Raw genomic sequence first — 72,089 nt, 5'->3', positions numbered from 1 at the left:
CTAGCTGACATTCAAAGGATTAATCCCTCATATTGTATGCATAAAATATGGCTAGAGGAAGAAAAATACGGTTCCATTGAGAGGCAACCCAGGCTTAATCTAGCCATGCATGAAGTGGTAAAGAAGAAGATTATCGATTGGCTCTATCTTTGAGTCATTTACCCAATCTCCGATAGTAGTTGGGTTATCTCAGTTCAGTGTGTGCCTACAAAGGGAGGGATGACAGTGGTGGCAAAATAGTAAGAACGATTTGATCCCCACAAGGACTGTAACCGGCTGGCGCAAATGTATGGATTATCGCAAGCTGAACTAGACCACAAAGAAATATCATTTCCCCTTACTGTTAATTGACTAAATGCTAGATAGACTCACGAGTAATGAATTCTTTTGCTTATTGGATGAGTTACAACCAAAAAGCCATTGTGCTTGAGGATCAAGAGAAAACCACCTTCATGTGCCCTTTTGGCACCTTTGCCTTTCGGCGCATGCTCTTTGGGCTATGCAATGCGCCTGACACCTTTCAAAGCTGCATGATGGTGATATTCTCTAAATTCTTGGAAGATTCAGTGGAGGTGTTCATGAACGATTTCTCTTTGGTAATTCATATGATGTATGTCTGACCAACTTAGAGAATGTGTTGAGAAAATGCGAAGAAACGAACCTTGTCCTTAACGGGGAGAAATGCCACTTCATGGTTATTGAGGGCATCATGTTGGGACGTAAGATCTCCAAAGTCGGGCTTGAGGTTGATCAAGTGAAAATTGATGCAATAGCCAAGTTGCCACCACCTATCAATGTTAAAACAATAAGAAGCTTTTTGGGACACGTAAGGTTTTACAGAAGGTTCATCCGAGGTTTCTCTCAAATCGCAAGACCTCTCATATGCTCCTAGAAGTCAATAAACTGTATGATTTCAATGATGATTACACACAAGCATTCAACACTCTGAGGGATGCGCTCATTTATGTGCCCATTCTAGTGGCGTCCAATTGGTCGCAACCATTTTAGCTAATGTGCGATGCAAGTAATTATGTGGTTTAAGTTATTTTGGGCCAGTGTAGAAGTAAAATTTTTCATCCTATTTACTATGCCAGCAAGACTATGAATGACTCTCAAGAAAACTACACCACCATTGAAAAAGAAATGCTTGCAATGGTGTTTGTGATCGATAAATTTTGACAATATCTAGTAGGGTCAAGTGTTATGGTGTATATTGATCACTCTATGATCAAACACTTTATGGCTAAAAAGGATGCTTATCCCAGGTTGATTCAGTGGGTTTTGTTGTTACAAGAGTTTGATTTGGAAATCAAAGACAGGAAAGGAACAGAGAACCAGGTGGTAGACCACCTTCCGAGACTAGAGAACATTGAGACACAGAGAAAAGAGAAATAAATAGAAGACTACTTCCCTGATGAAAAATTTATGGCTGTGTGCAATAAAGAACCATGGTATGCCGATTGAAGGAAATCAGAATCCCAATTTTCGCGAGTAGTGGAAGCAAGACTATTCCAAATTACAATCATGAATCAATAATAAATTTACAGTCGATTTCAATACAAGCGGTTATGCAAATATACAGAGAAATTACAACATGAACTATAAATGTACAAAGAGACAAAATCTAAATGAACATCAGCAGAAGCGTCTCCACGCTCTGATGCACACTCTGATCGAATAACAGTAACCATGAGCACTCGATCTACACGACCGCAACACTGCACGAACACTTCGCGCTCGTCCTCAATGATCTCCTCGGTCACGAACTCCTCCGCAGCACCATGAACGGCCTCCGAAAAACCTCAACGGTGTCGAGTCTTCTTCCTCTTTGCAGAGTTAGAAGTAGAAGGTGCAAACTTTGTTCTCGAGGTCGAACCTCTATGGAACGTCCTAGAGGATGAAGCAACATTTGCCTCACCCTTCTGCCTCTCCTTACTTTTCAGTAAAGATTGGCATGTCTGCAACTCGTTGAGGAAAGTTGTAAGGTTATACTTCACTTTGTTAAGAATCACATTACTAACAAAGTGTAGGAAGCTCTCTGGCAAAGAATGCAGGATTATGCTAACCTGGCTGCCCTCATTGATGGTAAACCCATTCAACTCCGCCACATTGAAGTGGACCCTCATGTTTAGCACATGTTCACGAACAGAGGTGCCTTCTTGCATTTTGGTGTTGAATATGTATTTAAGAGCCTCATGCATAAGCTGTTTAGACGGTTGTCCAAACATCACCTGTAGGAACTCCATGATCTCACGGCTGAGACCATAGACTCATGTTTCTTGGCTAAGACTTCAGAAAGACTTGCCAAGATGTAGGCTCGGTCCTTCTCATTCGCCCTTGTCCATCGCTCATATGCCTCCCGAAAATTTCGAGCGGCATTTGGAGCTAAAATAGGAGGACAAGCCTCCGTGAGAGCGAACATGAGATCCTCGATGATTATGATCGTCGTGATCATGTGTTTTCATATTGAAAAATTATCGCCAATTAGTTTTTCTGCACTTAACAACGATTAGGTAGTTGTAGCCATTTGAAAAAGTTGCTGAAAATATGAACAAAACTTTATTAGATTTTGCTAAACCACTTTTAAACCAATCAATTTTGCAAAACAATTTCAAGTACCCTAAATTATAGACTTCTTTTTTGCAATGATGCCCCAGTGAGTCAGGAAAAATGCCACCAATGGGGTGATCAGTTGCCCCTTCGCTGGGATGAGACATTCTCAATGATTAGGCAGAACCAACTCTTGGAACTGAACCTAACAGCCACCATTTTTCAATCCAAAGTCATTTACCTTTAACTATTCTGTGTAAGTGTAACCCCTCGCTTTTGGTGCCAGAGTCCCACCTTAATGTGCTTATCGTAGGGAAATGACAAATTAGGATAAGAGACTAAGTTACCTTATCCTCTTACAGGAGATCAAATAAAGAAATGCGCAAAACTGCCATCCTTTAGGGGAACACTCCCAGGGTGCCTCGAGGCGATGCACAGTAACTTTATTCAACCTAAAGAGGGAGACCAAGGGATATGTTGTTGCACTTCCCACTCTCAGTTACTATGAACATTCTCTCCATCCACCTTGATATTGACCTACCCAAACACTATTTGTTAGGGGGACACGCCAAAAGTGCCGCGAGGCCGAGGATAGATCTCACGGTGTGGACTATTTAGGAGAAAAGTGAAAGGTTTAATTGAAGCATCTTGTGCCTCAAGTACCTCCCACTGAATGTTCTACCTAAGGATTCATTAACCTAGACAATCCGGCTACTGATTTTAGTCTAAGTCATCTTTTTAAACTTTGCTCATAAATAATGTTTGTCTATGAAAAATAAACAAGTTCAAGTAGTCACATTTAAACACTTTAATAGACTTTTCTTAACTTGCATGCATACATCAAATCTATCTAATTCACCTTTCCAGGTAAGTTCCTAAGTAGGGGTGTTACGTTTCACTTAAATACCCTAGTCTAGACAGAACCCGCCTTAGACAAAAGGTCCTTTATAGATAGATTTGTTATACTTTAACCTTTTATTAGCCAATTTAATCCTATTAAACTAATTAAAAGATTAAAACCTTAGGGTTGCTAATCATATTAGAACTGTAATCTTAGGTCTATGTGATCCAAGTTTTAAACATTTTAAAACCATGAATTAAACCTAAGTGAGCATGCATGTCTTTCTTATTTCTTTTAGTTCTAATTTCTCTTTAACTTTTAAAAAGAAACAACTAAAACCATTCGTATAACGAGGCATTTATAACATTAATAAAATAACCTATATGTCATGCTTCATGCAATGTCTGGTCATTACTATATATAACTTTTATATAACGCGTAATAACCAGCAAACATGCTATCATTCACCCTTATACTATAACAATTATAATATAAAGATGATGCATGTTAATGCTTTTTATGCATGCATAAATATAACTCTTATATTATATGATGCATGAGCATGCTCTTACATAATTAAAATCATGCTTCTCTAAATTATAATAATTACAATAAAGAGATGATGCATGATCAATTGCATAACCTAAGGTGAGATTTACTATATGTGCATACCATATGATATATAAAACATACATCTCATGTAATAAACAAAGGATTAATGGACCGGGATGAACCTTTTAACCAAAAAAAATGGAATGAAAAACCCTATCTATTACATTTTTCATCGAGCAAACCGATTCACAGGCGAACCGGGTCCTGAACCGCTAGGAGATCTTCATCGTGTAGCAAACTCTAGCAGGTAGACGATCGTTCAGCGCGCACTAGACAATAGGGCAAAAGTAAATGATCGCGTAGACGATGATGAGGTTGAGAAGCCTGATCGTCCATGCGATCGTGTAGCACGACGATAGGTAAACGATTTACCTTGAGTTACTAAGCGATCATTTAGTCAGTTACTAAGCGATGAAGCTTGCTGACCTAAATGATCGTCTAGCGCACACGCTTTAAACGATACGCGAGCGTCTCATCGTCTAACCGATGCGTGCAACTTGGTAAATGATTTACCTTGCGATGCTAAGCGATCGTTTAGTCAGTTACTACGCGATGAAGCTTGTTGACCTAAACGATCATCTAGTGTATATGCATTAAACAATATACAGCGATCGCTTGCCCGATTGTCAACCCGATGCGACCAACTCTTGATCACATTCCCTATCGTTCAACCGATGTGTTTAACCGCGATCGTGTACTCCTTCATCTTTACGATGTGATGGACAGCGATCGCGTAGAACTTCTTCTGCACAATGCGATCAACCCTAGATCGCCCTCTTCCTCGAAGAGCTGCAACGCTTGCCTAGAAGTTCGACAAACGACTCAAAACTTCAAACAAACTTTGAATACAAACTCGATAACGATTATTAATGCCCAAAAACGCAGGGGCCTTTACAAACAACCACAAATGTAAAAGAATTTAAACAAACCGAGGCTATTCATCCCGAAAACATCCATTAATCTGGCACATCCACAGCTGATTTAACAATTAAAATAGCATAGAAATGTACCCACCATGAATGTATATTTCATTTCATTGCAACAAATGAAATCGGAGTATCAGAAACCTGGCTCTAATACCAATTGAAAGATCTCATACCGAGAGTTTCATGAACGTGTTCAGATTGCTCTGATTTCACCGTGACCGAAATATAAAAGATATACATTCAACAAAAATAGTTATGCACATAAATCTATTATCAACATGCTTAGAACAAAATACACAACAGGGAACGGATTCCATACCAGTTGAAGACTCTCTTCAAACTTTAGAATCCCAACGCAGTGGATCCGTCCAACAGATTTACCAACACTCGGCGGGAACGTCGACTGCAACAGCATAATCAACATGAACACGAACTCTGCAATGGGGACGACACCACCACTAATGAACCCCGGGTATCCTCGGAGTGAAAACCCAAAGAGTGGACTTTGGTGAGTTTGAGAGGACGGAGGACAACGAGTCGTGTAGATGATAAGCAAGTGGGAGTTAAGACAGTGCTATCGTATAGCAAAAATGCTTATTGCATAGAGGAGTTACACGATCGTGTATGAAAAGCTGAACGATCGTTTAGGAAAATCGTATACGATCGTTTACATAAATCGTGAGGTAGACAATCGTTTAGACGGAGAAGCTACTATCGTATAGGCTCTCAGGCGATCGTTTCACGAATTCTTTTTGGGCGGTCGAAAATAATGAATGCACGATTCAAAATGAAAAACCTCTTTTCATTTTTAACCTATCGATTACCATAACCGACGATGCCCACTACTGATGCGTTATTTTATGATGTGAGATTATGGAGGAAATGCAGTGATGGAATTGCGTTGAGCAATCAAGTTTTCTTAGTAGAATCTAAGTGTAAACCCTACTGAGTTTTCTGGTAAGTCCAGGGTCAAACTTAGGGAATTGGAAAACAATATGCGGCGGTAATTTCTCGGAAGACTTTGCGGCAATCGGAAACTCAAATAAGTGTTGGTTTTGTTAATTGCAGTAATGAAAAATAAACAAATGAGGCGGATTTGAGAAAAGTCTGATTGTGTGATAAATGCACTGAGTATGCGGATGAACGGGTTGAGAAGTTCTTTAGCTAGTGTTACTTGGGAATGCATCAGACTATGCGATCATGCTACACCCATGCACAGCAAGTCATTTCCCAATGCAAATGCGGTGCTCCTAAGTCTAGGACGCATGTGTTGAATGAAAAAGTATCCATAGAGCTTATTCTTAAGTCTCTACTCTTGTCCTATGCGATGATGCAAGGTACACAAAGGCAAGGTGACCACACACAATCATATCATATCTCTAGGATGCATGCGATGCGTTAATAGCAAACAGTGTTTATTCCTAAGCTCCTATTTTTTGATTATGCGTTCTAATTTGACTCTCTCGAGCCTAGATTCTAACCTAAATTTCCCAAGTCTAGATCATGTCCTTAGACTACCTTCCTGAGTATCTCTAATGGACGAATGAAGCATACATAATACAAGATAATCGCATAGAATGAAGATTCCCAATTGTGCTAGCTAAATGCTTCTCAACCCATTCAACAAATTTAGCTACTCATGCGTGATAAACAGAGAGTGAACAGATATAAAGAAGTAAATTCCATTTCTATAAATGAGTTTGAATACAAAATAGCAATGGAAGATAAAGGTAGAGAGCCTGATAGCAATCCCTTGCTAACCGAGACTTTTACACTGGCAATCTCTATTCGATTCAAAAGATATTTCTGCTTCCGCAGGAGCTGGCCCTCTCTCTGATCTTGAAGCTTCCGGTGCTCTCCCAAGCTTACCAGAACGATCTATCGGCACAACCTTCTTCTCTCGCATCCGCCTTAAAATAAAAGAAAATCTAAGAATAAGGCTAAACTATCTAAGGAAAAATTCTCTAACTCTCCGAATTGTTGAACTGGTGGACCTCCTTTTCTGAATGATACCTTTGGTATTTATAGAGCTTCGAGGTGAAGGCGGCTTCTCTCTCATGATTGCACAGATAGGATGGCTTTAATTCCCTGATTGATGCGTCGAATATTTGTCACCAAAAAGCTGAATGTACATGTTATCATTAGCGGTTGTCAGCTTAATTCGAATTCGACCGTCATCAGCTTTCTGTCCCATCGTGATTAATTATGCCCTTCACCCAGATGCGCCCACCAAGTTGCACCGACTCTATGCAGCAATCCTTTTTTAGTAGATGTTTGCAAACACAAATCACCACAAAGCCTTGCGATAATGCTGCGCTCGACCAATGATTTTCTGTGATCGTTCTTTCCGCCTTGCGTCAACACATATTCTGCATAAAAATACAAAAATCAACTGTTTATATGCGATGAATGCATGCGACCGCAATGTTGTAAACTTAATGCTTTTGGACGCAATTTAACATATTTTATTAGCGCAAGCTACAATTGTTTAAGAACTTCGCACTATGATAACGTGCATTTCTACGCTATTGATAATGGGCAGAAATGCACATTATCATAATGCTAAGTTCTTAAACAATGTTGGATTGCGTTGATGAAATATATTACTTTGCCTCTGTTAAGCATCAATTTCGTAATATTTCGATCGCATATATTTAGTGCATTAGAACAATTGATTTTTGTTATTTTGTGCAGAATATGCGTTAATGCAATGCAAAGATTGCAATCATAGGAATTCATTGGTCGAGTTCAACTTCACCGCAAGGATTTGCGTTGATCGTGCTCGCAAACATCCGCTCGAGGAAGATCGCCGCAACTTGGTCAGCGTAACATGGTGGGCGCATCCAGGTGAAAGGATAATTACGAGCGATGGGACAGAAAGCTGATGATAGTCGAATCCAAATTAAGTTAACAGCCAATAACGGTCATAAAGTACATTTAGCTTTATCCGTGACAATTATGCGGCGTATCAGTCAAAAATTAAAGTTGTCCCATCTGTACAACCAGGAGAGAGAAGCCGCCTTTCACCATGGATGCTCTATAAATACCAAGTGCATTCTTCAGAAAAGAAGTTCACCGTTTTTACAATCTTTTGTTCCACAAGTCGCACATCTGTGTTCTTAGTTTTCTTTCATTTTAAGGCGGACGCGAGGGAAGAAGTTGTGCCAGTAGATCGTTCCGATAAGCTTGGGAGAACGCTGGGAGCTCCAAGGACAGAAAAAGGGCCGACGCCTGTGGAAGCGGGAACATCTTTACATCAGAATAGAGATTTCAGTGTAAAAATCCTCGGTCAGCAAGGAATTACTACCAAGCCCTCTACCTTTACTTCCCATTGTCATTTTGCACTCAACTCATTTATAAGAATGGAATTTCTTTCTCTATATCTGTTCACTCTCTGTTATTCACGCATGAGTAGCTAAATTAGTTGAATGGGTTGAGAAGCATTTAGCTAGCACAACAAGGGAATCTTCATTCTTTGCGATTATCTTGTTTATGTATGCTTCATTTGTCCATTAGAGATACTCGGGAGGGTAGTCTAAGGACAGGATCTAGACTTGGAAAGGTCAAGTTAGAATTTAGACTCGGAAGAGCCAGATTAGAACGCATAAACGAGAGATAAGCGCTTAGGAATGAGCACTACTTGTTATCAACGCATCGCATGCATCCTAGAGATAGGATATGATTGTATGCGGTCATCTTGCTTTCATACATTTGCATCATCGCATAGGACAAGAATAGAGACTTAGAGATGAGCTCTATGGACATTTTAGATTCAACACATGCGTCCTAGATTTAGGAGCATCGCATTTACATTGAAAAATGACTTGTTGTGCATGGTTGTAACATGATCGCATAGTCTGACGCATTCCCAAGTAACGCTAGCTAAAGATCTTCTCAACCCGTTCATCGCATACTCATTGCATCTATCAACGCAACTATCTTTTCTCAAATCCTCCACCTTATTTATTTCTTTTTCATCAACGCAAACAACAAACCCAACACTTATTTATTTACTTGGTTACTGCAAAGTTTTCATCAAAAGTACCAATGCAATCTATTTTCACAAGTCCCTGTGTTCGACCCTAGACTTACCAGGAAACTCAGAGGAATTTACATTTGAATTCCGCTGGGGAAACTTGAGTGTACAACACAAATCCATCAACGCATATCATCCTTATTTCTACTTCATAAATACAAGCATCAGCTATCGGCTAGTGTGCGCTACATGATCGTTTACCTAGAGGCGTTTACTAAACGATGTGAGCTTCACCTGGTGGTTTAAGACCCAGTTTGCTCGGCAGAATAATGTAATAGATATCTCATTCCGATTTTGTATGGTTCATTCCGGTCCATTAATCCATGGTTTTATACATGTGTTGTATAAATGTCATATGGTATGCACATATAGATAAATCTCACCTTAGGTTATACATTGGTCATGCATATTCTCTTTATTATAAATGTTATGATTTAGTGAAGCATGATTTAATATACGTAAGTGCATGCTCATGCATCATATAATATAAGGTTATATTTATGTATGCATTATTTATTTAATATAATGTTTATAAGCGTCATAAATACTCCGTTATGTGGTATGTGTGTTTTAGTTGTTTATTTTATAAATAGTTATAAAATGAAATTAGAACTAAAATAATTAGTAAAAGGTTAAAGTGTAGCAAATCTATATATAAAGGACCTTTAGTCTAAGGCGGGTTCTGTCTAGGGTGGGGTATTTAAGGTGACGGCAACTGAACACCCCTATCTGGGAATCTATCTAGAAAGGTGAATTATTATAGATTTGATGCATGCATGCAAGTAAGGACAATCCATTAAAGAGTTTAATGTGACTACTTGGACTTGTTTTATTTCAAAAGCAAAAGTTATTTTTTAGTAAACTTAACAAATGACTTAGATTATAATCAGTAGTCGGATTGCCAAGGTTAATAAACATCTAGGTAGAACATTGAGTGGGAGGTACTTCGGGCATTTGATGTTTCATTTACACCTCTCATGTTTCTCCCTCATAGTCCACACCGTGAGATCTATCATCGGCCTTGTGACACCCTGGGAGTGTCTCCCTAAAGGATGGTGTTTGGGTAGGTCAATATTAAAGTGATGAAAAGGATGTTCATAGTAAGTGGGAGCAGGAAGTGTGACAGCATATCCTACGATCTCTCTCGTTGGATTAAATAAAGTTTTTACGCATCGCCTCGAGGCACCCTGAGTGTGTCCCCCTATACGATGGTTGTTTTGCACGTTTCTTTATTTGATCTCCTGTAAGAGGATTAGGTTACTTAGTCTTTTATCCTGATCTATATTTTTCCCTACAATGAGTGCATTAGAGCGGGACTCTGGGGCCGAAAACGAGGGGTTACACATACGCGGAATTGTTAATGGTTTACAGTTCTGAACCGAAGAAATGATGGCTATTAGGTTCAGTTCCAAGAGTTGGTTCTGCCTAATAGTTGAGAATGTCTCATCTCAGTGAAGGGACATCTGATCACCCCACCGGTGACGTTTGTCCTGCCTCGTTGAGGCATCATTGCAAAAATAGAAGTCTTATCACTTAGGGTACTTAGAATCTGTTTTTCTAAAACTAATTGGTTCAAAAATGTGGTTTTTGCAAAGTCTAATAAAAGTTTATTCGTTTTTCAGCAATGGTTTTAAACGGCTACAACCACTATCAGTTTACTTAGCTCCGAAAAATTGAATGGCCAAAACTATTCGAGTTGGAAACATATGCTCACGACGATTCTCATCATCAAGGATCTGAAGTTTGTCCTTATGGAGGACTGTCCTCCTATTTCACCTCAGAACGCTACTCGAAATGTTCGGGCAGCGTTCGAGCATTGGACACGGGCAAACGAGAAGGCCCAAGCCTATATCTTGGGCTAGTCTTAGTGACGTATTGGCCAAGAACCACGAGTCCATGGTCTCAGCACATGACATCATGGAGTCCCTGCGGGAAATGTTCAGACAACCGTCTGGATAGCTCAAACATGAGGCTCTAAAACACATATTCAGCTCCAAAATGGAGGAAGACGCCTCTGTTCGTGAACACGTGCTGAATATGATGGTCCACTTTAACGTGGTGGAGATGAATGGGTTTAAAATCGATTAGGGCAGTCAAGTTAGCATTATCCTGCATTCACTGCCGGAGAGCTTCCTCCACTTTGTTAACAATACAATTCTTAACAAGTGGACTATACCCTTACCACTATCCTCAATGAGTTGCAGACTTACCAATCCTTACTGAAAAGTAAGGAGAAAAAGGGAGGTGAGGCAAATGTTGTCTCGTCTTCTAAAAGGTTCCATCGAGGTTTGACCTTAGGAACAAAATCTGCACCTTTAACTTCTAACTCCGAAAAGGGGAAGAAGAAAAAGGGTGGTAAAGGGAAAAGGAATGCACCTGCTAACCCGCCACCTGTCACTTAGAAGAAGCGTCAACTGCCGATTGAGAAAGGAAAATGTTTCCACTGTAACTAGGACAGATACTAGAAGAGGAATTGTCCTCGTTATCTAAAGGAAAAGAAGGCAGTCAAGGCTAAGGCCAAGGTAGACAAAGGTTAATGTAATTTACATGTGTTAGAAACTTGTTTAGTGGAGAATGATGATTCTGCTTGGATAATTGATTCGGGCGCCACTAATCATATTTGTTTTTCTTTTCAAGTGATTAGATCTTGACGACAGGTGAAGGATGGTGAGTGGAGTCTGGTGAGATGATGTTGCGAGTAGGCATCGGCATGACGTCTCAGCTGTGGCAGTGGGAGGCATCCAATTATCTTTACAGAATAGGTTTCTTGTATTAAAAGATGTCTTTGTAGTTCTTGAACTAAAAAGGAACCTTATTTCTGTAAAGTGTCTGTCATAATGCAATTACACTCTTTCTTTTAAATTGAATAAAGTGTTCATTCATAAGGATGGTGTTGAAATTTGTACAGCTAAATTGAAAAATAATTTGTATGTAATAAGACCGTTAGCCTTAAGTTCCCTCCATAACATAGAGATGTTTAAATCTGTCGTAACTCAATCTAAACACCAATGAGTTTCTCCGGGAAAAAAAATTGCCTAACTTTGGCACATTTGATTAGGGCACATCAATCTCAATAGGATTTAAGATTGGTGAAGAATGACCTTCTAAGCGAGTTAGAAGAAAATTCTTTACCAGTGTGCGAATCTTGCCTTGAGGGTAAGATGACTAAAAAATCTTTTACTGGAAAAAGGTTATCGAGCCAAAAAGCCTCTAGAATTAGTACATTCTGACTTTGCAGTCCTATGAATGTGCAAGCTCGAGGAGGCTATGAGTACTTTATCAGTTTTACTGATGATTACTCGAGATATGAGTATGTCTATTTGATGTAATGAAAGTTTGAATCTTTTGTAAAGTTCAAATAATTTAAGGCTGAAGTTGAGAATGCTTTGGATAGACGAATTAAAACACTTCGATCAGATCGAGGTGGAGAGTTTTTGGATTCTAAATTTCAGGACTATTTATTAAAACATGGAATCATTTCTCAACTCTCGACACCGAGTACACCTCAGCAAAATAGTGTAGCGGAGAGGAGAAACAGAACCTTGTTGGACATGGTTCGTTCGATGATGAGTTACGCTTTCTTATCAGACTCATTTTGGGTTTCAAAATGGAGACTGCGGTATACATTCTCCATTGTGTTCTTTCTAAGAGTGTTACGAAAACATCTCTGGAATAGTGAAACGGGTGTAAAGCTAGTTTACATCACTTCCGCATATGGGATTGCCCAACACATGTGCTTGAGGCAAATCCCAAGAAGTTGGAATCACGATCGAGGTTGTGCCTCTTTGTAGGCTACCTCAAAGGTACACGAGGGGGGTTACTTTTATGATCCGTCCGAAAACAAGGTGTTTTTTTCCACGAATGCTACTTTCTTGAAGGAGAATCATATCAAGGAGCACAGTCTATGTAGTAAAGTTGTGTTAAGTGAGCTTTCCAAAGAAACTACTGAAACTTCAACAAGAGTTGTTGAATGACCTGCTTCATTAATCAAAGTTGTTGATGATAGTTCATCTAGTAGGTCAGTTCCACCTCAAGAGTTGAAGGAACCTCGACGCAGTGGGAGGGTTACGAACCCACCTGATCGTTATCTGGGTTTCACAAAAATCCTAGCTATGATGGCAAATGACGATGCTAAGAATCCTTGCCCTATCAAAAGGCAATGGAAGATGTTGACCGGGATGAATGGGTCAAAACCATAAATCTTGAGATGGAGTCGATGTACTTCAACTCGATATGGGATCTTGTAGATCAGCCTGATGGGGTAAGACCTATAGGTTGTATATGGATCTACAAGCACAAATGGGGTGCTGATGGGAAGGTGCAAACCTTCAAGGCTCGACTTATGGCAAAGGGTTATACCCAGGTGGAGGGAGTCGCCTATGAGGAGACTTTCTCACCTGTTTCCATATTAAAGTCGATCCGCATTCTCCTGTCCATTGTCGCTTATTATAATTATGAGATATGGCAAATGGGCGTCAAGATAGCTTTTCTGAATGGCAATCTTGAGGAGACCATTTACATGGTGCAACCCGAAGGATTCATTGCCCAAGGTCAAGAGCAAAAAGTTTGCGACTGAATCGGTCCAATTATGGGCTGAAGCAGGTGTCTCGATCTTGGAATATTCGATTTGATGCTACGATCAAATAGTATGGCTTTGACCAAAACGTTGATGAACCTTGTGTTTACAAGAAGATGGTCAACAGTTCAATAGCTAGTATTGTATGTAAACGATATACTACTCATTGAGAATGAAGTAGGTCTACTGACTGCAGTTAAGAACTGGCTAGCAACCCAATTCCAAATGAAAGATTTGAGAGAGGCTCAGTTTGTTCTGGGTATACAGATCTTTCGGGATCGTAAGAACAAAGTGCTAGCATTGTCTCAGACATCGTATATTGACAAAATCTTGCTCAAGTATTCAATACATAACTCCAAAAGGGGCCTACTACCATTCAGGCATGGAGTCACTTTGTCTAAGGACATGTGTTCTAAGACGCTTTAAGAGGTTGAGGACATGAGATGGATCCCATATGCATCTGTCGTTGGCAGTTTAATGTATGCAATGTTTTGTACTAGGCCAGACATCTGCTATGTCGTGGGAATAGTTAGTAGGTATCAGTCTAACCCAGGCCAGGGACACTGAACCACAGTTAAAAATTTCTTTATGGCAGTGTTTTAATAATTCAACATTCATTTGTATAAGTCTTGCTTTTGTAGGAATTTTTTATTCATGAAATTTTTTTATATATGGTAGGCTAACGATGTGTTGCTTTCTTTCCCAAAAGGCATTAGGAATAATACCACATATATCTTTCTCAATTAATTCTTTAAAGTGATTAATTTGATTTTAAATATAAGAGCCATCTAATTGCTTTTCAATTCTTTTATAACCTATTTCTTCTTTTGGAAATTGTATTTGTTGTGTCTTTCTTTTAATAGAATTAATAGTTTTAAATATTGAGGAATTTTTTAGAATTTACTAATTTAGTAGATATTGGATTTACAAATTTGAAAGTAATGTTTTGATATAAAATTTTTGAATTTATTCCTTTCTCACTTACTGAGAATGGATAAAGTTAGGATAGGAATAGAGTTCCTGATATTATTTCTTCATCTAAGTCTTTAACTAATATGAAGGTATTTTTGAAACAATATCCTTGATTGCAGATATGTGCATTTGAAAGTTTGTAATGAATTTTTAATCGTTGACCATTGGCACCGTGTAATTTTTATGAGGTTTTTTCAAAGTATTTGGTAGGTATTTCACGTAAGTATAAGAACTTCATCAAGAGAAAGAAGCAATTCAAGAAGCATCTCTCCAACCAAAAAGAGTCAAAAGGTGAAAAGAGCAAAAAGGATGAGGTAATATGCTATGAATGCAAGAAGCCGGGTCATATTAGAACCGATTGTCCTTTTCTCAAATCATCCAAGAAATCCAAGAAGAAAGCAATGAAAGCTACTTGGGATGATAGCGATGAAAGCGAAAGTGGGAGTGATAATGAAGAAGTGGCCAATTTTTGCTTCATGGCTCATAGTGACAAAGAGGATGAACAAAATGATGAGGTAACTCTAGAACCTCTTTCTTATAATGAATTGTTTGAAGCTTTTGAAAATATGCAAAATGATTTAGAAAAACTTAGTTCTAAGTATGTTGTGCTTAAAAAGAAATACAATGTTTTATCTAGTAAAAATAAGTCTTTACTTGAAGAAATTACTTGCTTAAAAGAAAATGAGCATGATGTTATGCATATTGATGAAATGAATATCTCTTGTGACAAGCATGCTTTTGATTGTGATGAGAAAAATGTCTTGCTTGACAAAGTTAAATTTCTTGAGCATGAGAGTTGTGAAAAAGATAATTTGATTAAATTACTCAAAGAAAAGGAATTTAGTGCTTTGAAAGAACTTGATAAGGCTAAAGAATCTATTAAAAAGTTGACAATAGATGCTTAAAGATTAGACAAGATAATTGAAGTAGGCAAGCCTTTTGGTGATAAAAGAGGTTTAGGCTATATTGATGAATGTTCTACTCCTTCAAGTTCTAAAACTATCTTTGTTAAAGCATCTCATAATATGCCTAAGCTTAATATGCCTAAGGTTGTGTCTAAGCATGTTAAATCTAACTTTGTGCCTATATGTCATTATTGTGGTGTTGAAGGCCATATTAGACCTAAGTGTTTTAAATTGAAATATGCTCATACTACTTCTCCAAGAAGAAATGTTTCTCAAAGGGCAAAGTTTCACAATGCTCCAAGGAATAATTTATCCAAGAAAAGTAGAGTGTATAAATTTGTTGTGAGAGATAAATCTTTGCATAATGTTGTTTGTTTCTCATGTGGCAAGTTTGGACATACAACTTATTCTTGTTACTTGTCTAAATCCAATGTTTTAAATGTCTATGCAAAAATGAAATGGATTCCCAAGTTTGTCAATGCTAACCATCTAGGACCCAAACAAGTGTGGGTACCAAAGAATCAAATTTGAACATTTGTGTTTGTAGGTTTGTTTGAAAGCCTCTAATAAAAACAAGTGGTACTTGGATAGTGGTTGCTCGAGGCACTTGATGTGAGATCCATCCAAGTTTGTCTCTCTCTCCAAAAAGGATGGAGGTCTTGTAACCTTTGGTGACAACAAGAAATGTAAAATAATTGGTAAAGGTAGTATAGGTAATGAATCTTCTATTTAATTGAAAATGTACTTTTGGTTGATGGTTTGAAGCATGATTTACTTACTATTAGTCAATTGTGTGATAAAGGCTTTAGAGTTGTGTTTGATAAAAAGAGTTGCATCATTGAAAATGCTAGTGATAGAAAAGTTATATTTGTTGGAAATAGAGATGAAAATGTTTATACTATTGATTTGAATGATTGTTTTATTAATGATAAATGTTTATCGGCTTTTCATAGTGATTCTTTGTTATGGCATAGAAGACTAGGATATGCTAGCATGCACTTAATTTCAAATATTTCCAAGAATTCTTTGGTTAGAGGTCTTCCCAAATTTAAATTTGAAAAAGATAAAATTTGTGATGCTTGTCAAATGGGTAAGCAAACTAAGTCCTCTTTCAAATCTAAAAATGTGATATCTACAACTAGACCCCTTCAACTATTACACATGGACTTATTTGGCCCTTCTAGAATTGCTAGTTTTGGAGGGAACTATTGTGCCTTTGTGATAGTTGATGATTTTTCAAGATTTACTTGGGTTTTGATGCTAAAATATAAGGATGATGCTTTGAAAAGCTTTTCTAGTTTTGCAAAAAGAGTTCAAAATGAAAAAGGTTTTTTGATTTTTAAAATTAGGAGTGATCATGGAGGAGAATTTGATAGCAATGCTTTCGAAACTTTTTGTGAAGAAAATGGTTTTTCTCATAATTTCTCTGCTCCAAGAACTCCTCAACAAAATGGTGTAGTTGAAAGAAAAAATCGTACTTTGCAAGAATTTGCTAGATCAATGTTGCATGAGTATGATTTACCTACATACTTTTGGGCGGAAGCCATTAACACCGCTTGTTATGTTTTAAATAGAGTTTTAATTAGACCTCTTTGGATAAAACTACTTATGAACTTTAGCATAACAAAATTCTAAATATTGGGTATTTCAAAGTTTTTGGTTGCAAATGTTTTATTTTGAATAACAAAGAAAAACTTGGAAAATTTGATTCTAAGACGGATGTTGGTATTTTCTTTGGCTATTCCTCTACTAGTAAAGCTTATAGAGTTTTCAATAAAAGAACTTTAGTAATTGAGGAATCTATGCATGTAGTATTTGATGAATCTTGCAATGTTATTTCTAATGAGCCTATTTATAGTGATGTTTTAGAAGGAAATTTTGGAGATTTACTTGTTAGTGACAAAGGCAAGGAAATTGTTTCAAGTAAGCAAGAGGTGAGCTTAATCGAAAGAACGAAGTTGATTCTTCATCCAGGCCTAAAGAGTGGAGGTATGCTCCTTCCCATCCCAAAGAATTAATTCTTGGTGATCCCGAACAAGGTGTGAAAACTCGTTCCTCTCTTAATATGTTTAATAATCTTGCTTTGTTTCTCAAATTGAACCAAAAAGTTTTAAAGATGCCGAAAATGATGAATTTTGGATTTTAGCTATACAAGAAGAATTAAATCAATTTGAAAAGAATAAAGTTTGGGTGTTAGTCCCTAGGCCCTCTCATACTTCTATAATTGAAACTAAATGGGTCTTTAGAAATAAAATGGATGAAAATGGAAATATCATTAGAAATAAAGCTAGACTTGTAGCTCAAGGTTATTGTCAAGAGGAAGGAATAGATTATGAAGAAACTTTTGCAGCCGTTGCTAGAATAGAAGCTATTAGAATGTTGCTTGTTTTTGCTTCTTATAAGAATTTTATTTTGTATCAAATGGATGTGAAAAATGCATTTTTAAATGGTTATATCATGGAGGAAGTTTATGTACAATAACCTCCGGGGTTTCAAAGTTTTGATTTTCCTAATCATGTCTATAAGTTGAAAAAGGCTCTTTATAGCTTAAAACAAGCTCCAAGAGCTTGGTATGATAGACTTAGTAATTTCTTGCTTGAGAATGGATTTAAAATGGGTAAAATTGATATTACTCTTTTTATTAAGACTAAAGAAAATGATATGGATGATATTATTTTTGGTGCTACTAATCCATCTTTGTGTGAAGAATTTTCTAAGTGTATGCATAGTGAATTTGAGATGAGTATGATGGGAGAACTTAGCTTCTTCCTTGGACTCCAAATCAAACAACTCAAGGATGGTATTTTCAGAAGTCAAGAAAAATACACAAGGGATTTGCTCAAAAGGTTCAAATCCAATGAAGGTAAAATTGCAAAAACTCCTATGAGCACATCCACTAAGCTTGACAAGGATGAAAAAGGTAAGTGTGTGGATATAAGAACTTATAGAGGTATGATTGGATCTTTACTTTATTTAACCGCTAGTAGACCTGATATTATGTTTAGTGTATGTCTTTATGCTAGATTTCAATCTTGTCCTAAGGAATCACATTTACATGCCGTTAAAAGAATTTTTAAATATTTGCTTGATACTATTGATTTAGGCTTATGGTATCCTAGAAATGTTAAATTTAATTTGGTAGGATATTCCGATGCGGATTTTGCGGGTTGTTTACTTGACCGTAAGAGTACTAGTGGGACTTGTCAATTTCTTGGTAGTTTCTTAGTTTCTTGGTTTAGTAAAAAGCAAAATTTGGTTGCCTTTTTCCACTACCGAAGGGGAATATATTGCAGTTGCTAGTTGTTGTGCTCAAATTCTTTAGATGAAACAAACTCTTTGTGATTTTGGATTAAAGTTTGATAATGTGCCTATATTTTGTGATAATACTAGTGCTATTAATTTGACTAAAAATCCTATACATCATTCTAGGACTAAGCATATTGATATTAGGCATCACTTTATTAGAGAGCATGTGCAAAATGATAATATTACTCTTGAATTTATAGGCTCTAATAATCAATTAGCGGATATTTTTACCAAGCCTTTGAATGAAGAAAACTTTTGCAAAAATAGGCTTGAGCTCGGTATTATTCGTTGTGATGCCTCTTGATTTTATAATTTTACTTGTTAAATCTTTTAGAAAGCATTTTGATAGGGGGAGATATGGAAAGCATGTATTAATATTCTTAAGGGGAGTTGTGCTAAATTTATGTTCATGTTTTTAAGGGAAACATTTATGTAGTTCTAAATTTTTCTTAATTTTTCTTTTTATGATTCCAAAAGGGGAGAAGTTTAAGAAAAATATGTTATAAATTTGTTATGATTTTGATTGTATTAATTATGGGGAGAATTTATTTTTTTGAGTAATTTTCAAGAATGATCTTTATGGTGATATGTTGAATTTTATTATGTGCTACATATGATTTACATGTATTTCAAACTATTTTTCTTGAATGGTTTTTCATCATAAAAAAGGGGAGATTGTTGGCTTTTTGGCCCTTAATCTCAAATTAATTAATTTTAATAAATTAATTAATCAATGTTTTGATGATAACAAACTCAATTTTTAATTACTGAAAATTTTAGTGTTTTAATATATCCATAGCGTAGAGCTCAGAACAACGATTCCAACACCTCTTGAATCACTTAAATCGGAGCTAAAACGAAGACGATATGACTGAAATAAGTATATAGAGAAAATACCATGGTAGATGACATGACATAACCAGACCATTTGCATATAGACATGTGACAACATATTGGTTGAATGGTGGATCATTAAGAGATTAACATATGATGAACTTTTGTTTTTTGGATTGATTTAAAAAAATGAAATTTAAAAGAAATTTAAAAGGAAAATAAATTTAATATTATTTTATGTCTGTGTCTAACAACTAGTTTTTTTTTAATTTTTGGATGAACTTTAAAAAGAATGAATTCAAAAAGAAAATGAATTGAAAGGAAAATGAATTTAATATTATTTTATGTTTGTATCTAACGGCTAGTTTTTGACACATGGTATGTTTTTTATTTTTTGGATTAATTTAAAAAGAAAATAAATTTCAAAAGAAAATGAATTTAATATTATATTTTGTTTGTATCTAACGACCAGTTTAGTTTAAAATCTCCACTATTGATTTTTTTTTTCAAAATCCGTCCAAATTAATTATGGTTTCTACAAATTTTTTCATCTCTATATAAACCATCTTCCTCTCCAAATATTGTACTAACAAATTTTACATTTCATAATCCTCCAAAACTCAAAGTTCCCATTGTTACTCTCTCTAAGCTCCCAATTTTTTTTCTTTTCATCTTATTCTTGAAAGAGTGTTATTGTATTGTGAGGATAAATTTGTTGAGTGCTTAAACTTGTAAATCCACTCTAGTTAGAGTTGTATTGTGTTCTTCAAAAATTCCAACATTTGTAACGGTTTGATCCTAAACCGTGGAAAAGATCAAGTTTGCTCTTGAACCCGTAAAAGGAGCGGTGGTGTAATGGTTGGGCTCTAATATGTGGAAAGAGTCGAAAAGATTTTATTCAAATTCCCAAGAGGCGCTTGGAGAGTGGAGTAGGTCGAGTTTGACCGAACCACTATAAAAACTACGGTGTCCTCCTCTCTAACTCTTTCCATTTATCGTATGTTTTAGTTTGTTCTTATTTATTTGTTAAAATTTGATAGAATTAAATTATCACACTTTTTGTCATCTTATTTGTTGCATAAATTGAATTTTTCTTATTATTTATAAAAAGTGTATTAATTAGTTTAATTTTAAAAAAAAGTTTAATTAAACCCTATTCACCCCTCTAGGGTTGCCAATCCAACAATTTCAGGGTTTCAATTTGGGGAATGGCTTCAAAAAGAATCTCTTGGTCTCTTGAAATAACATTTATAGTTTTCTTGCATGTACGTGTCTTGATTTGATTATTACTAGAGGATATTGATATTTCAGAATCAGAATTATCTATATTTTCTTGGATTTCAAAAATTTGGTCATAGAAGGATTCTTCATTGTCATCTAAGAGGAGGAGGAGTCAGAAGGTGTTAACAAATTTAATAATTGAATTTTTAAATCTTCATCTATTTCTAAACTATTGTTTTTCCTTTCATAAGACAATTGGGAGCTATGTGTTCTTTTTGTCTACATTTATAACAAGTAATTTCTTTTCTTTTAATAGTAGTTTTGTAATTTTTAAATCTTCTTTTTGGTTTTGATTTATAAGTTTGTTTGTTTTGGTTATTTTGAAAATATCCTTGGGTTCTATAAGGTTTTCTGTAAAATTTTCTTTTAAATTGTTTGGGTTGTTTTTGTGTTGAGAGAGCTTGTTTTTTCTCATAATATTGAGCACAAAAAGATCCAAGTTTCTGTTTTTGCTTATAAAATTCATTTTTTATTTTTGCTTTCAATTTAAGGTCTGTGCATAAAGCTAAATCTTCATTGTTTATAAAGTTAATTAGTTCGCCGTAGGTTAGATTATCAAAAGGAATTATACCTTGATAAGTTTGTCTTATTGTTTGGCATACCTTTTCAGCAAATAATTTTGGCAATCCTGAAAGGAATCTTTCTTCCAAAATTGATTATTGCAATCTGTGTGGATGTAAATTTTGCTCAATAAAACATCTTTATACCATCTGAAATCTTGAAGTTTTGGATAGGTAAGGTTGGAAAGAATTTGAGAACTTCGTTCTTGAAATTGAATGGGTTCTCCTATAAAGTTTTTGGTAATAGTTTAAATCAAAGTTCAATGACATCTTGTGTTTGACTTATTCCTGAACCACTTGGTTCAACTTTAATGACAATTAATATTCTTGTTTTGTCACTTGAAAATACACAATTATCTCACCATCAAACCGAAAATTAGCATTTGAGCAATTTGGTGGTTTGTATTTTTGATGTATTTTGTAACCAGTGGCTGCTAAGGTCATTTCATGCATTAAATTTAGAATTTGATGTTAAGTCATGCCATCTATATTCCATTCATAGATATCATTTTCCTGTATATTGAGCCTGGGTTAATTGATTTCTCTCTTCGTATTGCATGTCAGAGAGAGTTGGTCTGGAATAATAGTTTCTTAATTTTGGATATCTAGAATTTGTTGTCTTTTGAAGAGGGAGGTCATGAAATTGTTTTTCCAGGTTATTTTCAAAACTGTCTTCTAATTTATGTAAGTCATCAGGATTGTCTTTTATTTCATGTATGTCAGAATGATTTTTATCAGAAGTTTCATTTATAGTATTAATCTTTGATGTTGAGGTTGATGTATTAAATTATTTTGTAGAATTTAAATTCAGGTTTTGTAATTGAAGGTTAATTTTGTATAAAATATTATTAGATTCTTTATTTGAAAAATTAATTAATTTTAAATCTTTATCTAATGTTTCAAAAGGTTTAAACAACGGTTTTGTCTTATCGATTAGTTGAGATTGTGATTTTCGGGTAATGTTGAGATTCAAGTTTGGATTCTATTCTTTCTACTTGGTTGGATATTGTATGTAAAATTTATTAGAATAATTATTCTGTAATTGTATATTTTTAATATCTTTTAATGTTGGTACTTTTATTCCAATTTCAGGTACATTTATCATCTTGAAAAGTGAAGCTATTATTTCTTGATCATTATTATTTTGAAATTTAATTTCTTCTTAAGGAGGATGTGTAGAAGTTATGCATATTTTAGGATTTGTAGTTTCCCATATGGGGAAGAGGTATAAGTATTAATAATTTAATATGAAGGAGATATAATGTTTTGATAATATATTCTATATTTCATCCAACGGAAGAAATATATATTTATTTTAAGTTTTTCCATTGTTTCATAATATTCATGAATCTCATTTTGTTCAGTTTTGGTAAATGATTCAAAAAATTTATCCCTTAAGAGTTTATTTTTGTTAGACCAAAACTCTTTATCTAATTCTATTTTGTTAATTATAAAGGGTTTGGAAATAAGTTAATATTTTGCATATAGTTGGGATAAGGTTGATTCCTTATCTTTTGCATAAAAAAGTTGTGGTATTGTATTATCAAACCGTACTCCTTGAAGATTTATAGAAGTATTTGGTTGAGGAGGTTCATACGTCCTAGAAAATCTAGGAAGTTCCAATCTTGAAGATTGAAACTGTATTTCTACACTTCCATCTTCATTTTCAATAATACAAGTTAATTTTGGATCTTCAATTGAAGGTTTAAAAGCGTTTTCTAAATTCCATCTGGGATTATGAGTAATTTGATTCCAAGATAACATTTTTGGAGTAAGAGTATTTGAGTATTCTGTATTGACTTCCATTAGGAGGGTTTGAGCTTTGGGAGAAGTCTTAGAAGCTTTGGGGGATAAATTTGTATGTGTTAGTTTATAATGTAATCAAAATATTCCTACAATAGATTCATTTTGTGGTTCTCAATCCATGTTTTGAATTTTAATATCAAGCATTAAAGATCTAAGTATATTTGGATCACTTAATGAAACTGAAAAGTTTAGATAACAATTGAAATAAACTAGTTATCATTCTAAATTTGATTCGACTATAGAAAGTATTGAGTTTGAAAAGTTTCTATGTCTTTTATCACGTAACAGAATTGGAGTATCTAATCCTATTCTATAAAGTGGTTTTATGGCAATTTGAACTAATCCCATATGAAGAAATTTATATTTTTCTTAGTGTTGAAGAACTGGTTGTCTTGAAAATAAACGAAGAGTTTCTGAGAGTTTATGATTGAGACTAATTGTTCTCTGGTTTTGATTTTATAGTCTTGAAGAAAATCAAATTTTCCTATTCCATAGATTGTTTTAATATCTACTTTTGGTATAATCCAATTATGGAAGTTTTTTTTCTTTCTATTTTTGCTATTTGAAGTTCTTGACTAAGGGTTGAGAATCATTTGAATAGTCTTCAATTAAATTTGAGTTTTTTTGTAATATGGGCTTTAGAGAGCATTTTTCCAATTAACTTAGACATTAAAATTTTAAGGCTTAAAGTCCTATTAGAATTCTAATTATCTATTATGACAAATAATTAGGATGCTGAAATTCTACAACTGGAACACCAGGCTTACCAACGATCTTACGATTCTATTGCCGGGAACACAAGGCTTGCCAAAGAGTTATCCAATAGATTTAACCAGCAAACTTGATTATTATCACAAAGGATAATTAGAATGTTATTAAGACAAAGACTTTATGACAATTTAATGTTAATGTAATTGAACTAACACACTTTACCAGTAAATAACTAGGCTCTGATACCATTGACGACACATTATGTATGTGTAACATGAAGAAGATGGAGTAGATGGAGTTGGTGGAAACATGCATGTTTGACACGTGGCAAAGAGAGAAGTGAAATGATGATTCTTATGGAATGAAAAATTATGAAAAATATGATGAGAGATATGACGGTAGAATTATTATTGTTATTATTATTAACTCATATTCCGTTTACATCAGACTATGAGTTTATAATAATAATAATAATAATTATTATAATAGTTGTTGTTATTATTATTATTATTATTTTATCTATATACTTTTTACAAAATATGTGTATAAAAAGTTAGTTATTTTTTTAATTTTCATTTCAACATTTTCCTACTTTAATATATTTCTAAATTGTTTTAACATTTAAGACTTTATACCTTAAGCCATAAATATTATAGTATTTAAATAAAAAGCTAATATTTAAATTTTAACTTTTATAAATTATATGATTAAATTATATTTCTACATATATAATAGTAATATTTTTATATTATTTTCTATTAATGAAAAATTCATTGGAAATAACTTATTTAATATATATAATTTTATTTGGTTGAGAATAAACAAAATTGCTAAAAATGAATATATTACAAAAAAAAAAAAAACAAATGGAAAAATTTTCCCTTCGGAATTTCGTAGGGACGGAGAATGAATTATGGGGCGGGGATGGGGACGGGGAAACGCAATTAAAAGCAATTCAATTGTATTTGCGATTCATGCCTATTACGATTTATCCATCAATTAAATCTCATTCCGATTAAACCAATTTTCATTACAATTTGGTAAACATGATCATAATGTAATGCAAAATATATGTTTGGATCAAGAGTTTTTAGCCCGATTTGTAATACTAAATCCATCCCATTCCCATAATTTTCAACCTAACCTTCTTTCTCATCGTTTTCATGCTTCACAATTCAATTTATTTTTGTTCTCGATTTCTCACTCATTCTAATACCCATCAGATTTTTAAGTAATTCTAATTACAATTCAATCTTCCGAATATAAAAAAAAAAAAAAAAATTATACTACCTCCATATCGTTCTGACTGGTCCACGAAATAAACTTGTTAAAATCTGTAATAGGAAATTTCTAAAATTTTGAGTAAAATGGAGCAACCTATTGCAAATATAAATAGTTTCCCAAATAAATACGTAATAAAAGAATAAAACCACATTCAACGAACGAAAAAGGAAAAACCGTCGAATTACTGGTCGGTCAATTTTTCTTGCGGGTTTCAATATTTGTTCCGAAATTTTACAAAGCCAGCCGCTAAGCAACCAAAACACTCCGCGAGGAAACGGAGCTCAACAGGCAGATCGGCGGGCGAACTCTGGTTCTGCACCGGCGATTTGCTTCTTTTCAGCTTTACAATCCTATTATCTCAACGGTAATTCTAATCCCTTCATCCGGTAACTGCTGAATTTTGCTTTATGCTGTTTGCTTTATTGTCGATAGACAAATTCCAGATCTGCTTCTGTTTTGATTTCCGCAGTGTGTAAAGCCTTTTAATTTGTTCATTTCGTTTATCCTTTTGCTCAAATTGAGGTTGGTTTGTCTCTCTATTTGTGTGAATAAAGCTCGATCTAGAAGTGAATTTGTGTTTTGAGTGACCGCATAGGACTTTTGTTATTGTTTGTCTGTAAATATTGTCAGGAACCTGTACTTTTGCGACTGAGTGCAGGACAATTCATTCTTAGCGTTTGATTGTAAGCATTATGCATCATATGGGTTGTGTTTTTTTTTTTTTTTTTTTTTTTTTTTTTTTTTTGTTAGATCTGCAATGGTACCTTTAACCACTAAAGTTATAAATGAAGAATGGGAAAAGAAGCACCTCTTAATTGGTTGTTTGGAGGCTATAGATGTGAATTCTTGATTATATTGGATTTTCTTTTTTAATGCCGGAACTTTCCTTTTAAGTTAATTTATGAAGTTGCATCAATTTTGCTTAGTATTTTGATGTAGATTCTTTTCAATTATAGATAAGTATATAACGATACTTGCTAGAGATTGGAGGAGAAGAGTTTAAGGAATTAGTAGAGTGAAAAGAAATCCTGTACGATGTCTTCGCAAAAGATTGAAATTGGCCATCAAGACATGATCCATGACGTACAAATGGATTACTATGGCAAACGCATTGCAACAGCTTCCTCTGATTTTACCATTAAAATTGTTAGCGTTAGCAAAAACTCTGGTTCGCAACTCTTAGCTACATTGAATGGTCATAAAGGCCCAATTTGGCAAGTTGCTTGGGCGCACCCGAAGTTTGGTTCAATGGTAGCTTCCAGCTCTTACGATGGTCAAGTGATAATCTGGAAGGAAGGAAATCAAAATCAATGGTCACAGGCTCATGTTTTTAATGCACACAAGTCTTCGGTGAACTCTATTGCCTGGGCACCGCATGAACTTGGCCTCTGTTTAGCCTGTGGATCATCTGATGGAAATATATCGGTCTTTATTGCCAGATCTGATGGTGGCTGGGACAATAATCAAATTGAACATGCCCACCCTGTTGGAGTAACCTCAGTTTCATGGGGCCCTACAACGGCTCCAGGTTCCTTAGTTGGATCCAGTTCGGAGGACCCTGTTTGGAAGCTAGCTTCTGGGGGCTTTGATAGTGCAGTAAAGGTGTGGACGTTAAAAGATGGAAGCTGGAGGAAGGATTCCTCCCCACTTCAGATGCACACTGATTGGGTGAGGGATGTGGCTTGGTCGCCAAACTTAGGGCTTCAAAAATCCACCATTGCAAGTGGTTCTCAGGATGGGACGGTAATTATTTGGTCTGTTACAAAGGAAGGAGGGAAATGGGATGCTACACTGATGAATGATTTTAAGACTCCAATCTGGAAGGTTTCATGGTCATTGACTGGAGACTTGTTGGCTGTTGCTGATGGGAATAACCATATTACTTTGTGGAAAGAAGCAGTTGATGGAAAATGGCAGCAAGTAACCACAGTTGAGCCTTAGGTTATTCATTGTTAGTCTTTATCGTTCCGTTATGTTTTGTGTCTTGTCAGGAGCATGTTGTTCAATATTGTTAAGCACTTTCTCTGTATTTAGTTCACAATCTTTGTACTATCATTGCATGTTTTCATAACTTCCAATCATATTTTGAGGGTGAGAAATGAGTAATTCTGCTTTTATTTAAATTCCTTTGTTCTGGCCTTTTCATTGATCGACTGCTAGAAATAGAATTCTATTCTGTAATGCTTTTCTTCAAAAATAAATAAATAAATAAAAATAATAATAATAGAAAGAAACCAAACCTATGTTAATAAAAAGTGGAAGCAAAATACAACGGGGACCACAGGAAAGTGACGCTTGCAACTTAACAGGGTAGACAAACCAAAAAAACGACCTACAATTACAAGTAAGCACTCTAGTTGTGACTCTTGTGAGTGATGAGAAAAAATCTCGAATAAGACTGAGACCAGCACCTTTTGAAAGGCACAGCGTTTCAGACCCTGTCCCATAAAATATATCTATTGTAAAAATTTTAGTGTACATATTTTTAGATCACGTTATTCTGATATGTAAAAATAAAATTTAGGGTACCTAGTGTTAAATCACCCCAAGACCTCAAAATTTAAACAGATAGGTTAGGCACATCTGATTTTTATACATATTATTGGAATATAACATTAGACCCAAACCATAATTGGTTGGCCTAGTGGTAAATAGGGGGGTATGACCTTGATCAAGAGCTAAGATGTCATGGATTTATTCCATGGTGGCCATCTACCTAGGATTTTATATCCTACAGTTTTCCTTGACACCCAGTATTGTACAGTCAAGCGAGTTGTCTTGTGAGATTAATCGAGGTGCGTGTAAGCTAAAAAACAATAGACCCAAATGCTAATGAACTGACATGGTAAAGGTTGGAATCTTAGTCCTCTAACTTTGACACAAAATCACCGTTTTCCTTAAACTTATCGGTTAGGGTATTAAAAGTTCTATACATATTTCTATCACTTGGTAAAAGCAGGTGCTCAAAAAGCTGTTTGACTGAATTTTGCAATTTCTTTCTCTATGCATCATAACTCTCTTCTTCGTTGTATGGAACATTAGCCAGTGGATTCTAAATTGTATATAGGCACATGATATTAGTGTGAAGAAGTATATAATTGCTCTTCATGTGCATCATGCTGACTTAATTTTTGAATTATTTAGCTTGTATTAACGTAATGCTTGCTCTTATTGCCAGAGCCCCCTTAAGATTTTCTGATTTCAAACCATGCAATCCAATCTAGTGTCTCTTGTAGGGAGTCAATTGTATGAAATCTATTGAGGCATGTAACGGTAGGTCCCTCTTCCTAATTAGGTGAATTGTACACTAAATAGTAGAAAATTTGAATGATTACGAAATCCTTAGCATTTTTCTTTGTGATCTGTGAGTGGCTTTCTTTCCCCCCTCCCCTTTCTAGCAATGTTTAAATTAGGAGCTCTATATTTATGTGCTCTAAATACATAGACTAATTTGAGTGCATGGAATCTTTCAACTCTCCATTTCATTCTTTCTGTCTGACGAGGTATCTTTTAGCTTTAAATATTTGGTGTTTGTATATGTAAGCAATGTAGAAATTTGAGCTTTGAGTTGATTGTTCAGCTTATTATACATATTGGTAAGTGGATGTTTAGTTAGCATGTTTTATAACAGAGTCCCTGTGTATTAGTTATCCTCTCCAGTTAAGTTCTTCTCCTATTTATACCAGAGAACTTTTGTAATTCTTATGAGTTCTATGAATGAATTTTAAACTCTTCTCTCATTGCCCGTGTTTTAGTAATATGGTATATAGGCCACGGAGCCTAAAAGGGTGTTCAGTCCAAAAGAGGTATTATCTTGAGGATCTAACATCTAAAAGATAGGGAGACCTCGCAATCTTTATGAGATACGTGACTTACTTCTTTCATTGTCAATTGGTTTTGAGATTGAACTCTATGTTTATATAATATAGTATTAGAGTAGAAGAGGGGATAATGTTTATCGTTCGTGGTTCGAGTGGCTAAAATTTAGAATGAGAATACTTTGAACAGAAGAGGGCTGGAATTTCTTATAGAAACTACATCAGAAGGATAAGCTTCGAGAACATGATCTCCTCAAATGTCTGTTACATTGAATTGACTTGATGCTTTACTTTGTAAGAATCTGAACCACATGATTTCCCCCTGCTGGCTGAATGCATGGGAAAAAACACACTGCTTAGGTATGGTTTGGAAAGTTTTCTTACAAGACAGTTTCCAGGAGTTGCGGGTTGGTGTACTGTAAGAATACGTTTGGAAGGCTGGAGTGTAATTAAAATTACTGAAAATTAGAGGAGTATTAGAATGCGTGAGGAATCAAGGACATGGAGCAAAAATGGGATAGTGAACCGTGAAAATGATGGAAAAGAGGATTGAGTTGAAAACTATGAGAATGGAGTGAGGTATTACAAATTGGCCCCATAATGCTCAATTCAAACATGAGTTTAGATTATATTACAAACTCATTCCATTACGGGCCTCTGAACAACCTCTAAAGGTCAAAGTTACTAGTGCGTGCATAAAACACAAGAAAACTTTCGGTTATTTGGAGAAAAAACAATCGAAGTATGAAGAAAGACGATTGCTTTGTAAATTTCTTGTATTCTTTAGTGAATGGGAGGAGATGAATTTATACACCAAATCCCTAATTGGGAAGAGCAAATAGAGAATGGAAAAAAAAATACAATATTACAGATGATACAATACAATTGAACAACCCTTAACAATCAAGATTCCTTTATAACAGAATTTGTAATCAGATTTTTCTCCTTCTTGGTGAATATTGGGCTACTTACTGTATTTGTCTTGATTGACGTGGATGAGCTGACTGTGGTAGACTTACTGGTGTGGCTGCCTTTATTTTTATCCTTGATATCGCCCTTCAAATTGGAGGGTAGTGCAAAAACTCCAATTTTGGATCTTAGGATAAAAATTGAGGATGTGTCAAAGACTTTGTTAAGCAGTTAGCTATTTGATCGGATGAAGGAACACATTGCACATGCAGCTTCCCTTGAAGAATCTGGTCTTTCACAAAGTGGATGTCAATCTCAATATGTTTCGCTCAAGTATGACATACAGGATTTACAGCTAGAGCTCAGACGCTCAGATTATCACACCACAAGATTGGGATGGTCTTCCTGAAGCACCCAATTTCACCAATTAATTATTGTAGCCAGATTATTTCTGTTGAAGCGTGCGCAAGAGCATGATATTCTAACTCGATACTTGACTACGTTACAATAGATTGCTCCTTGGATGACCACGAAACAAGATTACCACCAATGAAGACACAATACACAGCTATAGACTTTCTATCATCAATGTTGGCCACCCATTCGACATCAAAGAAGGAAAATATGGAAAGATCCGAACTGGCTTGAATATGAAGGCCATGGTGTTTTGTTCCACTAATGTATCGACTACCTGCCAATGCATGTCAGTGAGTTGCTTGAGTATTGACTAAGTTGATTAACAACATATGTGATGTCAGGTCTAGTGTGAGTTAAGTATCGTAATGCCCCAATGGTACTACGGCAGATATAGGGATCTTAAAGTGGAGTGCCAGTGGATATGGATAGATGACAACCAATGACACTTGGTGTGGGTGCTACCTTAAGATCATGAAAACCAAGTTTCGCAAGGAGATCATCAACATATTTTTCTTGAGTTAGGATGATACTATCATCCAAATAATGAATTTGGATACCCAAAAAATTACTTAAGATACCCAAATCCTCGAGTGGAAACTGACTGTTAAGAGCATGTATCAATTTGGATTTTGTGGACTTGTCATTCCCTGTTATAATCACATCACCTACATACACAAGTAGTAAAACCAGAGCAGTCTCATTGCGAAATATAAATAGAGAGGTGTTTGACCTAGCATTGTGAAATCCCATGATAACAAGGCTTCTTTCAAAGTTGTATTCCATGCTTAAGGTGCTTGTTTGAGGCCGTAAATGGCCTTGTTTAGCTTGTAGACACGGTTCAAAAGTCTATTATCAATGTACCCTTGAGGTTGACACATGTACACTTCTCCCAAGGCCCCATTTAGAAATGCATTATTGAAATCAAGTTGTCTGAGCTCCCAACCTTTGGAAATAGCAAGGGTAATCACAACCCAAACGGTGGAGGCTTTTACAACGGGGCTGAATGTTTCCAAAAAGTTTACCCCTGGGCTTTGGTGAGAAACCCTTGGCAACCAGTCATGCTTTATAGCGTTGTATAGAACCATAAGAATTCCTTTTAATTCGAAACATCCACTTATTGACAACTGCATTCAATGATGGAGAAGGAGGAACCAATCAACAAGTTTTGTTTCGAAGCAATGCAGAGAAGTCGATGTCCATAGTTGCCTTCCACTGAGGAGTTTGGAGAGCATCAACCACTTTAATTGGTTCTGTGAGGGCCAGTCTTTGCTGACTTGAGACAACCAGACCTTAGGCTTGAAGATCCCTACTTCCACGAGTGATCATTGGGTGAGTAAGTAATGGAATAGAAAAAGGTTGTGATGGTCTAGGAGATGGGACTTGAATAGTAGGGGGTAGTTGAGTTTGGTTCTTCAATACGGATGGGTGGCAAGGAGGTGTTGAAAGGAGATTGAAGTGGCAGGTCACCTGCTGGTGAAAATTGGGGCTGAGATTCAGTACTTGTAGGTTGATTTTGGACAGTAGGTGAAAGTTGTGGGGTAGCTTGAATGTCTGCATTAGCTATGATGTGGGGCTATTGGTGATCTGGATAGACTAACGGGCTGTTTTGTGGGCTAGTGTTGTGAAGTACATTGTTGGACAAAGGGATATTATTGGGCTGAGGTAGCCTTGATGTTAAAGAAGGCATGGTGGGGTTGATGGGAGGCTTAGAGCTCATGGTTGCTGCAAAATAAGAGTTAAAAGGGAAAGTCATCCTCATTAAAAATCACATGACGAGATGTAAAGATGTGACTAGACTTGTTCAAGCACTTATAATCCTTGTGATGTGTACTAGGGTCCAAATAAACACATTTTTCAGAGTGATAGTTAAACTTGTGTTTGTTATATGATCTTAAATAAGGAAAGCAAATACATCCAAATATTATCAAAATTTTCAAGTTTAGTGTGAAGCAACAGTTCAATAGGAGACTTACCTTAAATAACGTTTCTAGGTAAGCCATTGATCAGATAAACAACATATAGAAAGGCATCCTGCCAGTGACATAAAGGTAATGCAACTTGTGCTAACAAGGTGAGACCAATGTCTACAACATGTCAGTGTTCTCTCTACTCTATCGTTTTTTGTCGAAATGTAGGGATACAAGTGAAGGAAATCAGACATGAGGATTTCCATGAACAGCGGAAGGATTGTTCCAAATTCCATTCGAAATTGAACATACACAATCATAGTCTTAAAATAGAAACTCACAAGTCATGCAACAACTAGAAATTACAGCATGCTAATAAGAACTCAATGGATAAAGCATGTGTACCTTTGAAGTACCATTCTTCAAACTCCCTCGAACACTCCAATGTGTCCAAGAACAGCAACTCAGCCCTTGACCACAACGACCGGTGCAACACGATCACCAGCACGAACACAACGAACACGAACCCAACGAACGACCTCTAGAACCTTGGTATTTTCGGTGTGAGAATCCAAGAGTTGTGGGCTCTGTATGAACTTGGTTAGAGGAAGAGACTGGAGGAACAACAATCGTGTAGACGATTGAGCAAGTGGGAGATAACACAGTTTATCGTATAGACGATGTACTCAATCGTGTAGAAGATGACAGTCTATCGTATAGACAATGTCACGCGATCGTTTAGCTACGACTAGCTAAACGAACTATTGTATAGTTTAAGTGCATGATCGTTTAGTCTCTCTACTTGCTATCGCTTAGTGAAACATTTTCACTTGATAGCTTTACCATGAGTTATTTCCGAAAGTAGTAGCTTTCTCAAAAATTAGGAAAACATTTTCCTTTTATCTCATAATTACCATAAAACCACCAATAACCTTCTACTCAATTGGTTATTAGAGAAAAAGAGATAATTATCAAATATTAATATTATTATAAATAAATATGATAACCAACTTATCATATTATATTTATAACTTATAGTTTTATTATTCCATCCCATGAAACATATAAACCATAGTTCTTTTTCTATTTTATGGTACTTAATGTAAATCATATTTATATTAATCCTCCACTTGATGTATCTCATACATCACACCAATTATATCATATATAATTGAATTTCCTCGTGTCAATTTGAACATTTCTAATCAACCCCAAGAATTGATTCTCAACTTGAATCATTGAGCTACCAAGGGGATCTTATGGGTCTGTAGCTTGAAGCTCCAACGATACGTGATTAACTGATTAAACTCTTTAATCACGGGATCCACCATCCGTTAACTGTCGGACACTTCACTAAAGACCGACAACTGCACTCTCCTTACTACAGTTATATTTTGCGTCTATATCAATCAATCAACAATGCAATAACCCTTCACAGATCGCTCGTAAGTACAACTGGGTCAATTTACCGTTTTGTCCCTATAGTTATATATAACTCTTTAATTACCACTGATTTCTCTAATGAACATAAGTCATAGTCCTATTATGACTGAGTCATCCCTTCCAAAGAGAGGCTGTGACCACTATGTTTAAGACTCGAAATCAACCCTTAAGGGAGAAATTTATCTACTTACCCCTACTTTAGAGAATGAGTGAATTTCATCTTGTGTAATTGAGTTCCCAGCTCCCAAATCAGACAAATCCCCAAAAAGGTAGGTTTGTTGAGTTGGCAATCTGGTCACTCTCACCCATACTCATTAAAGGACTGCCCTCAAAGGCAGAAGTTCCCAAGACATCAGGATTAAGGTCATGTCACCTATGATCATTTAGGTGAGATGTAAGTCTCAAATATCAATGGCGTTATATAAAGAGCCTTTGTAAATGGATCAGCAACGTTGTGCTCCAACATGATCTTCGTGACTATCACATCACTGCTATGCACAATCCTCCTGATCAAATGATATTTCCGTTCTATATGCTTGCCTCTACAATGACTCTGAGGTTCCTTCGAATTTTCCACAGCCTCGCTGTTATCACAATAAAGTGTGATTGGTAAAGACATATTTAGAACAACTTTCAAATCTGTAAGGAATTTTCTCAGCCAAACAACCTCCTTAGCTGCTTCACAAGCGGCTACGTATTCGGCTTCCATAGTGGAGTTCACGATGCATCCTTGTTTGATACTTTGCTACACTATAGCCTCTCCATTCAGAGTGAACACTGACCCTGATGTCAATTTTCGAGAATATCTATCAATCCGAAAGTCAGAGTTTGTGTATCTTATAATCTTGATCTCCATACACGAGCATGTAGTCCCTCGTTCTCCGAAGATACTTGAGGATCGTTTTGACCACCGTTCAGTGATCTAATCCTGGATTTGACTAATAAAGATTGACAATCCCTACTGCATAGCAAACGTTAGGTCTAGTACATGATATTGCATACATTAAGTTTCCAACAGCTGAAGTATAAGGAATCTGTCTCATCTCCTCAATCTCTTGAGGTGTCTTAGGACACTGATCCTTAGACAAAACGACTCCATACCTGAAGGGTAATAAACCCCTCTTGGAATCTTACAAGGCTAACCTCTTGTTCTTACGATCTCGAATGATCTAGATCCCTAGAACATACTGCGCCTCTCTCAAATATTTCATTTGGAACTAGGCGACTAGCCACTTTTTAATGTCAGTTAGAAACCCTACATCATTCCCAATGAGTAGGATATCATCCACATACAGTACCAGGAAAGCTACTGAGTTGTTGATGATCTTCTTGTAAACACAAGGCTCATCAACGTTCTGATCAAAGCCAAAGGATTTGATTGCACTGTCAAATTTAATGTTCCACGATCTAGACGTTTGTTTCAGCCCATAAATGGACATATTAAGCTTGCAAACTCTTTGCTCTTGATCTGGAACAATAAACCCCTCTGGTTGAGCTATGTAGATGGTCTTCTCAAGATTACCATTCAGAAAGGCAGTCTTGACGTCCATTTTCCATATCTCATAATCATAAAATGTGGCTATGGACATGAGTATCCTGATAGACTTCAACATGACAACAAGTGAGAAAGTTTCCTCATAGTCCACTCCCTCGACCTGGGTATAACCCTTTGCCACGAGTCTAGCCCTAAAGATTTGCACCTTTCCATCTACACCTCGTTTTCGCTTATAGATCCACTTACACCCTATAAGTTTTACCCCATCAGGCTGATCCACAAGTTCTCAGACATTATTGAAGTACATAGACTTTATTTCCTGGTTCATGACCTTTATCCACTCATCTTTGTCAACATCATCCATTGCTTGCTTATAAGACAATGGATCTTCGACCCCATCATCAGAAATGATGTTCTAGGCTTCAATCAAACCCATGTAGCGTTTTGGTGGGTTCATAACCCTCTCATTACGTCGAGGCAGTCTTAACTCTTGAGATGGATGACCAGATGTACCAACCTCGACAACTCTTGTTGATCTGTTAATCTGTTCACAACTCTTGTTGAACCCTCATTAGTCTCACTAGAAATCTCACGTAAAACAAGCTTGGTTCATGGTTTATGATCCCTGATGTGGTCTTCTTCCAAGAAGATAGCATTTGTACACACAGACACTTTGTTCTCACTCGGATCATAGAAGTATCCACCCCTCATTTCCCTGGGGTAGCCTACAAAGAGGCAAACTTTCGAATGCGGTTCCAACTTCTTCGGGTTAGTCACAAGCATGTGGACCGGACACCCCTAAATCCTGAAGTGGCGTAAACTACCTTTACGGCCTCTCCACAACTCAAAAGGTGTTTCGGAAACACTTTATGAGGGAATGTTGTTCATAATATAACATGCAGTCTCCACTACAAATCCCAAAAACGAGTCTGGAAGATGAACATAACTCATCATAGACCGAACCATGTCCAACAAGATTTTGTTTCTCCTTTCTGATACATCATTCTGCTGAAGTGTACCCGGGGCCGAGAGTTGGGACGTAATTCCATGTTCTATCATATAGTTCTAGAATTGGAGGTCTATATACTCTCCACCACGATCAGATCGTAATGTTTTTATCTTCTTACCTAACAAGTTTTCAACTTCAGCCTTACACTCCTTGAACTTGTCAAGAGCTTCAGACTTGTGTTGCATTAGGTAGAGATACCCGTACCTTGAATAATCATCTATGAAAGAGATGAAATATTCATACCCAACTCGAGCTCTAACACTCATCGGACCACAGAGGTCAAAATGTATAAGCTTCAAGGTTTCCTTGGCTCTATAACCTTTTCGGTAAAAGGTCTTTTGGCCATCTTGCCTTCAAGGCATGATTCACACACCGGCAAGGAGTTTTCTTCTAAACTCTTTAGAAGTCCACATTTCACAAATTGCTCGATCCTATTGAGGTTGATATGACATATCCTTAGATACCAAATATGAGCGTTTTCCTTAGGAGAAACCTTTGGTCTTTTAGCTGTTGTTGTCGTTAAGTGCACGATCGTTTAGTCTCTCTAACTATCGCTTAGTGAAATATTTTCACTTGATAGCTTTACCGTAAGTTATTTCCAAAAGTAGTAACTCTCCCAAATTTAGGAAAATATTTTTCCTTTTATCTCACGGTTACCATAAAAGCATCAATAACCTCTCACTCAATTGGTTATTAGAGAAAAATAGATAATTATCAAATAATTAATATTATTATAAATAAATATGATAACTAACTTACCATATTATATTTATAACCTATAGTTTTAATATTTCATCTCATGAAACATATAACCATAGTTCTGTTTCTATTTTATGGTACTTAATCATCCACTTGATGTACCTCATACATCACACTAATTATATCATATATAATTGAATTTTCTCTTGTCAATTTGAACATTTCAAATCAACCTCAAGAACTGATTCTCAACTTGAATCCATTGAGCTACCAAGGGGACCATATGGACCTGTAGCTTGAAACTTCAACGGTACGTAAATAACTGACTAAACTCTTTAGTCACGGGATCCATCATCCATTAATTATCGGGCACTCCACTAAAAATTGATATATATTGTGTCCATATCAACCAATCAACAGTGTGATAACCTTTCACAGATCGTTTGTAAGTACAGTTGAGTCAATTTACCACTTTGCCCCTGTAGTTACATTTAACTCCTTAAGTATCACTGATTCCTCTAATGAACATAAGTCATAGTCCTACTATGATTAAGTCCTCTCTTCTAAAGAGAGGTTGTGGCCATTATGTTCAAGACCTGAAATCAACCCTTAAGGGAGCAATCTATCTACTTACCCCTGCTTGGGGGAAGAAGTGAATTTCATCTTGTGTAATTGAGTTCCCAGCTCCCAAATCAGACAAATCCTCAAAAAGATAGGCTTGTTGAGTTGGCAATCTGGTCACTCTCACCCATACTAATCAAAGGACCGCCCTCAAAGGCAGGAGTTCCCAAAACACTCATATTAAGATCATGTCATCTATAGTCGTTTAGGTGAAATGTAAGTCTCAAGTATCAATGACGTTATATAAAGAGACTAATCATCTCATGGTCTGGTCTTATACAAACTCTTTGTATAGGACACCTCCACTCGCATGTCTATACATGAATGGTTAGGATCAACCATCTGTAGTAGTTCACAACACTTGTAAACGTCTACAAATCGAGCCGTATCCGTAGTGTCACCAAGATAAGACATCCTTCCTTTAATCCTTATACTACAGACCTTTTTAGGTTATTACTTAAGGCATGATCCACTTGTATATCTCATATACAGGCGTAAGTTTACATGCAATAACCATGAAGTTTTGTTTATTGGATATGAGTAAATGCAAATAAATAACCATGGAGTTTTTTTATTGGATATGAGTAAATGCAAATAAAATAACTTTTATTTTATTCAAAACAATGTGTACAAAGTTTACAAATTACAAGACTCCGAGAGAATTAGGACCCCAATCCCAACAAATATCTTGAGTTAATACCATGTTGATAACAAAACTAATGAACTCTTGTATATTCTCCCCCATTGTCAGATTGAAATATTTTAATTTCTCTTTCAAATTGAGTTGTAACCATGGTGCATAAGTGTTGGAAAGCAGTTAGTGTATCAATCTTGAGTTTAAGTGGATAAATCCAAGTGTATCTATTGAAATCATTAACAAATAACACATATTATCTGTAACCCTCAGTAGACAATATTAGAGTTGGTCCCCAAAGATCATAGTGCACAATTTCAAACAATGCATTTGCTCTAGAATTAAAGTTGGGAAATGCTAATGAGTGTGTTTTACCAAATTGACAGGTATCATAGAATTGAACCTTTTCATTAACTTTAATAGGGAGATTACAACTCTTGATTACTGACTCAAGTATTTTGACTGAGGGATGACCAAGACGCATTAAGCCAAATATTCTTGGACACCTGACTCTTGGTAGGTACTCTAACTCGGCAAAAAAAAAAATGCTTATTATTTATATTCACAGACGATGATTGAGCTATATGCACCACCGAATTCTGACTTGAAGTACTCTCTGAGGTCTCTAGCTGGTAAAAGCCATCTTTAAACACCCCCTTTCAGCATGACCAGACACATACCCTTGTCCTTAACAAGGCAATAATTACCATGAAATTCAATAAACACATCATTATCCTATGTAAGTTTAAATATGCTAACTAGATTCTTATCTATTTTGGGAATATACAACATGCTATCAAGTTTCGACTTATTAATATTAGAGAGAAAATATCCATTACCAATGTGAGAAATATTTAACTAACCCTCATTTGCAACAGTAACAATGCCCTTACCTTCATACTCAACAACATTATTGAGGTTGTTATAGTCTGAAGTTACATGGTTGGATGCTCCACTGTCAGCATACCAGCTTGGATCAACAATTGTTTTAGGACCGACAAAGTGTGCATTAGTGTTTTGTGAAGTTTCAAAGGCAGAGATATTTTGTGGTGGTGCACCTTTTTTTGATTAGAGGAAAAACCTCTTCTGGTGTAAGGTGTGTTTGGAGCAAACTCCTTGGTGTAACAATAGTGATAGAGTGCTATATGACCTACATTTCCACATATTTGACAGGTTGGTTTATTGTTGTTTCGACCTTTGCCTCTTCCTCTACCACCTCATCCTCTTTGTCCACTGAATGTGTTTTGTTTCCACCATTCTAGTTTTTTGATTCATTACTGTTAATCATGTTAATCGAAGTATTTTGGTTGAAACCCACGACATTTTTTTGAGTGATCTGATGATCAATGCGATTTTCATATAGAAGTAATTCAGATTGCATGTCTAGCCAAGATATGTCTGTCGTTTTGCCTTGGATCATTGTCACAACAACATTATACTCTTCGTCGAGCCTTGACAATACTTGTGACACAAGATTTCTTGTGAAGACTAGACTCCCAACTTGTTCAAGGTTGTTAGCATTGGTTTTCATAATACATAAATATTCTTCCATCTTAAGATTACCTTTTCTAGTCGACTGGAACACTTGACGTAGGTAATCTTCTTTGGCTTGAGATTGAACTCCAAATAATCATTGAATGCTACTCCATAGGTCTTTTTGCACAATCGCAACCCATGACTTAAACTACCACGTCAAGCGTCATAGAGTTATATAGCCAATCCAGAAGAAGTTGGTTTACTGCCATCCACATCTCATACTAAGGATTCACCTCCAGAACCGCCATCGAGCTTGCGGCTTGACTACTTGAGCTTCCATATGAGCTTGTAGATCTTGCGGTTTCACTGGTTGCAGCAACTCTCTTCGTTGCTGCTGTACGGGTGGCTGTATTGATTTCCATTTTGATCTCTAATGGGAAATAAGTCGTTTTCTTCGAGGAAGGCTCATCTTTGTCCAATCTGTGTTAAATGGAATTCCAAGTTATTTCTGATCTATATTTAAATTTTCCAGGTCTCTGAGTAAATCCTTTAGAGTGGTAAGGACTTTTCTGTGGGAATGAGTCAATAGAGGGAGGTTTTCATATGGTTAATTGGGAGTTAGTGGTGCATCTAGTAAAATTAGGATCAGACGTTTACGGATTGGGAGCTTGAGATTATGTAACAAATCTTTGTTGGCTAAAAAGTTGCGACACTTCTTCGTGGAACTTGATACTTTGTAGTAGGTGCAACGAAAAATTTAAAAAAAATGCTCAAATTGGGATTAAGTTCAAGAATAATGTAGTTTTTGAAAATAATGACAAAAATAGGGTATTGGAGAAAAAATTTTCAAAAATAAAGTGGTTGAAGAAATAAATTTTAGAAATAAGTTTCAAGACCAAACTATTGACAGAAATATGGTAGGTTTGATTGTGATAAAAATCGTGTACCAAGTACACAATTTTCATTAATCGTGTCACCACTAACGTGGCTACCAGGTGGTTGCCATGTGTCCAAAATCGTGGACCCCGTCCACGAATTATTATTATTATTTTTTGTAATTTTCTTTCTTACATGACCCCATCTCTAGATTGGAATATGAAAATAAAGGAGGAAAAATGTGGAATATAGGATATGAAAATTGTAATTAATTAAATGAGAAAAATGAATGATCAATTTTATGAAGAGACTGCGGTAGACATTGGAAAAATACTGACAACAGTAGACATTGGAATATGAATTTTAATTAATTTAATGAGGAAAACGAAAGGGTCAATTTTGGGAGATTTTTTAAAGAGAAAGAGAAAGAGAAAGAGAAGGAGAACGAGAAAGAGAAGGAGAAGAAAAAGAAAGAGAGAGATGATCCACGATTTTGGGGAGTAGAGATTTTTGGGGATCGGACCTATATAAAGGGAGGCAAATTTTGAGGAGTCCACGATTTTTCTTCTTGTACACTGAGAAATATTACATATAATCTCGGTCTTGAAAGTTAAATTTTTATTCAAATCTCAAAGACGTGACGGGAAAGGACGAAGAAAAACTATTATAACAAATTTCTAAAAATGGTGTTAATTGTAAAAGATGAAAAGTTTTAGGGGTTATTTCTGATGGATTTTCTTAAAATTTGCTTGTGTATTTAGGATTTGGATAGTAGCAAAATGGTAGCCATGAAGCCAATGTCAAAAGCATTAGTTATATATATCAATCCTTCTGAAGACCATGTGCATATGACTAGAGGAGATTAGGAAAATGGTGAAAATTGGCTACATAATTTTGGAATTTGAATATGATAGCAAAATGACAGCTATGAATACAATACCAAAGCATTAGCTAAACACATCTATCCAAATGAATGTCTAAGAAGAGATGAGGAAAAGAGTGCAAATTGCCTAAATTTGGACAATATCACAATGGCAGCCATGAATACAAATACCAAAGCATCAGTTAAACACATTAATCCTCAATAGTCCTTGTGCATTTTATCAATTGCTTGCATTTCTTAGAATTTGGATGAAAGACCTTGTATTCATTCTTGATCAAGATTGTTACCGCATTTTCGGACTTGAAATTAAGGATGTGTTTAGTTTAAATTTTCAGGTGTATAATTTTAAAAATAATTTATTTTAAACAATTTTTATCAAAAGCGTTTAAAATAAAAATGATTTTTTTTAAAAAAAAAATTATTTTCTCACCTCAATCCAAACAAGTCCTAAAGTTCTATTTGATAACGGTTTACTTTCTTTTTTTTTTCTTTTGTTTTAATTTAGCTAATAAATACCACTTTTACCTATAGGTTTCTTGATTTTGCTATTTATTTTCTAAAAATGTTTTCAAAATCCAATCCAATTTTCAAAAACTAATAATAATTTTTAAAATACTTGTTATTTTTAGAATTTAGCTATAAATTAAATGTTTTCTAAGAAATGTAAAACCCATAGTTAAAAAATGGTGAGAAGACCAACTTAATTTTAAAACACATAAGAAACTAAAAGTGAAATTGTGTTGTCAAATTAGATCGAAATTGTTTTTGTGAACAAAAATTCAAGGGCCAGGATAGTAACCAGAAATCAAATTATTTATTTATTATTGTGTAAGAAACCAAGTCTCTATAGAGTAAAACGAAAGAAAACCAAGTTTCGTAACTATGAAAAAGCTTATTGACTGACGTCCACAAAGAGACATTAAACTAAGCCCCCTTCCTGACATCCTCACTCCATCTCCTATAACAGGTTTGGTCCGCTGGTTTCCCGTTGTAAATAAGCATTAGAATTGGACATTTAGTGGGGCATGAACGTTACAAACTCCTAAATGTGATGTGATTAGGGTTGTGATTAGGGTTTTTGAACGTTACAAACTCCTAAATGTGATGTGATTAGGGTTGTGATTAGGGTTGATAAAAAACTCCGCAGAATCAAGTCGAGACGGAGAATTTTCGATTTGACCAGAAATGAGATCAAACCCAAATTCAAAACGATCTCCGAATCAGGGACAGGACGAGGCTCCCCATCCCCGATGAATTTTTTTAATTTTTTTTATTATATATATTTATTTATATATATAGATATAGATATATTTACTTTTATACAGTAAAGTTACTATTTTTTTTTTTACTTTTTTTTATTTCATTTCATAATATAATTAACTTTTAACTTTTTATTAAATTTTAAAGTAAAGAAATGTTAAAATGTTTTTAATTATTAATTTAAATAAATAATACCAACTTATTATCTAAAAAGTGTATCATTTCAATAAAAATATAAAAATTTATTGATTTTAAATAAAAAAATAATAGATGAGGAATTTTTTCCGATAAGAATCCGATCCCTAAACAGGGATTCCCCAACTCCTCGAAATGGGGAATGGGATGGGGACGGGATTAAAAATCCCCACGCGGAGATAGGGATGGGGATTACATCCCTACCCCGTTGTCAACCCTAAATGTGATGCTAAATATATATGATCAATTTGAGGATTTTTTTTAAATAATATTATTTTAATAAATAGTCAAAAAATAGGGTTGAGGAAAAAATATTGACAAAAATAAGATTGAAAAATCATGAATAATCTGGTATATGAATATAAGAAAACGTGAGATTTGGAAAATATTAATAGATTCTACCAAGAAAGTAAAAAAAAAATCGATAGTTTGGATGTGCGGAAGTTAACTTTTTATTCGAATCTTAGAATGAAACCTACTCTGAACTTGTATTATTATTACTTCCAAGTTTGTTTTTAATCAATGAAGTTCATTTAGATTTAGGTCATGTTTAAGAGAGTTTTTGGATATGCTAAAAGTTCAAGTACCATATGATATTCCTACCATTTATTACTTACCATATCAACATTTTGAAGGATAGATTTATAAAGGTGATAAAATCATAGTATGATACTCTCGTAATACAATGCGATGCTAATTCGTGAAAGAAACGTATAGGTAAGTCGACCGAACCCGTTTGGTTGGATTTTGTTTGACTAATTTGGATGGACATTGACATTCCACGAATACTTGGTCATCCTTTATTTACTCACTCTCTCCAAATAGTTTGTCTCTCAATTGTCCTTTTAAGTTGGACCACCAACCACCAAAATCCTTATTTTGTGTTGGGAAAATATTTGTATTATGATGTTGGATCATTTTCCTTGGGGGGAAAAAATCAGGTTTAGTTTAATGGAAAAATGAACGGTTTGGATGAGTTCTTCCGCAAAATCTTGATAAGAGAGCTTCTTGTTATTTGAAAACAGTATTCAAAATACAAATTTTAGGTCCAGATCATTGGTTTTTTCCTTCTTTTTCAAAAAATTCAATTTCTTGTGTTTGGTTTGATAATTTTATTTTAATGTTAAAGATAGGATTTTATAGTTTAATTTGAAACTGACTTTTCAAGTTAAAAGTTGTTCAAAATAATTTGTTTAGTTTAAAAACTAAAGGTGAAAAGATTTTTTTTTTCTTTTTTGAAATAGAAAAACTATTTTCTTAGTCTTAATCAAGTGTCTCAAATATTATTGTTGTTGTTATGGTTTGTCTATTGGGCAAACTTACTTAATTTGATATATAAAAATTAAAAATAACAAATTAGATAAAGTAGGATTACATTCAAATGAATGAAAAGTAATTGTTTCTTAAAATTACTTCGGATCTAACTAAATTAATTGATGATTTTTTCTATTAAAAAAAAAAAAAAACCTAAGACCATCCATTTTGTGTTTTTGTTTTCTATTTTTGAAAATTATGTTTTTTTTCTTATAAAATATATTTAAATTTTAAGGCAAATTTTAAAAATAAAATAATTTTTTTTAACCGAATGAACTTACCTAACATTAAATGCGTACCATCAACCAAGCTGTCAAATGATGCATATTGTTAAACTTAAAATAAATAAATAAATACAGAAAATAAAATTTTAAAATATTTTTATGTTGACTTGATTTCCTTTTTTTTTTTTTTTTTTTTAAAGAATTGTGTATATGTGTTGTCTTTCACTTTTTCATGGACTATTTTTCTATTTGAAGTTAAATGTTGAAGTCAACTTTAAAAAATAATTTTTTAATATTTAAATTTTAAAAATATGTGTATTTGGTTCCTGTCTCCATATTTTTAAGAATAAATTTGAGAAAGCACTCAAATAATTTTGTTATTATTTTAGATAATCACATGTCATTTTAAATTAATAGTATTTAATATATATATATATATATATACTACTCTTGTTTACTTATAATACGACTAGATATATATATTTGTTTTAGTTTTATTTAGTTTCATTAATTTTTTTGAAAATTTATTCTCCAACAACTCTTAAAAATAATTTTTTTAGTACTTTGGAAAGAGATTTTACATATATAAATTGAAATTGAGTTGTTAATATTAATTCAATATATAAAAATAATTAAGGGCCTGTTTTGATTGTTTAAAATATATTTCAAAAGCTATTTTGAATAATTGCCAAATCCATTTTTTTTCTTTCTCAAATGACTTATTTTTAAGTTAAATACTTGAAAATGTATTTCAAACATACCCTAAAGCAAATTTTTACGTATTAACATTTTACTTTATTTTAGAAAAAAATTTAAATAAATGATCCAACTGATCCAAACCATTCTAATCCAAATGTTTCATGGTTGGATTGGGTTGAGAATTATTGGGTTGAATAAATTTCAATCCGAACAATTGAGTTGGCTCTAAAATTATTCTCAATATTTTTAACACGTTTAGTTTAGTACAACAAATTAAGGAAAAGTAATAAATAATAAATAACAACGAAAAAGTATGCTGATATATATATATAAAACAATTTATATGCTTGAACTTTGAAAGTTGTATAAAAAAACATTGACATTTACTAAATGAACTACTTTAGATAAGTTTATAATAATCATTAGTTTTTTTTAATACAACAACTATAGAGATAATCAATCAAACATTTGATTTCTAAAAAGAAGGTCATGTTAATTACTATTGTAACTAAATTCACTTTGATTATAAACCAATTTCACTCAATCTCGTTTAACATTAATTTTGTAACAAAACCCTTGCAACTAACGAAAATGATTGTGGCTCAATTCTTTTTTAATAATTAGATAGAAATAATGAAAAAAAAAATGGAAAATCACTCCTATTACACAAGCGCTAGAGATGTCCAGGGGTAGGCTGGAGATGTCGTTCCCAATCCCTATCCCTGCTCTCCATTTCATTTTCCATTCCCGTAAAATTTCCCCACAGGATCGAGGCGGGATTCATGCAGGAAATTTTTTTCCGTTTGTTTTTTTTTAAAAAAATGATTAATTTAAATCACTAATATGAGCAAATTTTAATTAAATAATTAACTCTATTACCAAATTATTTATTATGGTTAGTTTTACATGACAATTTGAATTTAAAGATAAATTACTCAAATTTTGGCCTAAAACAACTAATCAAACTTTTTTAGTAGAAAGAAATAGATATAAATCAAATTATTCACATACATAATCTAGATATAAATATTCAATTCAAATATATTCATTATCTTGACCAATAAACAATCAAACTTGAAATTTAAACGTAATGTTTATATAATAATAATAATAACACAACATTAAATAATAATACTAAATAAGTAAATAGAGGCTAATCGGGGGGATGGGGACGGGGAATGCATTCCCCATTCATGTTTAGCTCACGGAATCCCCCCACCCCGTTTGGGGCGAGACAATGCGAGGCCCTGTCCCCATGGAAAAATTGGACATCACTAACAACTGCTACACCCAATTTGATTCCAATATATTATACTAGTATTTTGTGAGAATTATGCAGTTGCCTTTTTAAAATAGAATTATAATGAAAGAGCTAAATTTAGAGTTTCAATTAGGGGTGTTTGTTTCAAGGTTGGGATTGAATGGTTTAGGTATCCTAAGCTCAACCTTTGTTTGGGGCAAAGATGTGAGAAGCCTTATTTTCTTTCTTCTTTTCCCATGAGTTTGAATAGTAAACACTATTCAAACCTATGGGTTATCTTTTTTTTTTTTTTTTTTCCTTCTAAGTTAATCTAGGAAGTACGTCGGCCAACCTTTGGACACCACTTTTGACGATTATAGTCAACCAACTCTAGCCACCACCCTTTGACAACCGCTGCCAGCTAGCCAACTCTGGTTGTGACCTCCAACGACTGCCATTGGCCCACTCCAACTGCCACCTTGGTGACTGTCATCAACCAACCTCTGACTGCCACCTCCAACAATTGTCATGGGTCAACTCCGACCACCACCGACCAACCTTTGGCAATCCCCCTCACCCTCACATCGGCGAAATTTCGGCCACCAACTCCATCGACCAGCCTCTGATAACCACATCTGACGGCCACTACCAGCCAACCTTGAAACACATTAATAAAAATGCTTTTAGTATATATCATGTTGGAATACATAAACATGCAGCAGAAGAAAACGGAATCATTAAACATTCTAATTAAGTGATTTTGACATTAAAATAAGCATGTCCATAGAGAATTAAGAGGGTTTTAACACATACCTTTGAAGAACCTCTTGAATATTGATCTTCAACTGCAATCTCCTTTTCCTTTGATTGTGAACCACCACAAGGTCTTCCCTACTATTCTCTTAGAGCCTTATATTGAGTTGTGGGACTCAAAACAAGCTTGAATTAGGAAAAAAAGATAAGAGGTCACTGGTTACGTTCTTCAACCTCCAGAATTTCTCAGCAAATTCAGTCAATTGCATGCCCATTTCCACTCGAAAACTGATCTATATATTGCATGACTATCAAGTATCATGCAAACAAGAATCATGCATGAATTACAGCTCAAGCTTTGATTTTGACTGAGAATTTCAAGTGGAATGTGAATAAGCTACCAGCTTTTTTAGAGTGGAAAAATCCCACTTTTGGGATTTTTCATTTTTCAAATTTCCTTTTGATTTTTTATTTTTTTTTCAAAATCAAAATTTTAATTCTTTAATTAAAATTGAGATTTTATTAATTTTATAAAAATTAATTCCATAATTTATTTTCTAATAAAATTAATAATAAATAATTAATTAAACAATTTAATTAATTCTATTTAATTTAATATCAAATATTAAATTAATTTATCTCCAATTCCATAAAATTAATATTTAAATCATATTTAAATTTTAATTGATTCTCCAATTTCGTTTAATTCCCAAATTAAACGTATAATTATATCACATATAATTACTAATTCCCTTTATTCGAATTTGAACGTTTCAAATCAACTTATCACGTTATTCTAAGGCTTATCTGTTTATGAGCTAATAGGGGACCTAATGGACCTATAGATTAAGGATCGGTTAAACTCTTTGCACTGAATTAACTCAACTACCGGATCACTCTACTAAAGCCCAGAGTTGCACTCCCCTCACTGTAGATATATTGTGTCCACTCGATATAACCATGATTAATAAGTTAACCCTTCACAGATTGTTCGTAATAACGACTAGGTCAAAAGGATGTTTTACCCCTGAGATTACCTCTTGTTTCTTAAGTCTCATTGATCCTCTAATGAATAATTGGTTCTTTACCTCTTGTTTCTTAAGTCTCATTGATCCTCTAATGAATAATTGGTTCGTGATCCGACCATCAAATCGAGTCTCTCTCGAGCCAATGAGAGGGTGGGGCCCCTTATTCAAAACCTGGAGTCAGCACTTAAGAGAGCAACCTCTCTACTATCCCTGAAAGCGGGTAGGAGTGAATTTCATCTTGCACCATATGTCCCCAGCTATCTACTTGATCTTACTCTAAAATAGAAAACTTATTGAGCCGGCGCTGTTGAGCTAACTCTCACCTATGCAGATCTAAGGATAATCCCAAATAAACAGGAGTTCATAGTTAACTTAGGATTAAGGTTAAGTTACCTAGGTCATCATTGTGAAATAGTCAGTCTTAAACCGTTAACAATGTTATAAAGTAAGAGTGACTTATTTCTTGGTCCGATCTTACACAAACTCATTGCATAGGACGACCCCATTTCTCATGTCACTATATGTATGAATCAGGATTTCGTTGGTAGAACTTTACAACTCCTTGTAACAATTATTCATATATTATATATCATTTAGACTATTTACTCGAACATGATCCACTTTTATGTCTCCACATAAAGTTCAAGTACTAATGTAATAGTCATGGATCTTTTAGTTTACTGGATTTATTTCGAAAACGAAATAAGCAATTCATATATTCAATTCACTTTATTGAATCAAACTTCAATAACTTTATTGAATTTATCAGAATAAGTTTATTATTTGCAAACCACGAGTTTTAGGACATAAAATCCAACATAACAAACTAAACAAATTTGTATATAAAAATATTTTTAAGAAAGAGTTGTCAAATACATGTTTTTTTTAAGGAGTTTTTATCGAAAGTGTTTAAACAAAAATGAATTTTTGAAAGATATTTTTTCTAAGTCATTCCAAACGCGCTATTAGACTGCAATTGTATAATAAGGTATATTTATTTAGGCTATATGTGTAGAAAATCCTAATTTAATTTAATTACATTTTCATTTTTTTCGTTGGTCAATTTAACTAACTTGAAGGCTTATAATAGTGTTTGAAACGTAAAGATTTAAAATTCAAAATTCAAAACTTTTTATTTTTATTCCTCAAACATAATTCGATAAAAAAAATATAGTTTTTCAATAATTTAATTTAATAATAAAATAGTAATTTATTTCAATTTTAAGTTAGCGTATTATGGCAAAAAAAAAAAAGATCATTTTCAGATTAGTTAAAGTGACAAAAGTCTATGGAATTTTATTTCAAAATCTAGTAAAATTAAAATATCAAAGTATTAAAACAATAGATTAAATAAAATGATAATTTTAATCAAAATTTAATTTTTTTTAAAAATATTATTCTAAAATTTTTAGTTTATTTTAAACTTGACTATATTAAAATAATTAAGATAACAAATTTAAACTAATCTAAAATCTAACTAGTGATTAAATACCATAAAATATTTTTCAAATTAAAGAATTTATAAATCTGCAATTCATTTATAGACTAGTTAAGCCTATCTTCTAAACACATATTTCTTAGATCCACACTTCTAAAACCTACCCTCCGAATACAGTTTTTTTAAACTCAGGTTACCTAGACCAAACGTACACGCCAAACGTCCTCTTAAAGTTATTAGACACTTTTAAAAGTTTAAAAAGCTCCACGACATTAAAAAAAAACTTGAGGAACTAAGTACCATTTATTAAATTGAGAGATCATATATACACTAATTTAAAAGCTTAATATCTTCAAAAATAAAATTTTTAAAAGCCTATGAAGTAATTTATAATTTAAAGAAAAATAACGCTTAAAATGTCAGGCCGATATAAACTTCAAGGTCTCAATTTTATTATGGAAACATCAATAAATTTTTGGTGTTGATGAATATTTCTAAAAATATATATAAAAACAAAGAATTAAAAAAAATTAAATTGATATTTTAATATTTAAAAAATAGTTAATATTTATATAAGTGATATTTTATTGTTTACATTTTTTGTTTTATAGATATTTTATAATAAAATAAAAATATTGATTCACCTTTCATATCCATGTCGAATCATGAAAATGTACAAATATCCATAAAAATGTCAACATGTAACTTTATTTTTATTTTTATTAAATCCCTTATTTTTAAATTTATTTTGATTGAATCCCCTATTTTCAAATTTATGTTTTGAAATTTTCCATCCAACCGACCGTAAAGGACCGGACCCAAAATGACAATGAGGATATTTTTTAAAATTTCATTGTCCACAGTCCACTTTCTTATTTTTAACCTCAGAAACTAAATACTCCTACCAACCATCCACACCACAACAATTTTTTCTTTTTTTCTTTTTTCCTTTAAAAGAATAAAAAATAAAAAGTATTTGAGGCCGACGTGATATATTCTTATATTAATACGTGAATTGAAGTCGTAAGTTATATTCACGTATTCACAAGGTTCCGAAAGCGAAGCCCAGAGATAGGAACAGAAATGGGATTTTGATTGGTAGAATCTGTAAGAGCAGGCAGTCCACATAATAGAGCGAGCGCGCCATTGAGGGGATCTTCGAAGCTTTTTTTCCTCCTTCGCTCCCATGGCGTCCTCTGCTCGAACCTTCTTCCTATCTCGTGTCACTGACTTTTCAATTAAGCCCCGCCTACCTCCCCAACCACCGCCGCCACCGCCGCCCTTGCCTTCTTTTTCCTTTTCGCATCTCAGCTTTCACCGCCGGCGTTTCCCCTCCACCTCTGGTGCAACCACTGTCAGCTGCCTCATCTCCGGTGTCGATGGTGGCGGAGTTTCCGATGACTTTGTTTCCACTCGGAAGTTGAAATTCGATCGCGGATTCTCCGTAATCGCCAATATGCTCAAGCGGATTGAGCCGCTTGATACATCCGATATTTCCAAGGGCGTTTCTGATGTTGCTAAGGATTCCATGAAGCAGACTATTTCTTCAATGTTGGGTTTGCTTCCGTCTGATCAGTTCTCTGTCACCGTTAGGGTTTCCAAAAGCCCTCTCCATAATCTCCTCTCTTCGTCAATTATCACCGGGTAATTCTTTGCTGTTTACGCAAGTTTGATGAAATTCTTCATGCTTAGGTGTTTCTTTCCGTGGAATTCCTTTAACTGAGACGAGTTGCTCTTTGTAGGTACACTCTCTGGAACGCGGAGTATCGGTTGTCTTTGATGAGGAATTTCGATATCTCGCCGGATAAATTGACGGGCTTGGAGAGGTCGAAGTCACTGGAAGTTTCGGATATTGAGGAGATTCGGGTTGGCGTTGATTCCAATATGGAGGATTTGGATACAAGGCCTCGTCTCTTGACCGATTTGCCACCCGAGGCGTTGAAGTATATCCAGCAGTTGCAGTCAGAATTATCAAATCTTAAGGATGTAAGGGTTTACTGAGTTGCTAACGGTCTTCACTCTTGCTTATTGACTACACCTCTGTTCTATTGTCCATCCACGACTTGACGAACTGAATTCTCAAAAGCATTTCTCCATTTTCTTTTATTAAGTAGAGATATATAATTCTATAGAAAAAAAATTCAGTATCCTGAAATGGGGCAGATTCTAAAAATTAACAAATGAAGGGTTTCATTTACTATGTTAAGATACAAAATTAGTTGGATATATTTCCTCATAGTTTTTTGCTATTAGCTATGTTATTTAGTGCGTGTGTGCTTTATTAATTCATACTTGCAGCGAGGAGTTATATGTTATCACTGTACAACTGAATTCTTATTTTACTCTCTCTCTCTCTCTATATATATATATATGTATATTCCTAATGTTCAATTGAATCTTTTTTTGTTAAGGTTTGTCATTTGTTTCGAATCAAGCTTAAATTTAAATGTAAATTCCTCAATTAGTAATTGCTTGTCAGGTGCCAGAAATAAACCAGTTTCTGTATGTAGACAAAGACAAATGTTAATATGTTCCCGATGTTATATTGTTAAGGGTTTGGACAATTGAAGGATTATATATTTCCTCTTCCCTTTCAGCTATTTACCTACTTTTACAATATTTTGGAAGCATTTGCTGTTAGATTCAATCATTTAGATAAGTTTCAGTGATTATCGGACATGCAGCTAGAGGTCATATATTTTTGTAGAAAAATTATTCTGTTAGGTTTTATGATTCATCATAGATAATTAGATATGACTCCCATTTAGCAAAAGAAAACCATCAGATGCTATCAAGTTTAGTAGTATGCACTTAGATTTTAGCTTTGTATTCAAATGTAACCTGTTATCACCTTATGTTCTTTGGTGCAATCATGTTCAGGCTCCCTTAATTTACATTGGAAGGGCTAAGGCAAAATAAACTAGTGCTTGATTGCTTATATCATTCAGCATATTTCAGTTATCTGCCTTTTAGTATTGGGAGGTTTTCCTGTTTATTGGGAGGGGGTTAAATAAATGCTTTTTCTGCACGTACCCTGCACCTTAATTGAGGGAAAGAAAAGGCTTCATGACTTGATGATTCTCTGCTTTACCTTCCCATATTTTTTCTTTGAATGTGTCAGGAACTAAATGCTCGGAAGCAAGAAAATATGCAGATAGAACATGGCAGAGGAAACAGAAACGATTTGTTAGAGTATCTGCGGTCTTTGGATTCCAATATGGTACTTCATTTTTTTACTTCTATAACTACACTATTGTGCATATATGCCTTTAATTTTCATCTTGCAAATAGGCTCAGCTGTTGAACTTCATTCTCAGGGCTCATATTCTTACCTCCACATTTATTATGTAGGTGACTGAACTCTGCAAACCATCTACGTTGGAGGTGGAGGAAATCATTCACGAGCTTGTTGGAAACATATTGCAAAGGTTCTTCAAAGATGATGCTAGCTCTACTTTCATTGAGCATTCGAGTGTGGCAGATTTAGAGAAACTTGCAGATGCTGGCAATGAGTTTTGTGATACTGTAGGCACTTCTCGGGATTACCTAGCAAAGCTTTTATTCTGGTTAGTTGGCAATCGTTGGCCTCTATGTTATCTTTCAGTTTATATTCCATTTAGTTCTGGAAAAATTTTCAATGGTTAAACTTGAGTGGTCTTGTGCAAACTAAGAACTTCGAAGCTCATTTGCGACAAAAAAATTCCTGACTAGACTTGTTTTAGGTTCCAAATGGATCTTGCGGCCCATTTTCAAGAATCTTGAAATGAACCAAGTCCAATGATCTAACTCGTTGATGGAATTTTCTTGCTACAGGTGTATGTTATTGGGGCATCACTTAAGAAGCTTGGAGAATAGACTGCAGTTAAGCTGTGTCGTTGGGCTGTTATAATAGAAGGAAGTGTACATTCTTTCTGTATCCCACCCCCTCCCCCCACAAGGAAAAAAAAATTTTATATTACATCTACACCTTTGTATAATTGTTTTTTCAATAAAAAGATTAATTTAGTCTCCCTTATATTTATGATTAATAAAATAACATATTTTGACAAAAAATGTCAATAGCAAAACTTAAAATGTTTCTGTTATGAACCAGAGGAGAGTGGTAGGTGACCTGCTCTCCGGACTGGTTAAGTAACGGCGTAACGCACCCAAATCTGAGTTGATTGGAGGACTTGCATCATCCGGCTATTGAGGTAACCTTGTATCCCGCCGTTCATTTCTAAGCCCGAGTTTGATGAATGTTTGGTTTCTTAATCCTCTCAAATTCGTTAAGTTTCTCTATTTTCTTAATGTGTAGTAGTCCTGAACTTTCATACTTTGTTTTGATTTAGTCTTTATGTTTTCAAATGGGAGATCGTTGAATTTTTCATTGGAATTTACTTTCCTGATGCCGTTGAATTTGTGTATGTTATTCAACAAAATCTATATGCTGGTATCATAATAGTTTAGGATCTATACGGTATCTTATTTAGAATCAATTTCTTGTTTTTTTGGTGTCCTAGCAGTTTGGACTTGGTAGGGTTCCATCAAAGGTGGGTTCTGGATGAGTTTTATTTTGGGAGGTTGAAAATTGTTTTTAGTTCTTAACCATCCTGGATTGGCTAGTGGTAAAAAAGGAGAGAGTCTTAATAAATGTCTAAAAGGTCAATGTTCAATCTATGGTGGCCATCTACCTAGGAATTACTTTTCTACGAGTTTCCTTAACACCTAAATATTGTAGGGTCAAGTGGGTTGTCTCGTGATATTAGTCGAGGTGCGCATAAATTGATCCTGACACTCACAATAATATATATATATATATATATATGTATATGTCTAATATGTTTTTAGTTCTTATATTATATGCTTTTTAGTTATATGCTCAATGAAAAAAATTGTTTGGAAATCAAGTATTACTATGTTTGGTATTTGTACAATAGTGTTTGTAGTTATGAAAATGAATGATGTTTATGCATATTTTGTGGGATTGTTCTTATGAATGTGATGTTGGATAAAATATAGTTTGTCACTCAGATATAAAGAATATATATATGACAATATGTGATGTGAGGTTGGAGAACCAAATCTATATATGACAATATGTCATATATATATAAAGAATATATATATATATATGACAATATGCTAGTTTAGTTATTGTTTATTTTGTAAAAAAAAAAAAAAAAAACTTAAAATAACTTGAAACAACTAATAACATTTTTTAGAGTAACTAATAGCATTTTTTTTAATGGAACTAATAACAAGTTATAAATAGTTGCTCAAAAAGAGAAACAAACAAACAAATTATGGTCACGTAATAGTTTGATTTATTATAATCAACCATGAAATTGTATTTGATTTACTTTTATTAATATAATTAATAAAGTATTTCTATAAATTATGTTTTGGCTGTCAATTTTAATTTTTAATAATGTTGAACCAGTTATAATTAATAAAATATCAAGCATAAACTATTGCAAAAAATCGAACTTTACCCACACTTGGTCCTAATGTATCAATTTTATCAAATTGCACTTCGAAGTTTGAAAATAGTTTAATTCTACGCTGGTAAGTTTTCGTTAGAAAAAAAAATCGTTAGATATTGATAGATTTCTATCCGTATCTGTCTATCCATTTCAATCATCGATAGACTTTTGTCAATTTCTATAAAAAATGATTTAATTTTGTTATTTTGTATAAATTATTTTCTTTATTTTTCTATTTTTGAAAATCTCCATTTAAAAAAACATTATGAATTCAATCTGATATATGTATGATACAATATTTATAATTTATAATTTTATTTATTGTCATTAATTAGTACTTTTTAATTTTAATTAATTGATAATGTAATTATACAATATCAATAAATTAATTTAAGTTAATTAGTTATATTTATTAATTATTTAATCTATCTCTTAACATATTTAGTTTATACAATTTGCTAAACGAGTCTAACTCCATTGACATACATATATGATATGATAATGATCAAGAAGTCTCTGGTTAGAATCCTCCCTCTTTTATACTAAAAAAAAAAATTAGTAGATATTGCTTGGTTAAATTAATTTATTACATGACAATATTTTTGTGATCAAATATATATATATATATTCTTCACGTAAAATATTTTTAAAGCCTTATTTCTTTATTACACGAAAACAACTTTTTAAGGAAAAGAAGTTTCACAAAATTAGTTTGTTTGAATTTCTTTTTTAAAAGCTATTGAGTGATTTAAGGTTATTGATTTACTCATGTCTCTAAATTCTAGTTCAATTTCATTTTTAGTTCGATGTGAATTGGTGACTAGTGGTGGAATTGTTATTTTTTTTCCTTCCTCATTTTTTCCCTGTATTTATTGATATTTTGATTAAATTTATCACCTTTGAGTTTTGTTTATTTGTTTTATTTTGGGTTTTGGAATTTTTTTAGCTTAGAGAGATTTGATTAAGAGGTTTATTTAATTTGTTTGAGTTGTAGAGATTTAAGGAGTCATCATTCATATTTCAATATATGAATTTTATGAATTTCTTTTTTAAAGTCTTGTCGGATAAATTTTAAGATAACTATTTCAAATTTTTTTTATTTAAGTAGTTGTGAATCGTCAGAGTTATTAATGAGAGATTTTTCCCTTTTACGATGAAATTACATTTGTTGACATATGAAAATAAGTATATTTTTAGTTAAATGGGAATGGGTGATTAGTGGTGGAATTGTTACATTTTTCTTCCTCATTTTATTTCCTTGTATTCATAAAAATTTTATTAACTTTATCATATTTGATTTTTGTTTGTTTGTTTAATTTTGGGTGTTGGGGTTTCTTAGTTTTGAGGAGATTTGATCTAAGTATATATTTATTTTGTTTGAGTTGAGAGATTTAAGGAGTCATCCTTTATCTACAATTTTTTTTAGATATTTCTATGTATGAATTATATGAATTTTCTTTTTTAAAATCTTGGAGGATAATTTTTTTCTAAAACTATTTCGATTTTGAATGTCTCTTTTTTGTTTTGTTTATGGTGGTTGCGAACAGAGTTATCAATGAGATGATTTTTTTTCTTGGACAGTGAAATTGAATTTGTCGACATACGGAAGTAAGTATGATTTACTCATTTCTCACAATTTTATGTCGACTTTATTTTTAGTTCAATGAAAATTGGTGATTAGTAGTGAAATTGTTACTTTTTTCATCCTCATTTTGTTTTCTCATTGTTTGTTTTACATTTTGATTAACTTCATCACACTTGATTTTGCTTGTTTGTTTAATTTTATCTTTTGGTTTTTTTTTTTTTTTTTTTTTTTTTTTTTTGTTGAGATATTTGATTTAAGGGTTTATTTATTTTGTTTAAGTTGTAAAAATTTAAGGATTCATTGTGTTTTTTTTAGATATTTTGATAAATGAATTTTATGAATTCCTTTTTTAAAGTCATGGAGGAACAAATTTTTCCAAAACTATTTCAATTTTGGTTATTTATTCCTTTTAACATCTATTTGTTGTTACTTATGGTTGTGAACAGTTATCGATGAGATATTTTTTTTTCTTTTATAGAGAAATTAAATGTGCCCAAATATGTACGAACTTATGATCTTCTAAACTTTATTTCAACTTTTGTTTTATTATTTTTTTTATTTTGATGAGAATTGGTGATTTGTAGAGGAATTGTTTTTCTCTTCCTTTCATTTTGTTTTCTCACGGTTTGTTTCAAAGGTATTTTGATCCGCTCTTTATTTTGTAGAGATTTAAGGAATATCACTCATCCTCCAATTATTTTTTAAATATTTTGATATATGAAATGAATTTTATAAGTTTCATTTAAAGTGATCTTGTAAGGATTCTGGGTTGTTTTGCTCATTTTTTTTCCCAACAATATCATATATGTTTGTTTGTTCATTTTTTTCATATACGTTTGTTTGTTTGTTTTTTCAATCTTTTAAATTTGTGTTTTATCTAATTACGATGTATTTAAATATTAACACACACTTCCATAAAATTCATTTGAAGCAAATAATGTTTTGATTTTTTTTTATGAGATGTTATGGAAGAGACAATTATAAAATGTGGAGGAGAAAAAGACAAAGTTGATTGAGGTAGAATGGAGAAAAACAAGAAAAAGAGAGATATGGATCGATAAGTAGAGAAAATTGGGGACGAGATTTGTAAAATTAATTTAGTCTTCCCAAATTTTTAAAAAATAAAAGAAGAATTTATTTATTAAAAAGCCACATGGGCATAATTTGACAAGTTGTCTACTTGGACAGTGTTTAAGGAATTAAGACCATTGTATCTTGCTTCCTTTGCTAATATATATTGGCGGCTACATTACAATCCACATGAAATGGAATACAAATCCTTCTTATGCCTTTTGATATCTTCATTCCAGCAGTCAACTACATAAGCTTTTTGATTTAGTCTTCCCAATTTTAATTTCAATATTTATCCCGATCGTAAATATAAATAGCAACAACCTTATTTATATATTCAAAATTTTAAGTTTTAGGTCGAATAGATATAATCGGTGCATATGAAACAATTCAGATGTGATCCTATGAAAGTATTATAATAAATTATTTGATTATCTAACTAGTACAAGGTTATGGAAATTAAAACAAAACTATATATAATATTTGTTTGTTCCATACTACAGATCCACTATTTCTTATAAAATTTAATTAAACTACATGATTTCACGTATATAGCAAGTATTTCTTAACTAGTATATATATATTTGAGTAAATGCATGCCTTAAATGTATTAATTTGACGGAAATTGATCAAATATCCCATGAGAAAGGAATAAAACTAAATAGGAATTGAGATTGTTGAGTTTTTTATTTTTTATTTTTTTATTATTATTATTAGAAAAGAAAAGAAAAGGAGAAAAATAAAAGTAAAGCAGTGGTGCATCTTTGGTATCACTTATCTTTGTGTATTTACTAAAATGTCCCATCATTATTTGTTATATGACAAATTTTTCTTACTTCTTTTCTAAAATATTTTAATTCATTTTTTTAATGTGTGTGATGATAGTGGGATGAGATTCAAGAGATTAGTGCATCTCTATGCACCTAAGTAGTGGCAGAGCTAGAAATTATATAGGGACACTATTCATAACTTCAAAAATTAACTAATTTAGTACATTACAATTTCCCTCTACAAGTTTTTATATTTTGAAATCGATTTATGATAACTTCAGTATTTAACTTATCAAGTAAATCCTTTCCAATATAGACTATAAAATAATCATTCATCAATTGATTTCCCATTTGATTACACAAACGAGTCTTCGCAATATACATAGCAGAAAATGTTCTCTCTACAGTAGCTGTGACGATGGGTAAAATCAATGCCAAGGTGAGTAGTTTGTAAATTAATGGATAGACCTTGTCTTTATTCGTCACGACCATTTTTACTCCAAGATCATATATATTTTTTAGCTCAATAAACTCAATATTTGAATGCATATCAATGATGTAATTTTGAAGTTGATCCTCAAGCATAGAGAGTTCAATAGCTGAAAAGTCTTTTGGGTAAAATTGAGCAAGTTGACTAAGCTTTTTTTCTATAAAAAGAAACAAATGAATTACTCGAATTTAGACATGTCATATAGAGAAGCAATTCAGTATTTGTTTCAGTAAAATAATTATCTAGCCCTCAAAATTGCATATAAATGACGATATAGAAAACTTCAACACGATAATGATGTAAATATGTAACTGCTTGAGATTTTCGCCTTTGTCATCCTCGAATTAAAAATAGGTCATCCATTTACGGAATTCAATATCATGACTATGACAGAAATCAGAAACCATACTCAACAACGAATCCTAGTCAGACTCTCTTGTTTTTTGCAGTCTTTCTTTACAAATTTTAACTAAATTCATTGCATTCGCAATATCTTGATCTTTTCTTTGTAATGCTTGAGACAAGTGATTAGTGATTCCCAAGATAATTTTCATAAAATGTATATGAAAAGGAAAGTCAAAAGATAGAATTGAACTTATTAGAGTCTTTGCTTCATATTTTTGTTCTGAATTTGATCCACCTTGCACAATTGTCTCAAGTACATCAACTATTGAAGAGAACATTGTAATAAGTTTGTTAAAGTGTAGTAATTTGTACCCCATCGAGTATCTCCTGGTCGCTTAATCACTGTCTCCTGATTTAATCATCAATCACTTAATATTTCACCATTATTTAAAGCTTCAAAAATTTCCTTCTATGTTTCTCTCGTAAAATATCTCGACGTTTTGCTAATGTCCCAATTACATTCACCATATTTGTAACAATAAAAAGCAGACCAACAATTTCCACATGATTTTTAGAAGTAGCTATAAGAGCTAATTGAAGCTGATAAGAAAAACAATGAATGTAAAAAGCACATTCATTTTCTTTTAAAATAAATGCTTTCAATCCATTGAACCAACCTTGCATATTACTTGCTCCAACATATCATTGTCCTCGTAAACTAGCAATGCTTAACCTATGTTGAGGAAAAAAAAATCATCTATGACTTTCTTAATTGATAGAGAACTTGTATCATTGGCATGTATGATTCCAATAAATCATCACATATCACAATACAATTGATATCTACTCCTTTGAAGATACATCTTTTGATTTGTCTATCAAGATAGAAAACTGTTTGTCACACATATTTTTTATATCCATATTAACAACTTCTAGTGCAATGGAATACACTATATCTTTTTTAATATTGGGTGAAGTCAGTTTCAAATTATTTGGGGCATTTTTCAAAGTCACAGCTTCAATATTCTTATTATGGTCGCATAACCATTGTAAAAGTTCAAGAAAATTACCTTGATTCTTCGAATCATCTGTCTCATCATGTCCACGAAATGCAAGTCCTTGTCGTAATAAAAATCAAATACAATCAATTGATGCACCTAATTTAGTTCGATACTCAACTCGTGTTTGGTCAGACATCCTATTTAAAAAAGTCTCGATATGTTGTTTTTGTTTCAAAAGAGCCTCACATTTACACAAAGTCATATTGTGTGCACTAATAGGACCACCACATAAATATGCAATTTCTCTTTTTTCTTCCAATTAGAAAATCCTTCATTGACAAAACAGTCACCTCCTGACTCTTTACTTACATCTAGTTTGAATAGATAGCAACATGAACAAAATGTCATCCTTGGAAATGTTATATTCTAGCCAATTAGAATATTTACTAAATCAAGCTGAGTTAAATGATCTTGACTTTGAACCAAATTTCTTAAGTGGAAAAGTACGATTTCGAGGCTGACAAGGACCTTTTAGCAAATATGATCTACAAACTTGATCTCGAATATTATAATTATAATCATAAATTTTAGTTCTTAGACCAGGATCTACGGGTATTTTTTCTAGATTGAATTCTGTATAAGATCAATCAGAACCTAAAACATTTTTTCCTTTGAAGATGATGCCTCTATTGTCTCTATTGTTTTTTTTTTCTTTTATAATATCTCTCCATGTTAACTTTGAATTAACTCTACAAAAGTATTAATAATAAGAATACTACATTCTATTATATAGATTTGAAAATATAAAAACTTAAAGTCGAAGAGTTTAAAACTTACTTGCCAAATTCATATATCCAAACGAGTGACAACAAATAACCCTGTAACTTGAACTTTGAAATTAATTTTAAAAACCTATATAAATTATATGAATGTAAAAATAACATAGAAACAAACGAGAATATGTAAAAAGTAATGTGAATATAAAAATTATGTAAAAAAATTAATGATACAATAAAAATATCTCTCCATATTGAATTAGAACTAACTCTACAAAAGTATTCACAATAAAAATATTAAAAATAATTATGTAGATTTAAAAATATAAGAATTTAAGAGTCTAAGAAGAATTTTAAACTTACATGTCAATGATATGATTTGTATAGCTTAACGAGAAACAAAGAAATTATCTTGTACAATTCTAAAACTAATATATATAACAAAAATTACATAGGAAAAGAAAAATAAACATTACCTATTCAAAAGAATGTTGTTGAGAATTGAGATTAAAAACTTTCCTAAATTTTGAAGGGAAAAAAACTTCCATAGAAGATAAAAAATTGCACTGATTTTCTAATTTTTTTTGGAAATTGATTTGCAATTGCAACCTAAAAAGCAACCAAAGAAAAATCCTACTTTTATTTCCATCAAGTTAAATCAAGATTTTTTTTTTTTTTTTTTTCTGAGAAACCAGGAATCTCACTTTTAAGTTGGTTTTTTTAAAAAGATAAACCAGTTTTTTAGCCGAAAATTAAAATTAGAGTTAAAAAAGGATCAGACAAGATTCAACCTAGGTCCCATATAGCATGGTTTAACCCTTTAACTACTAAACCACAAAGGAGATGACAATAAATGCATAGTTATTAATAATATTCGTGGCTCCACCTTGCACCCAAGTATTGCTCAGGAAAAACCAATCAACTTTAATATTGAGTCCAATTTAAGAAACTAAATAATATAATTTAAATTCTATTATTATCCAGTGAAAAAACCATTTTTTTTCATAAAGTTTCAGATTATATTTTGGTTTCTAATATATATATATTTTTAATATCGCCTCTTTAGTTTTATTTACTTTGGTCCATAAATTTCCTAAAGTTTACCTTAGCCTTAAATAGTTTTAAAACAACAAATGTTACTAATGACATAATAATTGCTTCGGTATATACACATACATGCATAGATATATAGATGAGTTGAGGTAGATATCGTCGACAGAGGTAACAAACTAATAAATAATAATGAAGATTAAAATGATTGTTATAATCAAGATGAAATAAAAACAAAAAGTTTTACAATTAAAGTAAACATTTTAAAAGTTTAGATAGTCAAAATGATTGTTTTTTTCTCAAGTTCAGTAAAAATTATCTAAAAACAAAAAGTTCATAAAAGAAACGAAAGAGGAGGTTCAATGAAACTATTAATATTTTTCAACACCCAATGATCTCAACTCAATCAACATTTTGTTAGTTATGAAATCAAAGCATAATTTATGCATGTTGAAGTATATATATATAAGTTAGAGGTTTCAATCTCACTCTAAGTATTAATAAACTAAAATAAATTAAAAAAAGAAAAAAAAAGTGTAATGTAAAATTTAGAGATCAAATAAAAACTAAACTTTGAGAGCACTATTTTTTTTAATTAAATGAATAAACAAACCAAATTAATTATATATTAATATCTTTTTTAGTACAATTAGTAGTAGTGAAATTCAAACTATAAATCTTATAGTTTCTAACACACTCATATGTCAATTAGCTATGCTGAGTTTGCCAATGATATATTAATCTTGAATGAAAGATAGTATAAATCTTATAAATGTGAGATAGTATCCTCAATACTATCTCAATCCTTTCAATGGAATTTTATGGTAGAACACCTTTGATAGTGAAAAACATAAGAAGGTATGTCGTCTATATATATATATATTTATATATCAAGTTTCGATTTTTCATCTTTTTAACATATTATGATGAATCTTGCAATAGGATGCCCCAGTATCAATCATTCCAATGGAATTCTATGGAAGAACAACTTTGACAATAAAAAACATAGGAATGTATGTCATCTATATTTTATTTAGTTTCATATCTTTAAGCAATTTATGATTAATCTTCCACTAGAATGCCCCATAATTTTTTTTAAAAAAAAATTGTCTCCCTCTTAATCACTGGAGACTTATTTTTTAAGATTTGATGCAAATAAGGTATATCTTTTATTTTCTTTTCTCTCTTTTTTTATTTATTTATTTTTTTAGTATTATTTCTCATCTCTTTAAGTTTTATGATGTGTTTAGATTTGAAATTCAATCAATAATTTTACAAATTCGTTTTATTGTTTTATTTTGATAAACAAGTTTGTTTGTATTGAAAATTGATGAATAGTTTGGAATACTCCGAAACGGAAGCAATTGACTGTCGTTGTATCCATATTTCGTTTTTACAGAATATGAAATACAGAGGGACGGAAACTTTAATAATCTAAATTAATTAAGCTTGCATTTCTACTGAGATTTACAAATAGGAGAAAGGGACTAAGGGACTAACCCTTGAAGAATAAAAAAGCTTCACGTTTCCTCTCCAACAACACGAGCAATGCACTAGTTCTTTCGATCTCCCAAACTCGAATGGAACTCCACAACACGAATAGCAAAAATTGCCCAAGAATGAACACCACCACAAACTTTCCTTGTTATTCTCAAGGATGAGAATCAATAGAGAGTGTGTCAGCTTCTATATCTTAATTTTGGTGTGGAAAGGAGGAAGAGTATTCTGAGAGATTTTTTTTTACACATCTCATAGAGGAGGAAGCAGATGAAGCAGGAGTAATTCTACTTTCTACAATCTGTGCATCACATTTGTATGAGAGAGGTGGATTGAGGTAGTTATTAAAAATAACTCCTTCCCCTTTTATTTTAATTTAAAAATTCAACAATTCAAAATTTTGAATTTTAATAATATATATATATATACATATTGACTAACTTAATATACACATATATAAATATCTAACTATATGTTATATCACATATAGCATATAACCTATATAATATGATCTATAGTTTATTACTCTCTCATATAACCTATAGTATTAATATGAATCATATTTATATTAATTTTAACCTATAGCTTTTATATGAATTACATTCATATAATTAATATTTGAATCATATTCAAATATTTATTTCTCTATTAAAACTTTATATTATAATGTATCACATTTATTATATTAATAATATTATATAATTAATTCCCTTTAATTAATTTGAACTATTCAAATTAATCCAAAATTAAGTTGATTCTCATTAGTTCTTATTGAGCTAACAAGGGGACCTAACGGACCTATAGATTGAAGCTCCAATGTTACTTGATAAATTAATTAAACTCTTTAATTAGATTAATCAACTTTCATTAACTATTGATCACTCCACTAAAGACTAACAGTTGCACTCTTTGCACTATGGATATATTTTTATGTCCATTGGATATAACCAATCAACAGTGCATTGACCTTTCAGAAATTGCTCTAAATACAACTGGGTTAAAATTATCTAAATACAGCTGGGTTAAAATTATCTAAATACAGCTGGGTTAAAATTATCGTTTTACCCCTATAGTTACATCAAACTCCTTAAGTACCACTGATCCCCTCTAATGAACAATTAGTTATGGTCCAACTACAGCTATGAATGGATCAAATCCTGCAGCGAAAACGTTATGAGCCTTGAATCCCGAAATTCAATTTATACGTAAACAAATTCAGTATACTAAATAGAGTAAACATGTAATATAGCAAGCTTTAGAGAAAAATATTAGAACCATTCTTACCATTGTAGATTCCCAAGATTTATGAACAATTCTCTTTAAGTTTCAATGGACGACTTTTCATTTGAAGCAATGCAATGGCATCGTTACTCTATCCTTTATCATTTGATCTAGAACCATATTCGCTTTCCTTCCAATCCTCATGATTCTTTGAGATGCGATCAAGGATGTTTTTAGCTTCAAGATAAGTTTTGTCCAATAAACCGTCTGCTGTGGCAGTGTTTACAGTCGTTTGAATATCCATTTGTAAACAATCAGGGAGTTCATTATGCGAACAATCTCTTACTAGCCTTTTGAACCTTGCCCAAGCATTGCTTAGTGTTTCATTTTCTTCCTGCTGAAAATTTGTGAATGCCCTTTTCCTTCTTGCATTTTCGGTAAGTGTGAAGTATTTTTTCATAAACTTCTCCATGACTTGTTCTCATGATGTGATTTCACCAAGTTTATGTGAATATGTCCACTTTATGGTGTCGTCACATAATGAAAATGGAAACAATGTGAGCCTAACTTCTTTTGGAGTGATGTTGGGCATGTGTTGCAGATTTCGATGAAACTTCTCAAATGAGCATGAGGATCTTCGCCTCGTCTTTCTCTAAAATGACTAGTTGTTTTAATCATTTGAAGCATCATAGGTTTCATTTTAAACCTGGAATTGTCTAACGTTGGTCGCATGATCCCAGTTGAGAAATCATATAGGATTGACGAAGCATAGTCCCTGATGGGTCTGTTGTGATCATTAGCTAGAAGGGAGTTGGCGAGTGCATCCACATTATTATTGATTACTGCATGTGGCTTTTCTGGATTATCTAGTTGATCTACCATCCTTTGAGCTCTATTCATTTGTCTCCTTTTTTTACTTGCTCTTCTTCTTCTACGAAAGGTCCTCTCGATCTCTGGGTCGTATACAAATTCAGGTGTAGATCCTTCGCTCATAAAATGTTTGCACTTTTTTCGTAGATAAAGGTACAATACGCCAAAAACCAAGACCTGCGAAAATCAGAAACAATAATCTTAATGCATTTAGTTACCGCAATCCCCAGCAATGGCACCAAAAACTTGATGCGTTTTAATTATGCGATGAAGTGAATGCTACGTGAAATCTTGTTAACGCATTATTTTACCTAGTTAAACCCAAGTATAAGCCTAACTAGAGTCTTGGTGAGTCTAGGGTCGAACTTAGGGATTGCGTTCTATATATGCATTGACAAATATTGTTTTGATCTTGACGCGAGTCGTTACTACATATACGATGGTTTTTTTTTCTTAATCTAATACTAAAAGAAGGTTATATATGCAATGGAAATTACACCTTTGAACGAAACATTCTGTGGGAGTAATGCGAAATTTGAATGAATAAAATTAGGGTTGAGAAAAATATTCACTAACATGACTAAGTAAATACATAAATCATGCATTCAAGTAACTTACTCAAATTACAACCTACATTTCTCAATGTATTTAGCCATAATATCTTATCTCTAGGATGCATGCGATGAGTATTTGATACAAAAGATATTTGTTTATTTCTAAAGATGCACTCTTCTGGTTTTATAAGGTCTAAATCTTTGGTTTTTCAAACCTAGATTTCAATCTACTTAGAACAATCTTTTGATGCATTCAAGTGGATTATGAAGCATGCATAAAACAAGTGGAACGTATAATTAAGCTTTATTTAGTTCATGTTAGCTACAATGTTTCTCAACCTATAAAAAAATTAGTTGCTCATAATCAAAATTGAGGATATGGATAAAAGATAGACTAAATATGCATTCATATTGAGAAAAATAAGTCTTGTAGCATTTACACAATATAGATGCTACTATGGAAGAAAAGAGATTGAGATAAATAATCAAGCCGTGGTATGCAATTCCTTGCTCCCTCTGGCTCCGTTGATGACTACTTCAAAAGAGTGTTGGAGGTGAAGTTCCCTTTTTGCTTCCAGAGAGAAATCCTGTTTTCACTTAAGATTTCACAATGTCTCAAAGAGGAAATGCTTTTTGAAGTGAGAATGTGAGTAGAGTTTTTCCCAATGTCTTCGTTCTTCTTTGCATGTAAGTCTCGTAGGGTATTTATAGGCACCAAAGGGCAGCTTTTCTTCTCTTACTAAGATTATGTTGATAAGGTGCATTAAATTCCATACCTCGGTGCACCGCCTATTCCGTGTTAGAAGTTCATTGGTTTTTTCGTGAAGATTTTTTGTCAGCCACCAACTTAGTTTTTTATTTGACTTCCACCGTCCGTGCATCATGTCATTCCCCATCGCATGAAGCTATTAACTATGCGATTATATTGGCGTCGAGAATTTCTTGCGTTCGCATAAGATCTCTGCACCCAAAAAGCACAATTTTTATAACTTTTGTAAATAGACAGAGTTTATGCGTGTGTGATCACATGATATGATTAATTTCATGAATTCCTCATCAAGCTATCTCATTTTCAAAGCTTTTTCCTAATTGTTTCAGATAAAGAGATAAAATAACTTGTATTTCTACAAGTTATCACCCTCCAATGATCTTGATCACGAATGATTTCTTGAACAATATCGAACATTACCACGAGAGTAACCTAGAATTTCGATAGAGGGATATGTGGTATCCAACTATTGGGAGAGGGAGATGAGAAAAGGGTTTTGGAGAGTAGAGAGGATTCTTTTTGTGACTTAGGAAAAATTTTGCGAACCAATGAAGGAGATGGTGGGATTTGGAGTTAGTGTAAAATTTCATGCAAAATGTCATCTGCGAACCAATGAAGGAGACCGTGGGATGTGTTAACACACGTCCCTCTTCCACTTACTATAAACACTCTCTCCATTCACCTTGTTATTGACCTATGCAAACACCATCCTTAGGGGGACACAAGCAAAGGTACCTCGAGGCCGAGCATAGATCTCACGTTGTGAACTATTTAAACGTGAAAGAAAATTGAAGTATCATATACATCATTTTCCTCCCATTGAGTGTTTTAAACCTAGGGTTCATTTGCTTAAAAAATCTGGCTAATAAATTTTTACTAAGTAATTGTTACAGTTTGTCGAATATTACTCTTATATTGGATAGTTTAACAATAATTATTCTTGTTTATCAAACAATTTAATAAACCTTAATCATTCATTGCATACTTATAACATATTTATCTAATCCACCTTCTAGGTCGATTCCCAAGTAGGGGCATCCCACTTCTGTCAGCTTAAATACCCCAGCCTAGACAAAGGACCCTTATAGATAACAATATTATAAATTTAATCTTTTATTTAATCTATTTTAATCCTATTAAAAGGGAATTAAAAGATTAAACCTATTTCTAATCTCATTAGAAATATTATTAACATAGATATATGTGAAATCAATTTTAAACTACTTAAATTCAATTTAACCTATGTTTTCATACAACTCTTCATTATAGATTCTAATTCTAATTTCACTAACTTATAACACTTAAATTTAGTGAAATAATTAAAACATATACATGCATCTAATGACATACTTTAAAAATATAACAATTATATTTTTCTAAAGTGGTGTCATGCTTCATGTATCTCCATTTTCATTACAACATACACAACAATTATATAATAAAGTAATAAAAATTAAATAGCATTCATCCATCCCTCAAACACTTATAATATAAAATGATGCATGAACATGTTATAAATGCATGCTATCATATAGTATAATAATTATATTAAATAAGCATGCTTAATTAAATCATGCAACTATATTATATAACATTTATATTAAAATGTTGCATGAAATAATGTGTATCTTATGGTAGGATTTTTATACTATATGATTGTTAGGGTTTATACCTAAAGTCTCGTGTCCTATAGTTTATAAACAATTTTGTACGAACGCTTGTAATGTATAATATATATGATATTTATTTCATTTCTTGACTTTGCACATTTAGATGTTTTTATTTTACCACAAACCAATAAACTAAATATCCCTCGTGTCGTCATATAACTCCATTCATGACAGAGACTTCATTTGATTAGGATGATCATAGGTAACATGACATCAATCCTGAGTGAGTTGGGAACTTTTGCCATTGAGGGTGGTCCTTTGATTTGCATGGGTGCGAGTGGCTAGAGCGCCGACTCAAACCTACCACTTTGGGGATTCATCTGATTTGGGAGTTAGGAACTCAGCTTCACGAGATGGAGTTCACTTCTTCCTCGAAGCAGGGGTAAGTAGATAGATTACTCTCTTAAGGGTTGATCCCGGGGCTTGAACGATGTGGCGACACACACCTTCTCATGGCTCGAGAGGTGTTCGCACATAGTAGGACTATGTTGTATTATTCATTAGAGGGATCGGTGGTACTTAAGGAGTAAGATGTAACTATGGGGACAAAATGGTAAATTGGCCAACTATACTTACGAGCATCTGTGAAGGGTCATCGTACTGATGATTGGTTATATCCAATGGACATAGAAATATATCTATGGTAAGAAGAGTTCAACTGTTGGTCTTTAGTGGAATGCCTAGCAGTTAATGGATGGTGGATATCGTGGTTAAAGAGTTTAGTCAACTATTTATGTACCGTTGGAGCTTTGAGCCATAGGTCCATAAGGTCCTCTTGGTAGCTTGGATACAAGTTAAGAATCAGTTTTGGGGTCAGTTTGAAATTTTCAAATTGACAAGAGGGGGTTCGATTATATATGATATTAGTGAACTAGTTAATTATATATGATATAGTTAACTTTATGTATGAGATATATTAATTTGGAGGAAATTGGATATAAATATGATTTATATCTAGTGGAGAAAAAATATTGTGATTAATATATGATATTAATCCATAGGTTATGATATGATGTGATTATATTCATTGTCTATTAATTGGACGGTTAAAGGGATAACGGGTTGGTGTCTCTTTTGTTTTCATAACGAATGAGTAAGTTGAAGAATCTCTTTGAGACGCTTAAATGACTCACGATGTGTTAACCATTGTATGCGCGGACATTATATTGAAGTGTGTCATCGCTTAGCAAAACCTGTGCTATACGATAGTGCTTGAACGATCGCTTACCTATACGATAGTGCTGAGCGATCACTTAACGCTTACACCCGTGCGTGCTATTTACTAAACTATCGTTTACCTTTTCCTAAGCAATTGTTTAGCGCCTGGTATTTACTAAACAATCGTATATACGATCGCTTAGATTTTCCTATATGATCGTTTAGACGATTGCTTACCTTTTCATACACGATCGTATACTTCACCTAAATGATCAAGCATTTTGTCTATATGATAGACGAGCCTATCTCCCACTTACTTGATCGTTGTATACGATCTCCCTTCCTTCTTCCCTCTATCAAATCCGAACAAAGCCCACTATTTGGATTCTCACTCTGAGAATACTGAAGGCTCTGATTGATGGTGTCGTCCCTGTTTCCTTCTGTTCATGTGGTGACTGTTTGAGGTAGACGATAGGAATTTGCTGAACATTAGCTTACCATTTCAACGAAAGCGAGATTTACTGTGAAGAATAAGTCTTCAACTAGTATGATCTCTCGATCTCTTATTTATTGTTTCTTTGAGCATGCCAATAATTTAACATTATGAATGCATATTAGTATGTCCGAATGTATATGTGGAAATTCTGTCACAATGAATTGGAAAGATCCGCTTTTGCTCGTAGGTACTCTTGAATAAGAATTCCTTCAATTGGTATCAGAGCAAGGTTTTTGATATTCCAATTCATTGTTGCAAAAGAATTGCATTTATATTCTTGGTGGGTGCAACATGTTTACTCTCTGTTTTAATTGTTAATTCATTTGTGGATGTATAGATTAATGGAGTTTTCTGGGATGTAACCTCGGTTTGTTGAATTCTCAAGTTAATTGTAAAGGCCCCTGCGTTTTGGGCACAATTAATTGCTATCGAGTCTGTAATTTCAAAGTTAGCTTGAGTCTTGAGTCATTCATGATGAAGTTTAGAGCAAAGGTTTCTGTTCTTCAAGGAATAAGACGATCAAGCGTTGGTCATGTCGTGTAGACGATGAGGCTGACGATCGCTGAGTATCGGATGCTCGACTGTCGTTTAATGCACGCGCGCACTAGATGATCGTATAGCACAATAAGCCTCATCGCTTAGTTACTGACTATGCAATCGCGGAGTAAATGCGTGGTAAATCATTTACCTTTCGCATGCTAAGCGATCGTCTAGACGATCAGGCTTCACAGCCTCATTGTTGTCTATGCGATCGTTTAGCTTTTGCGCTATCGTCTAGTGTTCGCTACACGATCATTTACCTGGAGGCTTTTAATAAACGATAGGAGCTTCGTCTGGGGTTCAAGACCCAGTTCGCTTATGAACCGGTTTGCTCGGTGGAATGATGTAGTAGATAGTTTTCTCATTCCGATTTTGTGTTGGTTCATCCCGGTTCATTCATCCATGATTTTATACATGCGATGTATTTTTTTTTTTATGTTATATGGTATGCACATATAGATAAATCCTACCTTAGGTTATGCATTGGTCATGCATATTCTCTTTATTATAAGTGTTATGATTTAGTGAAGCATGATTTAAATTACGTAAGTGCATGCTCATGTATCATATAATATAAGGGTTATATTTATGTAGTGTAATATTATAAGCGTTATAAATACTTCGTTATGTGACATGTGTGTTTTAGTTGTTTATTTTATAATGGTTATAAAATGAAATTATAACTAAAATAATTAGTAAAACGTTAAAGTGTAGCAAATCTATCTATTAGGAACCTTTTATCTAAGGCGGGTTCTGTCTAGGTTGGGGTATTTAAGGTGACGGCAATGGAACACCCCTACCTAGGAACCTACCTGGAAAGGTGAATTAGATTTGATGCATGCATGCAAGTTAAAGACAGTCCATTAAAGAGTTTAATGTGACTGTTCGTTGAAATCGTGATGCGAGCTTAGGAGTGTATTGTATAAAGTAAATTGGAAAAATAAGTACAAATGTGAATGATGCGTTGATGCGTTAGTGATGGGCAACGGGACACATGACACTCCTCTATAGGCATTCAAGTTTTCCTAAATCAGATCCAAGTATAAATCCAGCTCAGGTTCCTGGTAAGTCCAGGGTCGAACTCAGGGATTCAGATTAAAGCTAATGCAGAGCTTGTGTTATAGCTGTTGTAGAGATATCCTAAGTGAATGCATAAATGAGTTATTTACACTAAGCTGCTGTGTGCGTGCAAGAAGATACAAAAGGGTCAAGTAGAAAACAAG

At 33.4% G+C, this 72,089-nt stretch overlaps 2 protein-coding genes and 1 pseudogene across 2 annotated transcripts; 2 read left to right on the top strand and 1 right to left on the bottom strand.

The window, feature by feature from the left end:
• The first annotated feature begins 25,281 nt into the window (after positions 1-25,281).
• Positions 25,282-27,323, top strand: LOC120091302 (Transducin/WD40 repeat-like superfamily protein). Its single transcript, XM_039049276.2, has 2 exons — positions 25,282-25,564; positions 26,157-27,323. The coding sequence occupies exon 2, from the start codon at positions 26,236-26,238 to the stop codon at positions 27,139-27,141; it is 906 nt and encodes a 301-aa protein (XP_038905204.1). The 5' UTR covers positions 25,282-25,564; positions 26,157-26,235; the 3' UTR covers positions 27,142-27,323.
• Positions 27,324-50,448: 23,125 nt separating this feature from the next.
• LOC120091907 (seed maturation-like protein) lies at positions 50,449-53,591 on the top strand. Its single transcript, XM_039050070.2, has 5 exons — positions 50,449-51,182; positions 51,281-51,524; positions 52,660-52,758; positions 52,890-53,104; positions 53,352-53,591. The coding sequence occupies exons 1-5, from the start codon at positions 50,725-50,727 to the stop codon at positions 53,425-53,427; spliced, it is 1,092 nt and encodes a 363-aa protein (XP_038905998.1). The 5' UTR covers positions 50,449-50,724; the 3' UTR covers positions 53,428-53,591.
• A 5,063-nt stretch (positions 53,592-58,654) lies between these two features.
• LOC150033018 (uncharacterized) lies at positions 58,655-60,461 on the bottom strand (annotated as a pseudogene).
• Positions 60,462-72,089: the final 11,628 nt, after the last annotated feature.

The sequence above is a fragment of the Benincasa hispida genome, chromosome 11, assembly GCF_027475165.1.
Source record: "Benincasa hispida cultivar pf3 chromosome 11, pf3_genome.v1.1, whole genome shotgun sequence".
NCBI classification, from domain to species: domain Eukaryota; kingdom Viridiplantae; phylum Streptophyta; class Magnoliopsida; order Cucurbitales; family Cucurbitaceae; genus Benincasa; species Benincasa hispida.
This window is presented reverse-complemented; position numbering and strand designations above follow the sequence as displayed.

Bases quoted from the DNA above. Each gene is read 5' to 3' on its own strand.
- LOC120091907 (XM_039050070.2), top strand. From the start codon at position 50,725: ATGGCGTCCTCTGCTCGAACCTTCTTCCTATCTCGTGTCACTGACTTT. The intron at 51,183-51,280 runs GTAATTCTTTGC...TGCTCTTTGTAG, and splicing joins TCTTCGTCAATTATCACCGG to GTACACTCTCTGGAACGCGG. The intron at 51,525-52,659 runs GTAAGGGTTTAC...TGAATGTGTCAG, and splicing joins AATTATCAAATCTTAAGGAT to GAACTAAATGCTCGGAAGCA.
- LOC120091302 (XM_039049276.2), top strand. From the start codon at position 26,236: ATGTCTTCGCAAAAGATTGAAATTGGCCATCAAGACATGATCCATGAC.